The sequence below is a fragment of the Tachyglossus aculeatus genome, chromosome 3 (genome assembly GCF_015852505.1).
Source record: "Tachyglossus aculeatus isolate mTacAcu1 chromosome 3, mTacAcu1.pri, whole genome shotgun sequence".
NCBI lineage: Eukaryota > Metazoa > Chordata > Mammalia > Monotremata > Tachyglossidae > Tachyglossus > Tachyglossus aculeatus.
This window is the reverse complement of record NC_052068.1, coordinates 11,944,659-12,016,410: the sequence shown is the minus strand read 5'-3', so window position 1 is coordinate 12,016,410 and position 71,752 is coordinate 11,944,659. Positions and strand designations below refer to the sequence as shown.

Here is a 71,752-nt window from a genome sequence, read left to right as displayed (position 1 = left end):
ATAGAATATATGCAGAGCACTGTACTAAGCACTGGGAAGTACAAATTGGCAACATCTAGAGACAGTCCCTACCCAACAGTGGGCTCACAGTCTAAAAGGGGGAGACAGAGAACAAAACCAAACATATTAACAAAATAAAATAAATAGAATAGATATGTACAAATAAAATAAATAAATAAATAGAGTAATAAATATGTACAAACATATATACATATATCCAGGTGCTGTGGGGAAGGGAAGGAGGTAAGATGGGGGGGATGGAGAGGGGGACGAGGGGGAGAGGAAGGAAGGGGCTCAGTCTGGGAAGGCCTTCTGGAGGAGGTGAGATAACAGCAGGGCCTTGAGAGCAGGGCCTGTCCTAATTGAATTTGTGAAATTTCCAAATGCCCCACTCCCATGTTGCTGTAACTCAATAAAAGGCACAGTGATATTGGGATCGGGGCTGCTTGTCACTCGTCCCTCTCCCGGGAGGTGAACGGGCAGGACGCCACTTTCCTTCTTTGCTGCTCTATCTGAACTCCTGTCTCCGAGTCATTTTTTCCCATCTTTGTCACCATCCTGGGTACAAGAACCCTGCTGCCGATTTACACCGAGTTAACCTATTTTGCACCCTACTTGTCGATAACAAAAATCCAGGCGCTCCAACTCCCAGGCTTGTGCTCTCTCCATTTAGGCCACACTGTTCCATACCTTCATGGTTACCTCCTGGGGGGGTGTCAGAAAAGGTTTCAATTTCCCAAAAATGGCTTTTTAAGCTTCCTTTCTACCCTCGCCTGGCAAATGCTTCCCACCTCCCTGTTCTACTATGGCAAAACTGTTCCGCTCCAGTTGGAGACGCGGGGTTGGCATAATCAATCAATCGTATTTATTGAGCGCTTACTATGTGCAGAGCACTGTATAAGAAGATACCAGCAGCAGGTTGGCTAACTTTTATTCCCAGATCTGCTGCAATTGGGCTGGCGGCTACCTCAACTCTCCCATTCATTTATTCATTCAATTGTATTTATCGAGCGCTTACTGTGTGCAGAGCACTGGACTAAGGGTTCCTTCCGCCCGATAACTGGGCCTTCATCAATGGAAAGAGCCCGGGCTTGGGAGTCAGAGGTCATGGGTTCAAATCCCAGCTCCGCCAATTGTCCGCTGTGGGACTTTGGGCAAGTCACTTAGCTTCTTTGTGCCTCAGTGACCTCACCTGTCCCTTCAAGGCCCTACTGAGAGCTCACCTCCTCCAGGAGGCCTTCCCAGACTGAGCTCCTTCCTTCCTTTCCCCCTCGTCCCCCTCTCCATCCCCCCCATCTTACCTCCTTCCCTTTCCCACAGCACCTGATGATGGGGATGTGAGCCCCCGTGGGACAATCTGGTCAATCAATCAATCAATCGTATTTATTGAGCGCTTGCTGTGTGCAGAGCACTGTACTAAGTGCTTGGGAAGTACAAGTTGGCAACATATAGAGACGGTCCCTGCCCAACATTGGGCTCACAGTCTAGAAGTCACAGTCACAGTCACAATCTGATCACCTTGTATCCTCCCCAGCGCTTGATGCAGCGTGGCTTTGGAGTCAGAGGTCATGGGTTCAAATCCCGGCTCCTCCAGTTGTCAGCTGTGTGACTTTGGGCGATCACTTAACTTCTCTGGGCCTCAGTTCCCTCATCTGTTAAATGGGGATGAAGACTGTGAGCCCCCTGTGGCCAACCTAATCACCTTGTAACCTCCCCAGTGCTTAGAACAGTGCTTTGCATGTAGTAAGTGCTCCATTATTATTATTATTATTATTATTAGAACAGTGCTTTGCACCAAGTAAGCGCTTAACAAATGCCATCATTATTTACTATTATTATTACTCATTCATTCATTCAATTGTATTTATTGAGCACTTACTATCTGCAGAGCACTGTTCTAAGCACTTGGGAAAGTACAACAATAAACAGACACATTCCCTGCCCACTAAGAGCTCGCCTCTAGATATCTGCTCACCAACTGCACCCCCCCCCCCATGCTTCTTTTTAATAATAATAATAATAGTGGCACTTATTAAGCGCTTACTATGTGCGAAGCACTGTTCTAAGCGCTGGGGAAGATACAAGGTGATCAGGTTGTCCCACGTGGGGCTCACAGTCCTAATCCCCATTTTACAGATGAGATAACTGAGGCCCAGAGAAGTGAAGTGACTTGCCCAAAGTCACACAGCTGACAAGTGGCGGAGCCGGGATTTGAACACTTGACCTCTGACTCCAAAGCCCGGGCTCTTTCCACTGAGCCACGCTGCTTCTCAATGGTGTACATTAAGTGCTTACTATGTAATGATGGCATTTGTTAAGCGCTTACTATGTGCAAAGCACTGTTCTAAGTGCTGGAGAGGATATAAGGTGATCAGGTCATCCCACGTGGGGCTCACAGTCTTAATCCTCATTTTACAGATGAGGTCACTGAGGCACAGAGAAGTTAAGTGGCTGGCCCAAAGTCATACAGCTGACAAGCGGCGGAGCGGGATTTGAACCCGTGACTGTTCAAGCCCTGGGGTAGATACGAGTTAATAATAATGACATTTATTAAGCACCTACTATGTGTCAAGCACTGTTCTAAGCACTAGGGAGGTTAACAAGGTGATCAGGTTGTCCCACTGGGGGCTCACAGTCTTCATCCCCATTTTACAGGTGAGGTAACTGAGGCCCAGAGAAGTGAAGTGACTTGCCCACAGTCACACAGCTGATAAGTGGTGGAGCTGGGATTTGAACCCATGACCTCTGACTCCAAAGCTCGGGCTCTTTCCGCTGAGCCACGCTGCTTCTCACGATCAGGTTGGACACAGTCCATGTCCCCCATGGGGCTCACGGTCTTAGTCCCCATTTTCCAGATGAGGGAACCGGGGCCCAGAGAAGTGAAGCGACTTGGCCGAGGTCACACAGCGTGCAAGTGGCAGAGCGGCCTCGCTGCTTTCCCTGTTGGGGAATTCCCACCTCAGGCAGGTCCTCTGCGGGGCAGATCGGCTCCTGGGATTTCGGGTCTGTTGAGGAGAGGAGTATTGCTGCAGGAAAGGAGAAATGCGTTCGCTGTTACTCCTCACCTCGCCCTGAAGCGCTCAGTGAAGAGAGTGGAGTTGAGAGTCAGAGGACGTGGGTTCTAATCCCGCCTCTGCCATTTCCCACTTTGTGACCTCGGGCAAGCCGCTTCACTTCTCTGGGCCTCAGTTCCCTCATCTGCAAAACGGGGATTAAGACCGTGAGCCCCACGTGGGGCATTCGGATCACCTTGGCTCTACCCCAGCGTTTAGAACAGTGCTTGGCACATAGTAAGGGCTTAACAAATACCATAATCATTCTAATTATTATTATTGATGGGAGTAGGGATCGGAGTGTTTGGTGGAAATGCGCCATTGCACAGTCCCAGGAATTATTCCTGGATCAGGAGAATGAGTTGTAGCACAGTTAGGAGGCTGAGGTTGTCCTAGCCTGTAAGCTCATTCTGGGCAGAGAATGTGTCTGTTTATTCATTCATTCATTCAATCGTATTTATTGAGTGCTTACTGTGCGCAGAGCACTGTACTAAGCGCTTGGGAAGTATAAGTTGGCAACATATAGAGACGGTCCCTACCCAACAGCGGGCTCACAAGGGCTTTGAAGGGAGGAGGGGGCTCAGTCGGCGGGCGGCATTTACGCCCGGCCGGCCCAGCAACACAAGCAGCCTGCCTGAAATTTCCGCGGCAGGAAGCCGGGGCAGCTCTTACTACTACTGCTAATAATAATAGTAATAATTATGGCACTTGTTAAGCACTTACTATGTGCCAAACACTCTTCTAAGCACTTGGGGGGGATACAAGGCAATCAGGTTCGACACAGTCCCTGTCCCATAGGACTCTGAGCCCACTGTTGGGTAGGGACTGTCCCTATATGTTGCCAATTTGTACTTCCCAAGCGCTTAGTACAGTGCTCTGCACATAGTAAGCGCTCAATAAATACGATTGATGATGATGATGACTCACAGTCTCAATCCCCATTGTACAGATGAGGTAACTGAGGCCCAGAGAAGTGAAGTGACTCGCCCAAAGTCACGCAGCAGACAAGTGGCGGAGCTGGGATTTGAACCCATGATGTAGCTAAATGGAAAGAGTACGGACTTTGGAGTCAATCAATCAATCAATCAATTGCATTTATTGAGCACTCACTGTGTGCAGAGCATTGTACTAAGCGCTTAGGAAGTGCAAGTTGGCAACATATAGAGACAGTCCCTACCCAACAGTGGGCTCACAGTCTAAAAGGGGGAGACAGAGATCAAAACCAAACATACTAACAAAATAAAACAAATAGAATAAATATGTACAAGTAAAATACATAAATAAATAGAGTAATTAAGTACGTACAAACATATATACATATATACAGGTGCTGTGGGGAAGGGAAGGAGGTAAGATGGGGGGATGGAGAGGGGGACGAGGGGGAGAGGAAGGAAGGGGCTCAGTGTGGGAAGGCCTCCTGGAGGAGGTGAGCTCTCAGTAGGGCCTTAAAGGGAGGAAGAGAGCTAGTTTGGCGGATGGGCAGAGGGAGGGCATTCCAGGCCCGGGGGACTTGAGTCAAGTCAAGTCAGGCTCTGACTTGAGTCAGAGGTCATGGGTTCAAATCCCAGCTCTGCCAACTGTCAGCTGTGTGACTTTGGGCAAGTCACTTAACTTCTCTGGGCCTCATCTGTAAAATGGGGATTAAAACTGTGAGCCCCCTGTTGGACAACCTGATCACCTTGTAACCTCCCCAGTGCTTAGAACAGTGCTTTGCATGTAGTAAGCGCTTCATAGATACCATCATTAGTATTATTATTTCTGATTCCCAGGCCCGGGCTCTATCCACTATGCCACGCTGCTACTCTGCAGCATAATGTAGCCGGGGGCCAACCGGCTTGGGCTTGGGGCCACTCCAGGTGACGTGGCATGGCCGGTCCTCTCCCCACGAGCTCCGGGGGGATGGAAGTGGCCCAGACGCCCTTGGAGGAGCGGCCAGGATGAGACAACGAGCCAAGAAAGACTGGCTGCCCGGTGAAGATATTGCCGCTAACGGAATACGGGTCACTGACCAGAAGCTGGCTAGGGAGATACGGACCCGGGCAAGCCGCGAGGGACGCTGGGTTGCCTCACGCGCCCAACGTTCATTCAATCATATTTATTGAGCGCTTACTGTGTGCAGAGCACTGTACTGAGCGCTTGGGAAGTCCAAGTTGGCAACATACACATCGGAGCTTTGGATTCTCCGGGTGGCTAGCCCAGCTGGGAGCCCCAAAAGGGCCATGCTAGAGGAGTCAGCCTCTCCCCTGCCCTGCCCCCTCTCCCTCTTCCACCACCAGACTACTCTATTTATTTTGTTAATCATCATCATCATCATCAGTCGTATTTATTGAGCGCTTACAATGTGCAGAGCACTGTACTAAGTGCTTGGGAAGTACAAATTGGCAACATATAGAGACAGTCCCTACCCAACAGTGGACTCACAGTCTAACAGTCTAAAAGTTAATGCCGTTCATATAGCTATAATTCTATTTATTCTGACGGTTTTGACACCCGTCTACGTGTTTTGTTTTGTCGTCTCTCTCCCCCTTCTAACTAATAATAATAATAATAATAATAATAGCCTTTATTAAACACTTACTATGTGCAAAGCACTGTTCTATGTGCTGGGGAGGTTACAAGGTGATCAGGTTGTCCCACGGGGGGCTCACAGCCTTAATCCCCGTTTTACAGATGAGGTAACTGAGGCACAGAGAAGTGAAGTGACTTGCCCAAAGTCACACAGCTGACAGTTGGCAGAGGCGGGATTTGAACTCATGACCTCTGACTCCAAAGGCCATGATCTTTCCATTGAGCCACGCTGCTTCTCTTCTAGACAGTGAGCCTGTTGTTGGGTAGGGACCGTTTCTATGTGCTGCCGACTTGTACTTCTCAAGCGCTTAGTACAGTGCTCTGCACACAGTAAGTGCTCAATAAATATGATTGAATGAATGAATGAACCCGACTCTGTCAGCTCCTCGAGGGCAGGAACCATGTCTACTAACTCTACTGTTCTCTCCCAAGCGTTTGGTACAGTCCTCGGGACACAGTAGACTATAAGCTCTCTGAGGGCAGGAATCATGTCCACTAACTCTCTGGAATGCTCCCAAGCATTCAGGATTGTTCTCTGCACCCAGTAGGTGCTCAAGAAATATTATTAATTAATTTTTAACTACACAGTCCATTATTCAGTATGACAACTACTACTAGAGAAGCAGTGTGGCTCAGTGGAAAGAGCACGGCCTTTGGAGTCAGAGGTCATGGGTTCAAATCCCAGCTCCGCTAGATAATAGTTTAACAAAATAAAATAAATAGAATAAATATGAACAAGTAAAATAGAGTAATAAATATGTACAAACATATATACGTATATACAGGTGGAAGGGAAGGAGGTAAGACTGGGGATGGGGAGGGGGAGGAGGGGGAGAGGAAGGAGGGGGCTCAGTCTGGCATTTGTTTAACGCTTACTATGTGTGAAGCACTGTTCTAAGTGCGGGGGAGGATACAAGGTGATCAGGTTGTCCCGCGTGGAACTCACAGTATTAAACCCCATTTTACAGATGAGGTAACTGAGGCACACAGAAGTTAAGTGACTTGCCCAAAGTCACACAGCTGACAATTGGCGGAGCCGGGATTTGAACCCATGACGTGAGTTCAGACAGAGCAGTAGATGTAGGCAAGCTGACTGCTCGTCCGTTCACCACCCAAGAGAGTTACGAGGGATGGACGGCCCCGATTCCATTTTACAGATGAGGTAACAGGCTCAGAGAGGTGGAGTGACTTGCCCAAGGTCACACAGCAGACGAGTGGGGAAGCTGGGATTGGAACCCAGGACCTCTGACTCCCAAGCCCGGGCTCTTTCCACTGAGCCACGCTTTTTCTGTTACAATAGTAATAGCAATAATAGTATAATATTTGCAATCGTATTTATTGAGCGCTTACTATGTGCAGAGCACTGTACTAAGCGCTTGAGAAGTACAAATTGGCAACATAATAGTAAAACTTCTGACTCCCAAGCCTGTGTGCTTTCCACTGAGCAATAATAATAATAACGATGAGGGTATATGTTAAGCACATAGTATGTGCCCTACCTCCTTCCCCTCCCCACAGTACCTGTATATATGTTTGTACAGATTTATTACTCTATTTCACTTGTACATATTTACTATTCTATTTATTGTGTTGATGATGTGCATAGAGCTTTAATTCTATTTGTTCTGCCGATTTTGACACCCGTCCGCATGTTCTGTTTTGTTGTCTGTCTCCCGCTTCTAGACTGTGAGCCCGTTGTTGGGTAGGGACCGTCTCTATATGTTGCCAATTTGTACTTCCCAAGCGCTTAGTACAGTGCTCTGCACACGGTGAGCGCTCAATAAATACGATTGATGATGAATGAATGAATGAATGAATGAATTCCAGCCCTTTTATTTGGTTCCCCAGCCGAAACTTTGGCACCCTGTTGTGAGGAGATGATAGCAGGAGACATCACCCACACAGGATGGGGTCGTTTTAGGTGGGGTGTAGCCTTTTTGATGAGTGTCAGCCCTCCTCGATTACAGAATCTTCCTCAGGAGGCCGATGCCTATTCCTCACATCCCCTGCCGCTGAGCCCTGCGTATAATGGAGTCGGTTATGCTAAGCCTTTAGCGAAAATGCAGTCAATTCCGCTCCGCTGGAGTACGCGACAAGGGTGGACAACAGTAGGTGCTTAATAATAGTAATAATAACAACGATGGTGTCCGCCTCAGTGCTTAGAACAGTGCTTGACATATAGTAATAATAATGATGGCATTTATTAAGCGCTTACCATGTGCAAAGCGCTGTTCTAAGCACCGGGGAGATTACAAGGTGATCAGGTTGTCCCCCGGGGGGGGGTCACAGTCTTAATCCCCATTTTACAGAGGAGGTCACTGAGACACAGAGAAGTTAAGTGACTTGCCCCGAGTCACACAGCTGACAATTGGCAGAGCCTGGATTTGAACCCATGACCTCTGACTCCAAAGCTCGGGCTCTTTCCACTGAGCCACGCTGCTTCTTGTCAGTGCATAATAATAATGATGATGATGGTGTTTGTCAGGCCCCGTATTAAGCACTGGGGGGGGAGTCAAGCCAGTCGAGTCGGCCCCGGCCCCTGTCCCCCATGGGGCTCGCAGGGTCGTTCCCCATTTTGCAGGGGAGGTGATGCGGCCTAGAGAAGAGAGCCGTGACCTGCCCAAGGTCACGGAGCAGACACAGGTGGGGGAGCCCAAATAGGACCCCCGGAGGTTGTGGCCCAAAGGCCCGGGGTCTATAATAGCTATAGAATGATAATAATAACAATAATAATGGCATTTATTAAGCGCTTACTATGTGCAAAGCACTGTTCTAAGCCCTGGAGAGGTTACAAGATGATCAGGTTGTCCCACGGGGTTGCTCACAGTCCTCATCCCCATTTTACAGATGAGGTAACTGAGGCCCAGAGAATTTAAGTGACTTGCCCAAAGTCACACAGCTAATTGGCGGATCTATTATATAGCTATGATTTGTCCTGACGGCTTTGACAGCTGTCTACATGCTTTGTTTTGTCGCCTGTCTCCCCCTTCTAGACTGTGAGCCCGTTGGTGGGTAGGGACCGTTTCTATATGTTGCCGAATTGTACTTTCCAAAAGCTTAGTCCAGTGTTCTGCACACAGTAAGTGCTCAATAAATAATAATAATAATGGCATTTATTAAGCACTTACTACGTGCAAAGCACTGTTCTAAGTGCTGGGGCGTTTACAAGGTGATCAGGTTGTCCCATGGGGGGCTCACAGTTTTAATCCCCATTTTACAGATGAGGGAACTGAGGCACAGAGAAGTTAGGTGACTTGCCTAAAGTCACACAGCTGACAGTTGGTGGAGCAGGGATTTGATCCCATGACCTCCGACTCCAAAGCCCGGGCTCTTGCCACTGCGCCACGCTGCTTCTCAATATGATTGAATGAATGAGAGACAGAACTGTAATTCCATTTATCTGTTTCGATGCTAACGACACCTACTTGTTTTGTTTTGTCGTCTGTCTCCCCCCTTCTAGACTGTGAGCCCATTGTGGGGTAGGGACCGTTTCTATATGTTGCTGAATTGTACTTTCCAAACACCCAGTCCAGTGTTCTGCACACAGTAAGCGCTCAATAAATACGATTGAATGAATGAGAGACATATCTGTAATTCCATTTATCTGTTTCGATGCTAATGACACCTACTTGTTTTGTTTTGTCGTCTGTCGCCCTCTTCTAGACTGTGAGCCCGTTGGTGAGTAGGGACCGTTTCTATATGTTGCCAAATTGTATTTTCCAAATGCTTAGTCCGGTGTTCTGCACACAGTAAGCGCTCAATAAATACGATTGAATGAATGAGAGAGAGACAGATCTGTAATTCCATTTATCAGTTTCGATGCTAATGACACCTACTTGTTTTGTCATCTGTCTCCCCCTTCTAGACTGTGAGCCCGTTGGTGGGTAGGGACCATTTCTATATGTTGCCGCATTGTACTTTCCAAACGCTTAGTCCAGTGTTCTGCACACGGTAAGCGCTCAATAAATACAATTGATTGAATGAGAGACAGATCTGTAATTCCATTTATCTGTTTCGATGCCAACGACACCTACTTGTTTTGTTTTGTCGTCTGTCTCCCCCTTCTAGACTGTGAGCCCGTTGTTGGGTAGGGACCGTTTCTATATGTTGCCGCATTGTACTTTCCAAATGCTTAGTCCAGTGTTCTGCACACAGTAAGCGCTCAATAAATACGACTGAATGAATGAGAGACAGAGCTGTAATTCCGTTTATCTGTTTCGATGCCGACACCTACTTGTTTTGTTTTGTCGTCTGTCTCCCCCTTCTAGACTGTGAGCCCGTTGGTGGGTAGGGACCGTTTCTATATGTTGCCGAATTGTACTTTCCAAATGCTTAGTCCAGTGTTCTGCACACAGTAAGTGCTCAATAAATACGATTGAATAAATGAGAGACAGAGCTGTAATTCCATTTATGTTTCAATGCTAACGACACCCACTTGTTTTGTCGTCTGTCGCCCCCCTTCTAGACCGTGAGCCCATTGGGGGGTAGGGATTGTCTATTTGTTGTGTTACCGACAGACATGATGGGGTCCTTTTGTGGAACTGCTGTCGACAAAACAGGGTTATCGTATGGGTTCGTTTAGTCGATGAAGAGAGGAGTGACTCAGAGAACAAGTCATAGACTGTGAGCCCACTTTTAGGCTGTGAGCCCACTTTTTAGACTGTGAGCCCACTGTTGGGTAGGGACTGCCTCTATATGTTGCCAACTTGTATTTCCCAAGCATTTAGTACAGTGCTCTGCACACAGTAAGCGCTCAATAAATACGATCGATTGATTGATTCATTGATAAATCAGGGCAGTAGGAAAGTGGCGAGCAGCCCGTTCACCTGATGGGGTATGAGTGACTGCAATGCCCAAGCCAATGCCAAGCTAGCTCTCTTTCTCCCTTCAAGGCCCTGCTGAGAGCTCACCTCCTCCAGGAGGCCTTCCCAGACTGAGCCCCTTCCTTCCTCTCCCCCTCGTCCCCCTCTCCATCCCCCCCATCTTACCTCCTTCCCTTCCCCACAGCACCTGCATATATGTATATATGTTTGTACATATTTATTACTCTATTTATTTATTTATTTTACCTGTACATAGCTATTCTATTTATTTTATTTTGTTAGTATGTTTGGTTTTGTTCTGTCTCCCCCTTTTAGACTGTGAGCCCACTATTGGGTAGGGACTGTCTCCATATGTTGCCAATTTGTACTTCCCAAGCGTTTAGTACAGTACTCTGCACATAGTAAGCGCTCAATAAATACGATTGATGATGATGATGATGAATGCCCGAACCACCCGTGTAAATCGGCAGCAGAGTTCGAGAACCCAAGGTGGTGAGGCCCGCTTAAAATGTTTTGTTTTGTTGTCTGTCTCCCCCTTCTAGACTGTGAGCCCGCTGTTGGGTAGGGACCGTCTCTATGTGTTGCCAACTTGGACTTCCCAAGCGCTTAGTACAGTGCTCTGCACACAGTAAGCGCTCAATACATACGATTGAATGAATGTGCAACGCCCTTTTCTAAGCGCTGGGGAGGTTACAAGGTGATCAGGTTGTCCCACGGGGGGCTCACAGTCTTCATCCCCATTTTACAGATGAGGTAACTGAGGCACAGAGAAGTTGAGCGACTTGCCCAAAGTCATCCAGCCCACTGTTGGGTAGGGACTGTCTCTATATGTTGCCAATTTGTACTTCCCAAGCGCTTAGTAAGCGCTCAATAAACACAATTGATGATGATGATGATTGGCATCGTCAAGATTTGAACCCATGATCTCTGACTCCAAATCCCGGGCTCTTTCCACTGGGCCACGCTGCTTCTCATAATAATTCATTCATTCATTCATTCAATCGTATTTATTGAGCGCTTACTGTGTGCAGAGCACTGTACTAAGCACTTGGGAAGTACAATTTGGCAACATATAGAGACGGTCCTTACCCAATAGTGGGCTCACAGTCTAGAAGGGGGAGACAGACAACAAAACAAAACATATTCACAGAATAAAATAGATAGAATAAATATGTACAAGTAAAATAAATAATAATAATGGTGGCATTTATTAAGTGCTTATTATGTGCAAAGAACTGTTCTAAGCGGTGGGAAGGTTACAAGGTGATCAGGTTGTCCCACGGTGGGGCGGCTCACAGCCTTCATCCCCATTTTACAGATGAGGTCACTGAGGCCCAGAGAGGTGAAGTGACTTGCCCAAAGTCACCCAGCTGACAATGGGTGGAGTCGAGATTTGAACCCATGATCTCTGACTCCAAAGCCCTGGCTCTTTCCACTGAGACACGGTGTTTCTCATAATAATAACAGTGCTTGGCACATAGTAAGCACTTAATAAACGCCATCCTTATTATTAATTAATTCATTCATTTATTCAATCGTATTTATTGAGCGCTTACTCTGTGCAGAGCACTGTGCTAAGAGCTTGGGAAGTCCAAGTTGACAACATCTAGAGACGGTCCCTACCCAACAGCGGGTTCACAGTCTAGAAGGGGGAAACAGAGAACAAAACAAAACATATTAACAGAATAAACAGAATAGATATGTACAAGTAAAATAAATAGAGTAATAAATATGTACAAACATATATACATATATACAGGTGCTGTGGGGAGGGGAAGGAGGTATGGGGGGGATGGGGAGGAGGGGGAGAGGAAGGAGAGGGCTCAGTCTGGGAAGGCCTCCTGGAGGAGGTGAGCACTAAGCAGGGCTTTGAAGGGAGGAAGGGAATAATAACGATTATCATTATTAATAATTAATACTGATAATAACAATAATAATGATGGCATTTATTAAGCACTTACTATGTGCAAAGCTCTGTTCTAAGCGCTAAGGGGGCAGGGCCTGCGCGAGGGGTGGGGTCTGCGTGCGGGGGGGGGCAGGGGCGGGCGCGAGGGGCGGACCTGCGTAATAATAATAATAATAATAATAATAATAATAGTAATAATGGCATTCATTAAGCGCTTTCATTCATTCATTCCATCGTATTTATTGAGCCCTAACTGTGTGCAGAGCACTGTACTAAGCGCTTGGGAAGTCCAAGTTGGCAACATATAGAGACGGTCCCTACCCAACAGCGGGCTCACAGTCTAGAAGGGGGAGACAGAGAACAAAACAAAACATATTAACAAAATAAAATAAATGGAATAAATACATACAAATAAAATAAATAGAGTAATAAATACGTACAAACATATATACATATATACAGGTGCTGTGGGGAGGGGAAGGAGGTAAGGCGGGGGGCATGGGGAGGGGGAGGAGGGGGAAAGCGCCGTTGTAAGCGCTGGAGCACTGTTCTAAGCGCTCAGGGGGCGTGGCCTGCATATTAATAATTATAATAATGATGGCATTTAATAATAATAATAGTAATAACAGCATTTATTAAGCGCTTACTATGTACAAAGCACTGTTCTAAGCGCTGGGGAGGTTACAAGGTGATCAGATTGTCCCAAGTGGGGCTCACAGTCTTAATCCCCATTTTACAGATGAGGGAACTGAGGCCCAGAGAAGTGAAGTGACTTGCCCAAAGTCACACAGCTGACAAGTGGCAGAGTGAGGATTTGAACCCATGACCTCTGACTCCAGAGCCCACGCTCTTTCCACTGAGCCACAATGCTTCCCAATAATAATGGCATTTGTTAAGCGCTTACTATGAGCAAAGCACTGTACTACATACTGGGGGGGATATAAGGTGATCAGGTTCTCTCACGTGGGGCTCACAGTCTCAATCCCCATTTTACAGATGAGGTAACTGAGGCTCAGAGAAGTGAAGTGACTTGCCCAAGGTCACACAGCAGACACGTGGCAGAGCCGGCATTCGAACCCATGACCTCTGACTCAAAAGCCCGTGCTCTTTCCACTGAGCCACGCTGCTTCTTAAGGGTTTACTATGTGCAAAGCACTGTTCTAAGCGCTAAAGGGGCAAGCAGTGTGGCTCAGTGGAAAGAGCCCAAGCTTTGGAGTCAGAGGTCATGGGTTCGAATCCCGACTCCGCCACCTGTCTGCTGTGTGACCTTGGGCAAGTCACTTAACTTCTCTGAGCCTGTTACCTCATCTGTACAATGGGGATTAAGACTGTGAGCCCCACGTGGGACAACTTGATCACCTTGTATCCAGTGCTTAGAACAGTGCTCTGCACGTAGTAAGCGCTTAACAAATGCCATTATCATTATTATTAACAAATACCATTATTATTATTATTATTTAGGGGGCGGGGCCTGCGTGAGGGGGAGGAGCGGGGGCGGGGCCGGGACGAGGGGCGGGGCCTGAGAAATCATAATGATAATAGCACTTATTCATTCATTCAATCATATTTATTGAGCCCTTACTGTGTGCAGAGCACTGTACTAAGCGCTTGAGAAGTACAAGTTGGCAGCATATAGAGACAGTCCCTACCCACCAGCGGGCTCACAGTCTAGAAGGGGGAGACAGACAACAAAACAAAACATGTGGACAGGTGTGAAGTCGTCAGAAAAATTAAAAGTACAGCTAGATGCACATCATTAACAAAATAAATAGAATAGTAAATATGTACAGTTAAAATAGAGTAGTAAATCTTTTTTATTAAGTGCTTACTATGTGCACAGCGCTGGAGCACTGTTCTAAGCGCTAAGGCGACAGAGCCTGCGCGAGGGGTGGGACCTGTGTAATAATAATAATAATGTTGGCATTTATTAAGGGCTTACTATGTGCAAAGCACTGTTCTAAGCGCTAAGGGGGAGCAGGGCCTGAACGAGGGGTGGGGCCTGAGTAATAATAATAATGATGGCATTTATTAAGCGCTTACTATGTGCAAAGCGCTGTTCTAAGCGCTAAGGGGGCAGAGCCTGCGCGAGGAGTGGGGTCTGCGTGCGGGGGACGGGGCCTGCGTAATAATAATGATGATGGCATTTATTAATCAATCAATCAATCGTATTTATTGAGCGCTTTACTGTGTGCAGAGCACTGTATTAAGCGCTTGGGAAGTACAATCAGTCAATCAATCGTATTTATTGAGCACTTACTCTGTGCAGAGCACTGTACTAAGCGCTTGGGAGGTACAAGTCGGCAACATATAGAGACAGTCCCTACTCAACAGTGGGCTCACAGTCTAGAAGGGGGAGACAGAGAACAAAACCAAACATGCTAACAAAATAAAATAAATAGAATAGATAGGTACAAGTAAAATAAGTAAATAAAAAGAGTAATAAATCAATCAATCAATTTATTGAGCGCTTACTATGTGCAGAGCACTGTACTAAGCGCTTGGGAAGTACAAATTGGCAACACATAGAGACAGTCCCTGCCCAACAGTGGGCTCACAGTCTAAAAGGGGGAGACAGAGAACAAAACCAAACATACCAACAAAATAAAATAAATAGGATAGAAATGTACAAGTAAAATAAATAAATAAATAGAGTAATAAATATGTACAACCGTAATAAATATGTACAACCATATATACAGGTGCTGTGGGGAAGGGAAGGAGGTAAGATGGGGCGGATGGAGAGGGGGACGAGGGGGAGAGGAAGGAAGGGGCTCAGTCTGGGAAGGCCTCCTGGAGGAGGTGAGCTCTCAGTAGGGCCTTGAAGGGAGGAAGAGAGCTAGTTTGGCGGATGGGCAGAGGGAGGGCATTTAGACTGTGAGCCCACTGTTGGGTAGGGACCGTCTTTATATATTGCCAACTTGTACTTCCCAAGCGCTTAGTACAGTGCTCTGCACACAGTAAGCGCTCAATAAATACGATTGATGATGATGATTCCAGGCCCGGGGGAGGACGTGGGCCGGGGGCCGACGGCGGGACGGGCGAGGACGAGGCCCAGTGAGAAGATGAGCGGAGGGCGCGGGCTGGCCTTCTTGGCTGGGTGAATTCCCTGGATGTTTCTGATCCCTGGAGGGCCAGCTGAGTGGATCTGGGCTGTCCCCGATAAATGCTGCTGCTGCTGTGGATGATACTGCGGCTGTTGATATTGCTGCTGCTGCTGATGCCTTCCTTCTGTCAGCGTGACCTTCCGCACAGGCTGCTGCCTCAGTTCTGGATGGCCCTCTGGGTGAAAAAAGCCACCATTTTCTCCCCCCTGCCCTCCTGTCAACTTCATCACCCTGACTTTGCAGCTCACATGTGGCCCATCTCCACTACCAGTGTTCCTGCGCTGCATTACGGTCCTTTCCTGCTGAGAGCTCACCTCCTCCAGGAGGCCTTCCCAGACTGAGCCCCTTCCTTCCTCTCCCCCTCATCCCCCTCTCCATCCGCCCCATCTTACCTCCTTCCCTTCCCCACAGCACCTGTATAGATGTTTGTACATATTTATTACTCTATTTATTTATTTAGTTTACTTGTACATATCTATTCTATTTATTTTATTTTGTTAGTACGTTTGGTTTTGTTCTCCGTCTCCCCCTTTTAGACTGTGAGCCCACTGTTGGGTAGGGCATATTTTTACTCTATTTATTTATTTATTTATTTTACTTGTACATATCTATTCTATTTATTTTATTCTGCTAGTACGTTTGGTTTTGTTCTCTGTCTCCCCCTTTTAGACTGTGAGCCCACTGTCGGGTAGGGCATATTTATTACTCTATTTATTTATTTATTTTACTTGTACATATCTATTCTATTTATTTTATTTTGTTAGTACGTTTGGTTTTGTTCTCCGTCTCCCCCTTTTAGACTGTGAGCCCACTGTCGGGTAGGGCATATTTATTACTCTATTTATTTATTTATTTATTTATTTTACTTGTACATATCTATTCTATTTATTATATTTTGTTAGTACGTTTGGTTTTGTTCTCTGTCTCCCCCCCTTTTTGACTGTGAGCCCACCATTGGGTAGGGCATATTTATTACTCCATTTATTTATTTATTTATTTTACTTGTACAGATCTATTCTATTTATTTTATTTTGCTAGTACGTTTGGTTTTGTTCTCTGTCTCCCCCTTTTAGACTGTGAGCCCACTGTCGGGTAGGGCATATTTATTACTCTATTTATTTATTTATTTATTTATTTTACTTGTACATATCTATTCTATTTATTTCATTTTGCTAGTACGTTTGGTTTTGTTCTCTGTCTCCCCCTTTTAGACTGTGAGCCCACCGTTGGGTAGGGCATATTTATTACTCTATTTATTTATTTATTTATTTTACTTGTACATATCTATTCTATTTATTTGATTTTGTTAGTACGTTTGGTTTTGTTCTCTGTCTCCCCCTTTTAGACTGTGAGCCCACCGTTGGGTAGGGCATATTTATTACTCTATTTATTTATTTATTTATTTTACTTGTACATATCTATTCTATTTATTTTATTTTGCTAGTACGTTTGGTTTTGTTCTCTGTCTCCCCCTTTTAGACTGTGAGCCCACTGTCGGGTAGGGCATATTTATTACTCTATTTATTTATTTATTTATTTATTTTACTTGTACATATCTATTCTATTTATTTCATTTTGCTAGTACGTTTGGTTTTGTTCTCTGTCTCCCCCTTTTAGACTGTGAGCCCACCGTTGGGTAGGGCATATTTATTACTCTATTTATTTATTTATTTATTTATTTTACTTGTACATATCTATTCTATTTATTTTATTTTGTTAGTACGTTTGGTTTCGTTCTCTGTCTCCCCCTTTTAGACTGTGAGCCCACCGTTGGGTAGGGCATATTTATTACTCTATTTATTTATTTATTTTACTTGTACATATCTATTCTATTTATTTTATTTTGCTAGTACGTTTGGTTTTGTTCTCTGTCTCCTCCTTTTAGACTGTGAGCCCACTGTTGGGTAGGGCATATTTATTACTCTATTTATTTATTTTACTTGTACATATCTATTCTATTTATTTTATTTTGTTAGTACATTTGGTTTTGTTCTCTGTCTCCCCCTTTTAGACTGTGAGCCCACTGTCGGAGGGCATATTTATTACTCTATTTATTTATTTATTTTACTTGTACATATCTATTCTATTTATTTTATTTTGCTAGTGCGTTTGGTTTTGTTCTCTGTCTCCCCCTTTTAGACTGTGAGCCCACTGTCGGGTAGGGCATATTTATTACTCTATTTATTTATTTATTTATTTTACTTTTACATATCTATTCTATTTATTTTATTTTGGTAGTGCGGTTGGTTTTGTTCTCTGTCTCCCCCTTTTAGACTGTGAGCCCACTGTCGGTTAGGGCAGATTTATTACTCTATTTATTTATTTATTTATTTATTTGCTTTACTTGTACATATCTATTCTATTTTATTTTGTTAGTACGTTTGGTTTTGTTCTCTGTCTCCCCCTTTTAGACTGTGAGCCCACTGTTGGGTAGGACATATTTATTACTCTATTTATTTATTTTACTTGTACATATCTATTCTATTTATTTTATTTTGCTAGTACGTTTGGTTTTGTTCTCCGTCTCCCCCTTTTAGACTGTGAGCCCACTGTCGGGTAGGGCATATTTATTACTCTATTTATTTATTTATTTATTTTACTTGTACATATCTATTCTATTTATTTTATTTTGCTAGTACGTTTGGTTTTGTTCTCTGTCTCCGCCTTTTAGACTGTGAGCCCACTGTTGGGTAGGGCATATTTATTACTCTATTTATTTAATTATTTATTTTACTTGTACATATCTATTCTATTTATTTTATTTTGTTAGTACGTTTGGTTTTGTTCTCCGTCTCCCCCTTTTAGACTGTGAGCCCACCGTTGGGTAGGGCATATTTATTACTCTATTTATTTATTTATTTTGCTTGTAAATATCTATTCTATTTATTTTATTCTGTTAGTACGTTTGGTTTTGTTCTCTGTCTCCCCCTTTTAGACTGTGAGCCCACCGTTGGGTAGGGCATATTTATTACTCTATTTATTTATTTAATTATTTTGCTTGTACATATCTATTCTATTTATTTTATTTTGCTGGTACGTTTGGTTTTGTTCTCCGTCTCCCCCTTTTAGACTGTGAGCCCACTATTGGGTAGGGCATATTTATTACTCTATTTTACTTGTACATATCCATTCTATTTATTTTTTGTTGGTACTTTTGGTTTTGTTTTCTGTCTCCCCCTTTTAGACTGTGAGCCCACTGTTGGGTAGGGACTGTCTCTAGATGTTGCCAATTTGTACTTCCCAAGCGCTTAGTACAGTGCTCTGCACATAGTAAGCGCTCAATAAATACGATTGATGATGATTTCCACGCCAGGCTTTGTATCCTGGGGTCGGCCTCGTGCTCTAGAAGTCTGGCTGAGGCGAAGAGCTTTGTCCATGTCGGGGGGCTTTGTTGGCTGCCCTTTCAGGGGTGGCTTTAGTTGACCTGGGGGAACTGTTGTATTCTGCCTCGACTGTTTCACTGGTTTCATCTGCTGTCCTGGATACTGCAAGGTTGCCCCGGCTTGCCCGAAATTTGGGGATTTCAGTTGAACTTCTGTAATGGTTGCGTCTTGCTTTTTGACCAGAAGCCTGTTTCCCACATTTGGTCTGGCCTGTGTCCCGGGATAAGGTAGTAATAATCATCATCATCATCTTCAATCGTATTTATTGAGCGCTTACTATGTGCAGAGCACTGTACTGAGCGCTTGGGAAGTACAAATTGGCAACATTTAGAGACAGTCCCTACCCAACAGTGGGCTCACAGTCTAAAAGTAATGGGTTGCCATTGGTTGGGGACAATGATGGCTCCTCGTCTTGTTCTACTGGGGGCTGGGGAGTGTAAGGTTGCTGTTGCTCAGCAAGTTGGCAACATATAGAGACGGTCCCTACCCAACATCGTCATCATCATCAATCGTATTTATTGAGCGCTTACTATGTGCAGAGCACTGTACTAAGCACTTGGGAAGTACAAATTGGCAACATATAGAGACAGTCCCTACCCAACAGCGGGCTCACAGTCTAGAAGGGGGAGACAGACAACAAAACCAAACGCATTAACAAAACAAAATAAATAGAATAGATATGTACGAGTAAAATAAATAGAGTACTAAATATGTACAAACATATATACAGGTGCTGTGGGGAAGGGAAGGAGGTAAGACAGGGGGATGGAGAGGGGGACGAGGGGCAGGGGGGAGTGCTTATTAAGCGCTTACTATGTGCAAAGCGCTGTTCCAAGCGCTAAGGGGGCGGGGCCTGCGAGAGGGGCGGGGTCTGCATAATAATAATAATAATGGCATTTATTAAGTGCTTACTATGTGCAAAGCACTGTTCTAAGCGCTAAAGGGGCGGGGCCTGCGTAATAATAATAATGATAATGGCATTTATTAAGCGCTTACTATGTGCAAGGCAGTGTTCTAAGCGCTAAGGGGGAGGGGCCTGCGCGAGGGGCGGGGCCTGCATAATAATAATAATAATGATGATGGCATTTATTGGGGAAGCAGTGTGGCTCAGTGGAAAGAGCACGGGCTTTGGAGTCAGAGGTCGTGGGTTCAAATCCTGGCCCCGCCACTTGTCAGCTGTGTGACCTTGGGCAAGTGAGCCCAATGCTGGATAGGGACTGTCTCTATATGTTGCCAATTTGTACTTCCCAAGCGCTTAGTACAGTGCTCATATGTTTGTACATATTTTTTACTCTATTTATTTTATTTGTATATATCTATTCTATTTATTTTATTTTGTCAGTATGTTTGGTTTTGTTCTCTGTCTCCCCCTTTTAGACTGTGAGCCCACTGTTGGGTAGGGACTGTCTCTCTATGTTGCCAATTTGTACTTCCCAGGCGCTTAGTACAGTGCTCTGCACATAGTAAGCGCTCAATAAATACGATTGATGATGATGATGATGATAGTAAGCGCTCGATAAATATGATTGATTGATTGATTGATTCTCTGGGCCTCAGCCCCCTCCTCTGTAAAATAGGGATGAAGACTGTGAGCCCCACGTGGGACAATCTGATCACCTTGTATCTACCCCAGCGCTTAGAACAGTGCTTGGCGCGTAGTAAGCGCTTAACAAATACCAACATTATTATTATTATTTTAGACTGTGAGCCCGCTGTTGGGTAGGGACCGTCCCTATATGTTGCCAACTTGGACTTCCCAAGCGCTTAGTCCAGTGCTCTGCACACAGTCAGCGCTCAATCAATACGATTGATTGATTGATTGATTGATTGAGCGCTTACTATGTGCCAGGCAGTGTTCTAAGCGCTGAGGGGGCGCGGCCTGAGCGAGGGGCGGGGTCAGAGTTGGTGCGCGCTCCCTCGCCCCTCCCCCACCCCCCGGGGCGCGCAGGCGCGGGGCGGCGGGGGGCGGTGCGCAGGCGCGGGGCGGCGGGGGGGGGGGCGGTGCGCAGGCGCGGGGCGGCGGGGGGGGGCGGTGCGCAGGCGCGGGGCGGCGGGGGGCGGTGCGCAGGCGCGGGGCGGCGGGGGGGGGGGCGGTGCGCAGGCGCGGGGCGGCGGGGGGGGGCGGTGCGCAGGCGCGGGGCGGCGGGGGGGCGGTGCGCAGGCGGGGGGCGGTGCGCAGGCGCGGGGCGGCGGGGGCGGCGCGCAGGCGCGGGGCGGCGCCTCAGCTGAGGAGAAGCGCGGCGGCGGCGGGCGCCATGGCGGGCGTCATGGCGGGAGTGCGGACCCTCCTGTCGTCGTCGTCCCTCCTGGCCGCCCCGCTCCGGGCCTACACCGCCGGTAAGCACACAGGAAGCGCTCAATAATAATAATAATAATGATCATTCATTCATTCAATAGTATTTATTGATGATGATGATGATGATGGTATTTGTTAATCAATCAATCAATCGTATTTATTGAGCGCTTACTATGTGCATAGCACTGTACTAAGCGCTTGGGAAGTACAAATTGGCATCACATAGAGACAGTCCCTGCCCAACAGTGGGCTCACAGTCTAAAAGGCGGGGGGGGGGGGGTTAAGCGCTTACTACGTGCAAAGCGCTGGGGGGATAACAAGGTGATCAGGTTGCCCCACGTGGGGCTCACAGTCTTCATCCCCATTTTACAGATGAGGGAACTGAGGCCCATTCATTCATTCGGTCGTATTTATTGAGCGCTCACTGTGTGCAGAGCACTATACTAAGCGCTTGGGAAGTCCAAGTTGGCAACATATAGAGACGGTCCCTACCCAACGGTGGGCTCACAGTCTAGGAGGGGGAGACAGACGACAAAACCATACATGTGGACAGGCGCCAAGTCATCAGAATAAACAGAAATTAAGCTAGGTTCCTTCATTCATTCGTATTTATTGAGCGCCTGCTGTGTGCAGAGCACTGTACTAAGCGCTTGGGAAGTCCAAGTCGGCAGCATCTAGAGACGGTCCCTACGAGACAGACGACAAAACAAAGCAGGTGGACAGGTGCCAAGTCATCAGAATAAACAGAAATAAAGCTAGATTCATTCATTCATTCAGTCGTATTTATTGAGCGCTTACTGTGTGCACAGCACTGCATTAAGCGCTTGGGAAGTACAAGTTGGCGGACAGACGACAAAACCATACATGCCAAGTACAAGTTGGCAGACAGACGACAAAACCATACATGCCAAGTACAAGTTGGCAGACAGACGACAAAACCATACATGCCAAGTACAAGTTGGCAGACAGACGACAAAACCATACATGCCAAGTTATCAGAATAAATAGAAATAAAGCTAGATTCATTCATTCATTCATTCGTATTTATTGAGCGCCTACTGTGTGCAGAGCACTGTACTAAGCGCTTGGGAAGTCCAAGTCGGCAGCATCTAGAGACGGTCCCTACCCAACAACGGGCTCCCAGTCTAGGAGGGGGAGACGGACGACAAAACAAAGCAGGTGGACAGGTGCCAAGTCATCAGAATAAACAGAAATAAAGCTAGATTCATTCATTCAGTCGTATTTAGTGAGCGCTTACTGTGTGCAGAGCACTGTACTAAGCGCTTGGGAAGTCCAAGTCGGCAGCATCTAGAGACGGTCCCTACCCAACAACGGGCTCCCAGTCTAGGAGGGGGAGACGGACGACAAAACAAAACAGGTGGACAGGTGCCAAGTCATCAGAATAAACAGAAATAAAGCTAGATTCATTCATTCATTCGTATTTATTGAGCACCTACTGTGTGCAGAGCACTGTACTAAGCGCTTGGGAAGTCCAAGTCGGCAGCATCTAGAGATGGTCCCTACCCAACAACGGGCTCCCAGTCTAGGTGGGGGAGACGGACGACAAAACAAAGCAGATGGACAGGTGCCAAGTCATCAGAATAAACAGAAATAAAGCTAGATTCATTCATTCAGTCGTATTTATTGAGCGCTTACTGTGTGCAAAGCTAGATTCATTCATTCAATAGTATTTATTAAGCGCTTACTGTGTGCACAGCACTGCATTAAGCGCTTGGGAAGTACAAGTTGGCAGACAGACGACAAAAACGTACATGCCAAGTACAAGTTGGCAGACAGACGACAAAACCATACATGCCAAGTTATCAGAATAAATAGAAATAAAGCTAGATTCATTCATTCATTCATTCGTATTTATTGAGCGCCTACTGTGTGCAGAGCACTGTACTAAGCGCTTGGGAAGTCCAAGTCGGCAGCATCTAGAGACGGTCCCTACCCAACAACGGGCTCCCAGTCTAGGAGGGGGAGACAGACGACAAAACCATACATGTGGACAGGTGCCAAGTCATCAGAATAAACAGAAGTAAAGCTAGATTCATTCATTCAATAGTATTTATTAAGCGCTTACTGTGTGCACAGCACTGCATTAAGCGCTTGGGAAGTACAAGTTGGCAGACAGACGACAAAACCGTACATGTGGACAGGTGCCAAGTTATCAGAATAAATAGAAATAAAGCTAGATTCATTCATTCATTCGTATTGAGCGCTTACTGTGTACAGAGCACTGCACTAAGCCCTTGGGAAGTATGTTTCCATCGTATTTATTGAGCGCTTACTGTGTGCTGAGCCCTGTACTAAGCGCTGGGGAGGTTACAAGGTGATCAGCTCAGTCTGGGGCTTGTTGAGCGCTTACTGTGTGCACTGTACTAAACGCTGGGGAGGTTACAAGGTGATCAGTTCAGTCTGGGGCTTGTTGAGCGCTTACTGTGTGCAGAGCACTGTACTAAGCGCTTAGGAAGTACAAGTCGGCAACGTAAAGAGACGGTCCTTACCCAACAACGGATTCACGGTGTAGCGGGGAGAGACAGACAATCAATCAGTCGTATTTATTGAGCGCTTACTGTGTGCAGAGCACTGTACTAAGCGCTTGGGAAGTACAAGTTGGCAACATATAGAGACAGTCCCTACCCAACAGTGGGCTCACAGTCTAAAAGACAACTAAACAAAACATGTGGACAGGTGTCAAGTCCTCAGAACAAATAGAGTTAAAGCTAAGTTCAGTCATTCATTCAGTCGTATTTATTGAGCGCTTACTGTGTGCTGAGCACTGTACCAAGCGCTTGGGAAGTACAAGTTGGCAACGTATAGAGACGGTCCCTACCCAACAGTGCGCTCACAGTCTAGAAGGGGGAGACAGAAAACAAAACCAAACGTATTAAAGTAAAATAAATAGAATAGATATGTACAAGTAAAATAGAGTAATAAATATGTACAAACATATATACAAATATACAGGTATTGTGGGGAAGGGAAGGAGGTAAGACGGGGGGGATAGAGAGGGGGAGGAGGGGGAGAGGTGTCAAGGTGGACAGGTGTCAAGTCATCAGAATAAATAGAAAGAAAGCTAGGTGCACATCATTGACAAATAAATAGAATAGTCAATATGTACGAGTAAAATAAATGAGCAATAAATCTGTACAAACATATATACAGGTGCTGAGATCAGGTTGTCCCGCGTGGGGCTCACAGTCTTCATCCCCATTTTACAGGTGAGGTAATAATGGTATTTATTAAGCGCTTTCTATGTGCAAAGCACTGTTCTGAGCGCCAGGGAGATACAAGGTGATCAGGTTGTCCCACGGGGGGCTCACAGTCTTCATCCCCATTTTACAGATGAGGGAACTGAGGGCCAGAGAAGTGAAGTGACTTGCCCAAAGTCACACAGCCGACAAGGGGCGGAGCCAGGATTTGAAGACTGAATGAATAGAGTGGCACGGCGGGGAAGACAGCAGCCACTTCAGCGCCTAGAGAAACAGCGTGGCTCAGTGGAAAGAGCCCGGGCTTTGGAGTCAGAGGTGAGGGGTTTGAATCCCGGCTCTGCCGCTTGTCAACTGGGTGACTTTGGGCAAGTCACTTCACTTCTCTGGGCCTCAGTGACCTCATCTGGAAAATGGGGATGAAGACTGTGAGCCCCACGTGGGGCAACCTGATCACCTTGTATCCCCCTAGCGTTTACAACAGTGCTTTGCACATAGTAAGCACTTAATAAATAACATCATTATTATTGTTAACAGTGCTTTGCACACATCAGACAAAAACTCCTCACCCTGGGCTTCAAGGCTGTCCACCACCTCGCCCCCTCCTACCTCACCTCCCTTCTCTCCTTCTCCAGCCCAGCTCGCACCCTCCGCTCCTCCGCCGCTGATCTCCTCACTGTACCTCGTTCTCGCCTGTCCCGCCGTCGACCCCCGGCCCACGTCCTTCCCTCGCCCGGAATGCCCTCCCTCTGCCCATCCACTAAGCTCGCTCTCTTCCTCCCTTCAAGGCCCTACTGAGAGCTCACCTCCTCCAGGAGGCCTTCCCACACCGAGCCCCGTTTTCCTCTCCCCCTCCCCATCCCCCCCCGCCCTACCTCCTTCCCCTCGCCACAGCCCCTGTATATATGTTTGTACAGATTTATTACTCTATTTATTTGTACGTATTTACTATTCTATTTATTTTGTTAATGGTGTGCATCTAGCTTTACTTTTAATTATTCTGATGACACCTGTCCGCATGTTTTGTTGTCTGTCTCCCCCTTCTAGACTGTGAGCCCGAGTGTTGTTGGGTAGAGACCGTCTATATGTTGCCATCTTGTAATTCCCAAGCGCTTAGTACAGTGCTCTGCACACAGTAAGCGCTCAATAAATACGATTGAATGAATGAATGAATGAATTTATTACTCTATTTATACATATTCTATTTATTTTATTTTGTTAATGTGTCTTGTTGTCTGTCTCCCCCTTCTAGACTGTGAGCCTGCTGTGGGGTAGGGACCGTCTCTATAAGTTGCCAACTTGGACTTCCCAAGTGCTTAGGACAGTGCTCTGCACACAGTAAGCGCTCAATAAATGCGATTGAATGAATGAATGAATAGTAAGCGGTTAATAAAGAGAAGCAGTGTGGCTCAGTGGAAAGAGCCCGGGCTTTGGAGTCCAAGGTCAGGGGTTCAAATCCCGGCCCTGCCAATTGCCAGCTGTATGACTTTGGACAAGTCACTTCACTTCTCTGGGCCTCAGTTCCCTCATCTGTAAAATGGGGAGGAAGACGGTGAGCCCCGCCCCGTGGGACAACCTGATCACCTTGTATCCCCTGAGCGCTTAGAACAGTGCTTTGCACAAATTAAGCACTTAATAAATGTCATTATTGTTATTATTTATTCTGATAGAGAAGCAGCGTGACTCAGTGGAAAGAGCACGGGCTTTGGAGTCAGAGGTCATGGGTTCAAATTCTGTTGTCGGCTGTGTGACCTTGGGCAAGAAACTTCACTGGGCCTCAGTTCCCTCATCTGTAAAATGGGGATTAAGACTGTGAACCCCCTGTGGGACAACCTAATCACTTTGTAACCTCCCCAGCGCTTAAGACAGTGCTTTGCACATAGTAAGTGCTTAATAAATGCCATCGTCATCATTATTATTATTATAATAAATGCCATTATTATCATCTATGCCCTGCCTCGGCCTCCAGCTCCGGATCTGGCACTTTAGAGCTCTGGTACTCTGAGAAGCAGCACGGTTTAGTGGAAAGAGCCTGGGCTCGGGAGTCAGAGGTCGTGGGTTCTAATCCCGCCTCCGCCACTTGTCAGCTGTATGTGACCTTGGGCAAGTCACTTCACTTCTCTGGGCCTCAGTGGCCTCATCTGTTAAATGGGGATTGAGACTGTGAGCCCCCTGTGGGACAACCTGATCACCTTGGAACCTCCCCAGCGCTTAGAACAGTGCTCGGCACGTGGTAAGCGCCTAACAAATACCAACATTATTATTATTATTTCCCCATCCCTTTCATTCATGACGTGTCGAGATCTAGAATTCCGTTTATCTTTTTGGATGCTATTGATGCCTATCTGTTCAGTTTGGTTCTCTGTCTCCCCCTTCTAATATAATAATCTTGGTATTTGTTAAGCGCTTACTCTGTGCCGAGCACTGTGCTAACCGCTGGAGTAGATACAAGGTCGTTAGGTTGTCCCACGTGGAGCTCACAGACTTCATTCCTATTTTACAGATGAGGTAACTGAGGCCTAGAGAAGTTAAGTGACTTGCCCAAGGTGACACAGCAGACATAATAATAATAATAATAATGATGGTATTTAAGTGCTTACTACGTGCCAACCACTGTTGTAAGCGCTGAGAGGGATACAAGGTGATCAGCTTGTCCCACGGGGGCTCACAGTCAATCCCCATTTTCCAGATGAGGGAACTGAGGCCCAGAGAAGTTAAGTGACTTGCCCAAGGTCACACAGCTGACAAGTGGCAGCGTCGGGATTTGAACCCACGACCTCTGACTCCCAAGCCAGTCCTCTTTTCATTGATCCACACTGCTATTGACACCTGTCTACTTGTTTTGTTTTGTTGTCTGTCTTCCCCCTTCTAACAATAATAATAATGAGGGTATTTGTTAAGCGCTTACTGCATGGCAACCACTGTTCTGAGCACTGGGGAGGATACAAGGTGATCAGGTTGTCCCACGGCGGGGGCTCACAGGCTTTAATCCCCATTTTCCAGATGAGGGAACTGAGGCCCAGAGAAGTGAAGTTTCTTGCCCAAGGTCACACAGCTGACAAGTGGCGGAGCAGGGATTAGAACCCACGACCTCTGACTCCCAAACTGTTGATGCCTGTCTGTCTGTTTTGTTTTGTCTTGTTGTCCGTCTCCCCTTGTAGACTGTGAGCCCGTTGTTGGGTAGGGACCGTGTCTATCTGTCGACTTGTACTTTTCAGGCGCTTAGTACGGTGCTCTGCGCACAGTAAGTGCTCAATAAATGCGATTGAAGTCACTTCACTTCTCTGGGCTTCAGTTCCCTCATCTGGAAAGTGGGCATAGAGACGACTGTGAGCCCCACGGGGGACAGGGACTGGGTCCAACCCGATTGGCTTGTATCCACCCCGGCGCTTAGTGTAGTGCCTGGCACATAGTAAATGCTTAACAGATGCCGCAAGTATTATTATTAGAGCCCGGGCTAAGGAGTCAGGAGGTCATGGGTTCTCATTCCAGCTCCGCCACTTGTCTGCTGTGTGATCTTGGACAAGTCAATTCATTTCTCTGGGCTTTAGTTCTGTCATCTGTAAAATGGGGATTAAATGCATGTGCCCAGTGCAGGATAGAGACTGCGTTCACCCCAATTTGCCTGTATCCACCCCAGCGCTTAGTACAGTGCCTGGCACATAGTAAGACCTTAGAATCGTTATTATTATTGATGGGCAACGTAGGACAGGGTAGGGGGCAGCAGGGCCACGCACACCGAGTCCGGCAATCAATCAGTGCTGTTCATTGAGCACTGATTGTGTGCAGAGCACTGTACTAAACGCTTGGGCAAGTTCAATACAACAGAGTTGGTGGGCAATGTAACCTGACTGATTGGAAGCGCTGAAACACAGAACTCTCGCAGGACGGCTTCCCGACTCTACAAAGATGGCAGTGTGCCAAATCCTTTATTTTAAGAAGGAAGCAGCGTGGCTCCGTGGAAAGAGCCTGGGCTTTGGAGTCAGAGGTCCTGGGTTCAAATCCTGGCTCTGCCAATTGTCAGCTGTGTGACTTTGGGCAAGTCCCTTCTCTGTGCCTCAGGTACCTCATCTGTAGAATGGGGATTAAGACTGTGAGCCCCCCGTGGGACAACTTGATCACCTTGTAGCCTCCCCAGCGCTTAGAACAGTGCTTTGCACATAGTAAGCGCTTAATAAATGCCATTATTATTATTATTATTATTATTATTAAAGAGGACTTGGTGCAGACTCACCAACAGCTGTCAGAACCCTTCCCTCCAAGTTACTGCAGGGTACCTCTAAAACGCTGGACAAGTAGATTTAAAGCGTTCCTTACATTGCCTATTGCTCATGTTGCTATACTGAGAGCTGCACTAATGTGCAACTTTATGACTGGCCCACGCTTTGGGCCTGCTCCCTCGGGTCACTCAGCGTTAGTAGCCCTCTCCCCTTTTATAATAATAATAATAATAATAATAATAATAATAATAATAATAATAGTATTTGTTAAGTGCTTGCTATGTGCCAAGCACTGTTCTAAGCTCTGAGGTAGACACAAGGTCATCAGGTTATATTCATTCATTCAGTCATATTTATTGAGCTCTTACTGTGTGCAGAGCACTGGACTAAGCACTTGGAAAGTACAATTCAGCAATAGAGAGACAATCCCTGCCCACAACGGGCTTACAGTCTATAGTGGGGGAGACGGTCATCAATACAAGTAACAGGCACCAATGTAAAGGAATAGAATTATAGCTGTGTACATATACACACAGGGGCTGTGGGGTGGGTTATGGGGGAGAGCAAAGGGAGCGAGTCAGGGTGACGAGGGGAGGGGGAACTGAGGAAAAGGGGGGCTCAGTCTGGGAAGGCCTCCTGGAGGAGGTGAGCTCTCAGTAGGGCTTGGAAGGGGGGAAGTGTATTGTTAGACGAATTTGAGGAGGGAGGGCATTCCAGGCCAGAGGTAGGACATGGGCCAGGGGGTTGATGGCGGGACGGGCGGGAACGAGGCCCAGTGAGGAAGGGTGCGGGCTGGGCTGGAGAAGGAAAGAAGGGAGGTGAGGTAGGAGGGGGCGAGGGGATGGACAGCCTTGAAGCTGAGAGTGAGGAGTTTTTGCGTCCAACCTGATTAGCTTGTATCTACCATAGCGCTTACTTCAGTGCCTGGCACATAGAAAGTGCTTAAATACCATTAAAAAAAAAAAGCCCTGCAGAGGGGGCTTGTATGTGTGGCGGGGTGATGGACGATCAAGTTTGGGGGCACTGTAGGAAAGTTGTTTTGGGTCTTCCCATGTCCTTTCCATTCCCCACTCACACTCTATGGGTTGTCGTACTGATCGGGTCCGTGACGGAGAAGGGCGTGGGATGAGGCCCCGGTGTGCTTGTGGGAAGGTTGCCCAGGCCACAGGACCAGGGTCAGGAGACCTGGGTTCTAATCACGCTTCTTCCGCTTGCCTGTTGGCAACTTTGGGCAAGTCACTTTACATCTGGGCCTCAGTTTCTTCATCTAAGCTCGCCGTGGGCAGGGAACGTCTGCCAACTCTGCCGGATTGCACTCTCCCAGCCGCTCATTACAGGGTTCTCCACCCACGGCGAGCCCTTAGTAAATACCGGAGATTGATTTATTGATTTGTAAAATGGGGATTTTAATGGGGAACAGTATCTGTTCTCCCACCCCCTTAGATTGGGAGCCCTACGTGGGGCAGCGACTCTGTCCAATCTGTTTCTTTCATAGCTATCTCACCACTTATAATAATAATAATAATGATTGATGGCATTTGTTAAGCGCTTACCATATGCCGAGCACTGTTCTAAGTGCTTGGGAAGATGCAAGGTCATCAGGTTGGCCCACGTGGGGCTCACAGTCTTCATCCCCATTTTACAGATGAGGGAATTGAGGCACAGAGAAGTCAAGTGACATGCCCAAAGTCACACAGCTAAACGGTGCTTGGTATATAATAAGATCTTAACAAACACCACAGGTCCTAGGATGCCCTGGTAGTTTCCCACCACATAGGCATGTCAGCACCTGAATTGTGCCTTTATAGGACACTGAAGAAATCACTGGAACAGTGATTACAGGGCATAATAATAATAATTATGGTATTCAAGTGCTTTCTACGTGCCAGTCACTGTACTAAGCACTGGGGTGGATACCAGCAAATCGGGTTGGACACAGTCTCTGTCCCACGTGGGGCTCACAGTTTCAGTCCCCATTTTACAGATGAGGGAACTGAGACCCAGAGAAGAGAAGTGACTTGCCCGAGGTCTCATAGCAGACAAGTGGCAGAGTCGGGATTAGAACCCACGATCTTCTGACTCCTGGGTCCGTGCTGTACCAATAATAATAATAATGGTATTAAGTGCTTACTATGTGCAAAGCACTGTTCTAAGCACTGGGGAAGTTACAAGGTGATCAGGTCGTCCGTGGGGGTGGGGGAACTCACAGTTTTAATCCCCATTTTACAGATGAGGTAACTGAGGCACCGAGAAGTTAAGTGACTTGCCCAAAGTCACACAGCTGACAGTTGGCGGTGGCGGGATTTGAACCCATGACCTCTGACCCCAAAGCCCGGGCTCTTTCCACTAGGCCATACTGCTTCTCTGTATGAGGAAATCACCAGATCCTCCTTCCAAAATATACCTTAGGATGAATCAAACAAATGTTCAAAGCCAAGTTGGATATAGACTGAGCTTCCCGCAATGTTTCTGCAGCCCCAGGGCAGGGCCTATTGTCTTTTACTGCTAGTTTAGTCTTCCAAGCATGTTCTGCAAACAGGCTGTTAATAAATGCTGCCCTTGTGTCAGAGCCGAAGCGGTTAGTTTTTAGGGCTAACTTTGGAATTTTTTCTGTGTTTGTGGAAAATTTCCTGGAGGGGGTGAGCCCTGAGCTCTGAAGAGTGATAATTCGGTTCCCTGGCTTGTGAAAAGTAAGACTCGGGGAACAATGCCAATAATGATTTACTGCTGGCATAACACTGTGCTAAAGTGCTTCTGTATGAAACTCTTTTTGTAGCCAGTGTCATTTCTAAAAATGTCTTTCGGCCCAATGAGTGTGTGTTGAACTTTTTCTGGTGGTTTAGGGTGATAGACCGGGGAAAAGATACCGTTTTCCTCAGAGGCTCGACGTGTCCGGAGGGGTTGGTTGGGACAACTGTGGAGAATATGCAGTGTGCGCTCTTGGGATACTGCCCGAGGCGTGAAGCACTTTGGCCCAGTTAGGGGGGAGTGGAGAGGACTGGTTGTTCTTCTACAAATGTTCCTTGCCTGTCACAGCCTCCGAGCATATCACCTCGGGCTAGCAACCAAGAGCGGTGCTTGGGCTTTGGTTTCCTGATAATAATAATAATAATAATAACAATAAAAATAATAATAATAGCATTTACTAAGCGCTTACTATGTGCAAAGCACTGTTCTAGGCACTGGGAAGGTTACAGGGTGATCAGGTTGTCCCACGGGGGGCTCACAGTCAATCCCCATTTTACAGATGAGGGAACCGAGGCACAGAGAAGTTAAGTGACTTGCCCAGAGTCACACAGCCGACAAGTGGCGGAGCTGAGATTTGAACCCATGACCACTGACTCCAAAGCCCGTGCTCTTTCCCCTGAGCCACGCCGGCTCATTGGTGCATCTGCCATCTGAGAAGCAGCGTGGCTCAGAGGAAAGAGCCCGGGCTTGGGAGTCAGAGGTCCTGGGTTCTAATCCTGCCTCCGCCACTTGTCAGCTGTGTGACTTTGGGCAAGTCACCTAACTTCTCTGTGCCTCAGTTACCTCATCTGTAAAATGGGGATTGACGGTGAGCCCCCCGTGGGACAACCTGATTACCTTGTACCCTCCCCAGCGCTTAGAACAGTGCTTTGCACATAGTAAGCATTTATTTTACTTGTACATATCTATTCTGTTTTGTTAGTATGTTTGGTTTTGTCTCCCCCTTTTAGACTGAGCCCACTGTTGGGTAGGGTCTGTCTCTATATGTTGCCAATTTGTACTTCCCAAGCGCTTAGTACAGTGCTCTGCACACAGTAAGCGCTCAAGAAATACGATTGATTGATTGATTGATCTGCCCGGTGGCCCCTGCAGTGATTTGGGGGTGATGCAGTGGGCCGCTGCAGTGCCCTGGGAGTGCTGTGATATGCTCCTGTAGCGCCCTGGGGTGCTTACACCAGGGACCTGCTTGCTCTGGCCCGGCACACAGATATTTTATGACCGCTTGGGTCTATTGGGCCTCAAATCCTGGGTTCGGAGATTTCGTGGTGCAGACCCTGATCTAGAAGCAGGATGGGTCTGTTTTTCTTCTTCTGGTTTTTGTTTTGTTTTTACGGTATTTGATAAGCGCTCACTAGGTGCCAGGCGCTGTGCTAAGAGCTGGGATCGAGCCCGGATACGGGGCTCACAGTCTTAATCCCCATTTTACAGATGAGGGAACTGAGGCCCGGAGAAGTGAAGCGACTTACGGACAAGTGGCGGAGCCGGGATTCCTTCTGATGCCCGGGCCCGCGCCCTATCCACTCACGGATTTTTTTCCCGCGGCTTTTCTGACGAGCATTTCCTTGAATTCCCTCGGCCTAGGTGCTCCCTTTGAATACATCCTGATGGAAAAGAAGGGCAAGAGCGGTAACGTGGGATTCATCCAACTGAACCGTCCCAAGGCCCTGAATGCCCTCTGCAACGGCCTGATGGTGGAGATCAACCGGGCGCTGGACGACTTTGAGAAGGACCCGGCCGTCGGCGCCATCGTCCTCACGGGCACGGAGAAAGTCTTCGCCGGTGCGTCTCCCCGCGCGGCTCGCGAGTCGGCTGGAGGACCTGGCCCCGGCCGAGCCCCGCGAAGCCATTCTGGGGAGCACCGGGGTGGGGGGCGAGAATGACAGCTCTGGCCTTCGCTAAGTGCTTACTATGTGCCGGGCACTGTTCTAAGCGCCGGGTGGGGGACAAGCAGATCGGGTTGGACGCAGTCCCCGGAACTGGGGTGAAATTTGGCTGTGGGTTCCGTGGGCCGGGGACTGTGAGGAAGGAGTAGCCCTGCCCGTGCACCGAAATGGGACAGAGGTGACAGGCGGAGAAGGAGGAAAGGAAATGTAATGGCCAGCTGAAGCAGTAGGGGAGAAACGCCCTGGACCTGACACCATTAGGGGCCCGTCCTGGGGGTTCGCCTGGATCCCTAAGCAGCATGGCTTAGTGGAAAGAGCCTGGGCTTGGGAGTCGGAGGTCGTGGGTTCTAATCCCAGCTCCACCACTTGTCAGTTGGGTGACTTTGGGCAAGTCACTTCACTTCTCTGTGCCTCAGTTCCCTCATCTGTAAAATGGGGATGAAGACTGTGAGCCTCTACTCCATCCTAAATCCTTGTCAACCTCTCAGCTGCCTTCGGTGCTGTGGACCACCCCGTTCCCCTGGAAGAATGATCTAACCCTGGCTTCACGGGCACTATCCTCTCCTCGTTCTCCTCCTATTTCTCTGGTCCCTCCTCAGTCTCTTTCGTGGACTTCTCTGCCTCCCACCTTCTAAATGTGGGAGACCCTGAAGCCTTAGTTGTGAGCCCTCCATGGGACAAACTGATCACCTTGTAACCTCCCCAGCGCTTAGAACAGTGCCTTGCACATAGTAAGCGCTTAATAAATGCCATGATTACTTTATTATTTTATTATTATTATCCCTGTCAGTCAGGACCACCTGATTGATAAGGTGGTTATTTGTGGGGGGTTTTAAAGGTATTTAAGTGCTTAGAATGTGCCAGGCGCTGTACTAAGCGCTGGGGTGGATCCAAGATAATCGGGTTATCCTTTGTGGGTGGTTCAGGGTGGTTCTTCTTTGTGGGACTTTTTTGATTGATATTTAAGTGCCTAGTACGTGCCAGGCACCGTACTAAGCGCCGGGGTAGATGGAAGTGAGTCAGGTTGGATACAGTCCACGTGCCATGAGGGGCTCACAGTCTTAATCCCCATTTTACCGATGAGGGAACTGAGGCGCGGAGAAATGAAGCGACTTGCCCAGAGTCACAGAGCAGACAAGGGATGGAGCCAGGATTAGATTTGATAGGGGTGGTTTTTCTTTGGGGCCCACGGTTCAGAAAAAAAGATGTAACTGTGAATGTTTATTTTTCCTTGCCTGCCTTCGCCCCAGTCCGCAATATATTGGTTTTCACATTTAAACGCCTCCCCACCCCTCAGTGTGATCTTGGCCCATGGGAAAACTCAGCTCCAGGAGGCAAAACTGTTTTTCTGGGTGGTTATTCTTTGGGGCTCAAGATTCAGAGGGAACCCCCCCCCCCCCCAAAAAAAAATACCATGAATGTCATCTTCATTTTCCTTTGCCTGACTTCCCCCGAGCCCGGTCTATATTCCCTTTTCCATTTAAAACAAACCACGTGCACCCCCCCCTCCCCTCCCCACCCCGTAAGATTTGGGGCCTGGGGAAAAACTCTTCCTGCGTCGTTCATAAGTAAGGAGGGTGGAAACCATATGTCCTGATTGAGCTGGGAAGGTTCTGATAGGCGGGATTTTCTGACCACCATGTTTTCGCGCTAATAAATCTGAGCGGAATCTCAGCTGGAAACTTCAGGATGCAGAACTTGGTGGGGGGGCTATTGTTAGCCTATTTCCGTGCCCCTCCTAGAGCAACTGGTGGGGTTCTCCTTCTGACCCAGAGAGGCGGTTTGGGGACAACACTCCCCTGGCTTGCAGTCCGAGGGGGTCGAAGGGGAAAGGGGATTCCTGAGTTCTCCGTGACACAAGGGAAGGCCCCGGAATCCCTTCCGGATGGCATTGGGATATTGTTCAGAATAGCTCCACCCAGCTATGCAGTTCTTGAGGTGGGGGTCTGCCCTCTCCTCAACAGACCTTGTGCTCTGGAGAGACACTCCAAGCGCTTAATACAGTGCTTTGCACACAGTAAGCACTCAATAAATATGATCGAATGAATGAATGACACAATATTGTGAAGTCAAGGGTCCTCTGGACTTACTGGGGAGTTTAAGCTCACTGTGGGCAGGGAACGTGGCTACCAACTCTGTTATGCTGTACTCTCCACACAGTAAGTGCTCAATAACGAACATTGATACTGTTTCTGGGGTGGAGCGGGGTGAATATCCTGCTTGTGGGGTTTTTTTGTTGTTGTTATCCTCCTGTTCATCAGTGGTTCGGGGGTTGTGTGACTGTGACTTTTAGACTGTGAGCCCACTGTTGGGTAGGGACTGTCTCTATATGTTGCCAGTTTGTACTTCCCAAGCGCTTAGTCCAGTGCTCTGCACACAGTAAGCGCTCAATAAATACGATTGATTGATTGTGTGGAGGGAGTTGTACCCTCCTTAAGAGAAGCAGCGTGGCTCAGTGGAAAGAGCCCGGGCTTTGGAATCAGAAGTCATGGGTTCAAATCCCGGCTCCGCCAACTGTCAGCTGTGTGACTTTGGGCAAGTCACTTAACTTCTCTGTGCCTCAGTTACCTCATCTGTAAAACGGGGATTAAAACCGTGAGCCCCACGTCGGACAACCTGGTCACCTTGTATCCCCCTCAGCGCTTAGAACACTGCTTGGCATATAGTAAGCGCTTAACAAATACCACAGTTATTATTATTACCCTTTGGTGGGGAAATGGCTTGAGACCAGCTGACTGTACATCGAGTATGTCCCCGGGAAGCCCTTCATTCATTCAGTCGTATTTATTGAGTGCTTACTGTGTGCAGAGCACTGTACTAAGCGCTTGGGAAGTACAAGTTGGCAACGTATAGAGACGGTCCCTATCCAACAGTGGGCTCACAGTCTAGCTTCGTGGCGGGGAAGGGTGTTCTTGTAGTGACATGGGGTTTCACATGCTGACAGGCCGGCTCTAGGGTTGAGGGGGCCACGTGATGAGCGCGTCGGGGGCCGGCCGGCTCCTGGTTGGACTCTCCATTCGGATCGTCTCTTCCAGCCGGAGCGGATATCAAGGAGATGCAGAACCAGACTTTCCAAGAGTGTTACAGCGGCAGGTTCCTCAGCCAGTGGGATCGCCTCTCCCGGGTCAGGAAGCCAGTCATAGCGGCCGTCAACGGTTATGCCGTGAGTAGTCACTTTAATAATAATAATAATAATAATGATGGTATTTGTCAGTGCTTACTCTGTGCCAAGCACTGTTCTAAGCGCTGGGGTGGGTACAAGGTAGTCAGGTTGTCCCACGTGGGGCTCACAGTCTTAATCCCCATGTTACAGATGAGGTCACTGGGGCACAGAGAAGTGAAGTGACTTGCCCAAAGTCACACAGCTGATAAGTGGCGGAGCCGGGATTAGAACCCATGATCTCTGACTCCCAAGCCCGGGCTCTTTCCACTAAGCCACGCTGCTTTAGCCTCCATGGGGGTGACGGGAAGTTGGTGGTGGGTGGCGGGCGAGAGGGCCTATAACAGTCGTTCTCCATTGGGACCGTAAATAATAACTGTGGTATTTGTTAAGAGTTTACTATATGCCAGGCACTGTACTAAGTGCTGTGGCAGATATGAGAAAAGAGTTGAATACAGTCCCTGCCCCACAAAGGGCTCACAGTCTTAATCTCCATTTTCCAGATGAGGGAACTGAGCCCCAGGGAAGGTGAGTGACTTGCCTAAGGTCACACGGCAGTCAAGTGGCAGAGTCAGGTTTAGAACCCAGGTCTTTCTGACTCCCGGGCCGACTCTAGCCACTAGACCACACTGCTGCTATGGTAAATGGACCAGAAGTGGCTTGAGGCGGCGAAATTCAGGGTCTGAGAGCCCTATGAGGGCAGAGTGAGGGGAGGGGAAGCTCCCCTCCATGCCGAGCGGGGCCTCCTTTTGTTTTGTGTTGCAGCTTGGAGGAGGCTGTGAGATTGCCATGATGTGTGATATCATCTATGCTGGGGAGAAAGCCCAGTTTAGCCAGCCGGAGATCCTGCTGGGGACCATCCCAGGTAAAAAGGCCCAAGGCCACCCGGGACTTTAGCTCTTCTAGGCTAGAAGGGATTTAGGAGGGGTGGAGAAGGGGCGGATCCCAGCCGGCTGGCATTCTCCCTTGGGACTCTGTGTTCCACGTCTACCTGCTCTCTCCCCTCTTGGGGAGTCCTTCGCTTGCGCTTTTTGGCTCTGTGCCCCGTATGCCCCGTGCACAAATGAAAAGCTTCCATAGCAGGCAGAGCAGGGCTGGGGTGGTCCAGACGGATCCAGTAAGGTCCTGAACCACCAAGAGACCCTTTTGGGACCAGCCTCCTTGCAGCCGCAAGAAAATTCCCAAACTGTGGTGTGGATGGGATTTGACACTGCTTCGGGGTTGGGAGTTAGGGGCTCACCACGTGCACGTAACGCAGAAACGGATGGCCTAAGCGTATTCCTCCCGAGTGGGAAGCGTTCGTGGTTGGGAGATACTTTGTCTCAGAGACCACACCTGGCTTTCTAAAACTTTAGGAAGGGAAGGAAAAAACAGGGGAAAGAAGGTGATAGATGCCTGAAAAATCTGGGATTTGGGGGAAGCTCTAAGTTGGGCATAGTGGCGATCCAGGCGGCGGGGAAAAGGCAAACGGGTTGGAGTTTCGCTGACATCCTTTGACTGTCCTATCCCGTCTCCATCTTCCTCCCTCCCATTCTCGGGTCTTATATCTTTATCCCAGTGAGCTTCAGAGGTTGTAGCGAGGCGGGCCGGGGAGATGGCAAGGAGGAATGAAAGGGGATGGGGTGGGCCACCTCAGTGACCGCTGTTTCATCCTTTCACCTCCCGCAGGGGCCGGGGGAACGCAGAGACTCACCCGTGCCGTTGGGAAGTCGTTGGCGATGGAGATGGTTCTCACCGGAGACCGGATCTCCGCTCAGGAAGCCAAGCAAGCAGGTGGAGACTTTCTTCAGGGGAGAAGCCCCACGCCCTATGGGCGGGGAGCGCGGGAAAGGCATTGGATCATAATGAAGGCATTGTCTTCAGATGAAGTTAAAAAGCGGGGATTGGCCACCTGATGTGCAGGGACAAGTTTGAGGCTCCTCACATCAGAGACGGGAGGCAAGCTGAGCCGGGCAAAATTTATTCCGTGTGGTGAATTGAATTTCCCTTTATGAAAGAATACACTTACTTTCGTTATTCGCATGTGGCGAATTGAACTTCCTTCTTGGGAGGATTACACTTATTTTAATATATTTATTTAGTTTCTCGTACGTGGCGAAGCGCCTCGCTCCTGACCCGTGAACGCTTCCCACTCGGGAGGAATAGGATTATTTAGTTCCTCGCACGTGGCAAAGCACCACTTGGGAGGAATACACTTACACGTTGCTTGCGTGTGGCGAGCACCTAGCTCCCAGTCCCATAAGCGCACAGCGGGATATTCACCTTGTAGCCAGCTGCTGCAAGTCGCCATCCGCTACCGGGAACGGTGGAGGCGGCAGGTCTTTATCGCCTGTCCTCCTGGGCCTTTCGGGCTTCCAGATTCCGCTTGTCCAGTCTCTTCCCCCCGCCCCCAACCTCCCTGCTCCTCCATACTTTATTTGGTTGGCACCAGGGCGAGGGACACCACCTTTTGCTTTTGTGGCCCCGGGTGACCGGTGGCTTCGGTCGCTTCCGAAGCTCTGCTTTGCTAGCTCGGGCAGTCACGAGAGAGTATTTTGACCTTGAGATAGCAGGTGCCACCAATCAATCTGCGTATCAGGCAGAAACTCCTCAGCCTCGGCTTCAAGGCTGTCCATCCCCTCGCCCCCTCCTACCTCACCTCCCTTCTCTCCTTCTCCAGCCCAGCCCGCACCCTCCGCTCCTCTGCCGCTGATCTCCTCACCGGGCCTCGTTCTCGCCTGTCCCGCCATCGACCCCCGGCCCACGTCATCCCCCGGGCCTGGAATGCCCTCCCTTCCCACATCCGCCAAGCTAGCTCTCTTCCTCCCTTCAAGGCCCTACTGAGAGCTCACCTCCTCCAGGAGGCCTTCCCAGACTGAGCCCCCTCCTTCCTCTATCCCTCGTTCCCCTCTCCATCCCCCCGTCTTACCTCCTTCCCTTCCCCGCAGCACCTGTATATATGTTTGTACATATTTATTACTCTATTTATTTTACTTGTATATATCTATTCTATTTATTTTATTTTGTTAATATGTTTGGTTTTGTTCTCTATCTCCCCCTTCTAGACTGTGAGCCCGCTGTTGGGTAGGGACCGTCTCTATATGTTGCCAACTTGTACTTCCCAAGCGCTTAGTACAGTGCTCTGCACACAGTAAGCGCTCAATAAATACGATTGATGGATTGATTCATGTTGGCAAGGGTTCTTGGCATCCTTTTGGTACCGGGCCTCCTCCCTTTGATGCCTGGCAAGAAACCCGGCCGGCTTTGACCCCATCAAGCTGGGGCGGGCCTGTCCACTGCTCCTAACTCCCTCAACCCCCATGAATCGTTTCTGTCCTGCCTCCCGGGAGCAAAGCTAGGCTTGTGGTTTATGAAACCAGAGGGTGGCCGGCTTTCCACTCTCCCCTCCTGTCTTTTTTTGGATGGTACTTGTCAAGTGCTTACTAAGGGAAAAGCACTCTTTGAAGCACTGGGGTAAATACAGTATAATCAGGGTGGATGAGGTCCCTGTCTCACATGGGGCTCACAGTGTAATTAGGAGGGAGTGAGATTTATTCCCCATTTTATGAGGGAACTGAGGCCCAGAGAAGTTGTTGCAGACAGGCAGGTGGCCTCTCCTCCTCCCCTCTCCATCACCCCCCCCCAACCCCTTCCCCTCCCCACAGCACTTTTTTATGTTTGTACATATTTATTACTCTATTTTATTTGTACATATTTACTCTATTTTATTAATGATGTGTCTATAGCTATAATTTTATTTATTCTGATGGTATTGACACCTGTCTACTTGTTGTCTGTCTCCCCCCTTCTAGACTGTGAGCCCGTTGGTGGGTAGGGACCGTCTCTATATGCTGCCGATTTGTACTTCCCAAGCGCTTAATACAGTGCTCTGCACACAGTAAGCGCTCAATAAATACGATCGAATGAATGAAAGGTGGCAGGGCCGGGATTAGAACCCAGGTCCTCTGCCTCCCAAGCCCCTGCTCTTTCCACCAGGCCGTGCTGCGTCTAGGCCTCCCCTACAAACATTGGGGTTTTTTGGCTCATGTGCACCCCTGGATCAGTCAGCTGGTTGAGTAGATTCATTCATTCAATCGTATTTATTGAGCGCTTACTGTGTGCAGAGCACTATACTAAGCGCTTGGGAAGTACAAGTCAAGTGGAAGTAGATTCATTGATTCAATCGTTTTGAGCACTTACTGTGTGCAGAGCACTGTACTAAGCGCTTGGGAAGTACAAGTCAACAGATAGAGACGGTCCCTCCCCAACAACGGGCTCACAGTCTAGAAGGGGGAGACGGACAACAAAGCAAAACATGTAGACGGGTGTCAAAGTTGTCAGAACAAAAGCAGACGCCTCGGATCTTTCTGCAAGAAGCCGGCCGTGTATGGAATGCCTTCCGTCATGGGATTTTATGAGAAGCAGCGTGGCTCAGTGGAAAAGAGCCCGGGCTTTGGAGTCAGAGGTCGTGGGTTCAAATCCCGGCTCCGCCAATTGTCAGCTGTGTGACTTTGGGCAAGTCACTTCACTTCTCTGGGCCTCAGTTCCCTCATCTGTAAAATGGGGATGAAGACTGTGAGCCTCCCGTGGGACAGCCTCATCACCTTGAGAAGCAGCGTGGCTCAGTGGAGAAGAGCACGGGCTTTGGAGTCAGAGGTCGTGGGTTCAAATCCCAGCTCCGCCACTTGTCTGCTGTGTGACTTTGGGCAAGTCACTTAACTTCTCTGTGCCTCAGTTCCCTCATCTGTAAAATGGGGATTGAGACTGTGAGCCCCCCATGGGACAACCTGATCACCTTGTAACCTCCCCAGCGCTTAGAACAGTGCTTTGCACATAGTAAGCGCTTAATAAATGCCATCATTATTATTATTTGTAACCTCCCTAGCGCTTAGAACAGTGCTTTGCACATAGTAAGCGCTTAATAAATGCCATTATGATTATTATGATTATTATTATTTTACACTCTGGCAATGAGGGAACAATGGGTCCATCGTGTTTGCTTTGGGACCTTCTTGGAGGTTGAGTCGAGACGGTCTGTAAACTCCACAAGGGCAGAGGCCCCATCTACCTGCTCTGTCGTATCGTGGTCTCCCAAGCTCTTGGTACGGACACAGCGTGGCCTGGTACTCGGAAGGTCACGGGTTCTAATGCCGCCTCCACCACCTGTCTGCTGTGTGACCTTGGGTGTACTTTTCCAAGCGCTTAGTACAGTGCTCCTCACATAGTAAGCGCTCAGTAAATACGATTAAATGAATGACTAAGTGAACTTAACTTCTGTGCCTCAGCTCCCTCATCTGTAAAATCTGCAGAGAAGCAGCATGGCTCAGTAAGAAGAGCCCGGGCTTGGGAGTCGGAGGTCATGGGTTCTAATCCCGGCTCCGCTACTTGTCAGCTGTGTGACTTTGGGCAAGTCACCTCACTTCTCTGGGCTTAGGTTACCTCATCTGTAAAATGGGGATTAAAAGTGTCAGCCCCACGTGGGACAACCTGTCTACCTTGTACCCCCCAGCACTTAGAACAGTGCTTGGCACATAGTAAATGCTTAACAAATGCCATTATTATTATTGAAATGGGGCTTAAGATTGTGAGCGCTCTGTGGGACAGGGACCGTGTCCAACCCAATGATCTTGTATCTACCCCAGCGCTCAGAACAGTGCCCGGCACATAGTAAGCGCTTAACAAGGGTGATAATAATAAATATTATTGTTTTCAGTAAAATGGGGATTAAATTCATTCATCCATTCAATCGTATTTATTGAGCGCTTACTGTGTGCAGAGCGCTGTACTAAGCACTTGGAAATTACAGTTCAGCAATGGAGAGACAATTCCTGCCCACACCGGGCTTACAGTATAGACGGGGGGAGACATCATCATCATCATCATCATCATCAATCGTATTTATTGAGTGCTTACTATGTGCAGAGCACTGTACTAAGCGCTTGGGAAGTACAAATTGGCAACATATAGAGACAGTCCCTACCCAGCAGTGGGCTCACAGTCTAAAAGGGGGAGACAGAGAACAAAACCAAGCATACTAACAAAATAAAATAAATAGAATAGATATGTACAAATAAAATAAATAAATAAATAGAGTAAAAAAAATATGTACAGACATCAAAACAAGGAAACAGGCATCAGTATAAATAAATAGAATTATATATATATAAAATATATATGCATTTATCTTTATATATATTTATAGAAAAATTATATATATTATATTATATATAAATAATATATATATAATTTTATATATGTTTATATAAATATAAATATATTTTTACATATATTTATGTATATTATGTATATGTATATGTATGTATATATGTATATATATACATGAAAACATGCAAACTGGCATCAATATACATAAATAGAATTATAGATATGTACACAAGTGCTGCAGGGTGGGGAGGCGGGGTAGAACAAAGGGAGCAAGTTGGGGCAATGCGGAGGAGAGGGGGAGCTGAGGAAAAGACTGTGATCCCCATGTGGAATAGGGACTGTGTTCAGCCTGATTAACTTATATCTATCCCAGTGCCTAGAACAGTAAACTCTTGACAAGTACCGGTATCACCGTCATCATTGTTACAGTACTACGCACGCAGTAAATGCCCAATAAATACTGTGAATGGATTGATTGAGTGATAGGAATCGATCAATCAATCGTATTTATTGAGCGCTTACTGTGTGCAGAGCACTAGAAGATGCACAAGGTTTCATGAGCGACGTTGAGGCTGCTTGGGTGGAGAGGGCCACCATATCGATCCATCCATCAGTCACCGTAGAAGGTGCAAATAGAAAGGAGGCTGTTCTTTCGCTGAGGTGTTTTTCCCTTCCCCCTTGCTCCAGGCCTCGTGAGCAAAATTTTTCCCGTCGAGAAGCTGGTGGAAGAAGCCATCCAGTGCGGGGAGAAGATCGCCAGCAATTCGAAAATCATAACGATGATAGCCAAAGAATCAGTGAACGCCGGTAGGGAACTGGGTGACAGGGATGAGCAGGGCAGAGTTGAAGGGGGAATGGGGTGGGCCCTCCGTCGTCCCGAGCCTTGTGCGGTCGGCACTCGTGTGCCACAGTGGGTGAGGGGGCAGGGCAGTGGGCAGGATTAAGGCCCCGAGGTGCTCAGCGATTGAGTTTCCTGGGTCTCTTAGGTGGCTCGGGGGAGTTGTTGTTTGCCTCACGCCAACTGAGGTCTTCCGGGTGGCAGAGGTGAAATGGAAACTGGCTCCGTGGGTGCGGTGGTGGTGTCCAATAAGGAGGACCTTAGCCCGGGCCAGGGGAGGTTGACACGGGCTGGATTTGTAGGTGTTGACTAGAGAGGGCCGACGCCGACAGAGAAGATGGAAGACAAACTCGGAGCCCTCGAGGGGACGGGCAACACCTGCAGGAGCACTAGGCACCTGACCTCCGCCCTCTATTTTTCAGCATTCGAGATGACGTTAGCAGAGGGAAGTAAGTTGGAAAAGAGACTCTTCTATTCAACCTTTGCCACGGTAAGAAAACCGTTCCTTAATCCCTCTGGTTTTTTAGGACCACGTAGTGGCCCTTCACCCGCTGTGTGCCAAGCACCGTAGTAAAACCTAGCCAAAAATGCCCCGAGAAGCGGCACGGCCTCGTGGGTAGAGCACAGGCCTGGAAATCCGAAGGACTCCAGTTCTCATCCTGGCTCTGCCACTTCTCCTCGGGCTAGTCACTTCACTTCTCTGTGCCTCGGTGACCTCATCATCCGGAAAATGGGGATTAAGACTGGGAGCCCCACTTGGGACAGGGACTGTGCCCAACCTGATTGTCTTTTATCCACCCCAGCGCTTAGTACAGCGACTGGCACACGGTAAGCGTTTAACCAATGCCATTAAGAAGCAGAACAAAACTGGACTCGGTCCCTGGTCCCCAAGACTCTCGCCGTTAGGGAAGCAGCAAGGCGTAGTGGATAGAGCAGGGCTTGGGATTCAGCAGGTCATGGGTTCTAATCCCAGCTCCGCCACTTCATCATCAATCGTATTTATTGAGCGCTTACTACGTGCAGAGCCACTTGTTTGCTGTGTGACCTTGGGTAAGTCACTTCACTTCTCTGGGCATCAGTGACCGCATCTGTAAAATGGGTATTAAGACTATGAGCCCCACATCAATCAATCAATCAATCAATCGTATTTATTGAGCGCTTACAATGTGCAGAGCACTGTACTAAGCGCTTGGGAAGTACAAATTGGCATCACATAGAGACAGTCCCTACCCAACAGTGGGCTCACAGTCTAAAAGTGGGCTCACAGTCTAAAGTCCACATGTATCTACCCCAGCGTTTAGAACAGTGCTTAGCACATATTAAGCTCTTAACAAATACCATCCTTATTATTAATAAATGAATCTCAGTTAATAATAGTGATGGCATTTGTTAAGCGCTTACTATGTGCAAAGCACTGTTCTAAGCGCTGGGGAGCTTACAAGGTGGATCAGGTTGTCCCACGGGGGGCTCACAGTTTTAATCCCCATTTTACAGATGAGGGAACTGAGGCGTAGAGAAGCGAAGTGACTTGCCCAAAGTCACACAGCTGGCAATTGGCGGAGCCGGGATTTGAACCCATGACCTCTGCTGAAAGAATTTCCTCTCAAATATGACTCACCTAACCCTAACAAGTGCTTGGAAGTACAGTTGAAGGCTTTACTTTGCTATGGCCAGAAGTTCTGTATTGAACGTTCTGTATTGTGTGCTCTGCACACAGTAAGCGCTCAATAAATACGATTGATGATGAAACTTTTCATGCAGCTTTGCTCTGGCAGGCCCAGCCTGGTAGGTAAATCTTCAGTGTTTTGTTTTTTTTATGGTATTCCTAAAGTTTTTATGTGTGCCAAGCTCTGTTCTAAGCATTGGGGTAACCAGGTTGGACACAGTCCACATCCCCCAAAGGACTCAAGAGTCTTAATCCCCATTTTCCAGATGAGGTAACTGAGGCCTAGGAAGCAAAATGACTCCCAGGCCTGGGCTCTATCCACTGATCCGCACCGCTGCAGTGGGGTTTTCCGAGACTTTACGGCCACAGCCCCAAGGTTAGATTTGCCGATTGCTTGAGGGAAATCCTCTAAGAACGCGCCGCAGAGGGCACAATTTGGATATTTTGCTAATTACTCAAGAGTGGTCAGCATTGTACGTGTTGTTCTGACGGAAGAGGTGACTCCTGCTCCCCAAACTGGTCTAAAGAGATAAATTTACCCAGCACAGAATTGGCAGGGATGCATTGCAGGGTGAGATGGTAGGGAAGGAAAACAAATAAGGTTAACCGAGCGTGCAAACCATGAAGCCAGAGCTCAGGGCAAAGTCTGGAGAGGGAAAGGGAGGGAGGGAGGGAGGGAGGTAGCACACGAGCTGATAGGAAAGGTTGAACTCGAGTGTATTCTCAGGGACTGGGCTGGCTGACCCCTCTCAGGACCGGACTTGGAGAGTTTCCAGTCATCATCATCATCAATCGTATTTATTGAGCGCTTACTATGTGCAGAGCACTGTACTAAGTGCTTGGGAAGTACAAGTTGGCAACATATAGAGTCGGTCCCTACCCAGCAGTGGGCTCACAGTCTAAAAGGGGGAGACAGAGAACAAAACCATACTAACAAAATAAAATAAATAGAATAGATATGTACAAGTAAAATAAATAAAGAGTAATAAATATGTACAAACATATATACATATATACAGGTGCTGTGGGGAAGGGAAGGAGGTAAGATGGGGGGATGGAGAGGGGGACGAGGGGGAGAGGAAGGAGGGGGCTCAGTCTGGGAAGGCCTCCTGGAGGAGGTGAGCTCTCAGTAGGGCCTTGAAGGGAGGAAGAGAGCGAGCTTGGTGGATGGGCAGAGGGAGGCCATTCCGGGCCCGGGGGAGGACGTGGGCCGGGGGTCGACGGCGGGACAGGCGAGAACGAGGTACAGTGAGGAGATTAGCGGTGGAGGAGCGGAGGGTGCGGGCTGGGCAGTAGAAGGAGAGAAGGGAGGTGAGGTAGGAGGGGGCGAGGTGATGGACAGCCTTGAAGCCAAGGGTGAGGAGTTTCCGACTGATGCGCAGATTGATTGGTAGCCACTGGAGATTTTTGAGGAGGGGAGTAATATGCCCAGAGCGTTTCTGGACAAAGATAATCCGGGCAGCAGCATGAAGTATGGTCCTCTACCAGCCTCGACCATGGGAGGGAGAGACAAACAGAGGCCTGTCCATTCCATTCCTAGCTTGACCAGTGGCTAGCGAGTGGCAGGCCATCGGCTACAAGTCATAACTCGCCCGTGCTGGGCAGCAGCGGCACGGCGGAGACTCAAGTTGACTGCGCAGAAGTAAACCACTTGCGAATTTTGACCAAGGAAACTCTGCGAATCCACTACCAGAACGATTTGCAGATGGAGGTGGGGCGTTCTGGGAGAGATGTGTCCATAGTGACGCTGTGGGTCGGAGACCACTCGACGGCGTAAGACGAGACCAGGGATGGAGGAGGTGGGGGGGATCCTGAGGCATTAGAAGCAAAATTTCGTCCCAGAAAATGGGATGTGGTGGGGAGAGGAAGCGGCAATCAGTGGTATTTATTGAACCCTTACTGTGTGCAGAGCACTACAATACAGGTGGTAGACTCAGTGCCTGCCCTCAGGGAGTTTAAGGTCTAGAGAGGGAAACAGGCATTAATATAGATAGGGGAATGGCAGAGCATAATAATAATAATGATGATGATGGCATTTATTAAGCGCTTACTATGTGCAAAGCACTGTTCTAAGTGATCGGGAGGTTACAAGGTGATCAGGTTGTCCCTCGTGGGGCTCACAGTTTTCATATGTTGCCAATTGTACTGTGTACTCTGCACACAGTAAGCGCTCAATAAATACGATTGATGATGATGATCCCCATTTTACAGATGAGAGAACTGAGGCACAGAGAAGTTAAGTAACTTCCCCAAAGTCACACAGATGACAGTTGGTGAAGCCGGAGCAGGCTATACTTAGCCTGCATAAGACTAGGCAGCATGGCATAGTGGATAGAGCCTAGGCTTGGGAGTTAGAAGGTTATGGGTTCTAATTCTGGCTCCGGCACTTGTCTGCTGTGTTACCTTGGGCAAGTCACTTCACTTCTCTGTGCTTCATTTACCTCATATGTTAAAGGGGGATTGAGACTGCGAGCCCCACGTGGCACAGGGACCGTTTCTAACATGATTATCTTGTATTTACCCTGGCGCTTAGTTGGCACGGAGTAAGCGCTTAACATATACCACAATTACTGTTGTTGTTATTATTATTACGTAAGTGCTATGGGTCTGGGGATGGAGTGAAAATTCAAAAGTGCCAAGGTGGTCCAGAAAGGAGGGCAAATTGAGGAAATGGGGGCTTAATCAGAGAAGGCCTCTCAGAGGAGATGTGATTTTAGGAGGGGAAGAGTGGTGGGGTGTTGGATATAAAGGGGGAGGGAGTTCCAAGCCGGAGAGTGGGCATGGACAGAGAGCCTGTAGTGAGAAAGACTGTAGGCTCTAGATTTATATGGGTAGGGAATGTCTGCCAAGTCTGTATTGTACTCTTCCAAGTGCTTAGTACAGTGATCTACATAGAGGAAGCACCCAGTGAATGCCTTTAGTGATGATGATGATGAGGTACAGTGAGTAGGTTGGCATTACTTCATTCATTGTCGAGTATCGAGTGCTTACTGTGTACAAAGCCCTTTACTTAGCACTTGGGAGGATGCAGTACAACAACAAACAGACACATTCCCTGCCCTGAGTTGTGGTAGGAGATCTGGTGCAGACACATTCCCTGCCCTGAGTTGTGGTAGGAGATCTGGTGCAGTACAGTAAGGGGGTGAGAGCTGACTGAATGCTTTAAAGTCACTGGTAAGGAGTTCGATGCAGAGATGGTTGGGCACCCATAACCATTGGAGGCTTTTGAGGAGTTGGGAGGTTGTGGATTGAGGTGTCTTTTGAAAAAAGTGATCCAGGCAGTAGAGTGAAGAATGGACTGCAGTAGGGAGAGACGGGAGGCAGGGAGGTCAGCAAGGAGGCTGATACGGTAATCCAGGAGGGATCGGAAAAGTGCTTGGCTCAGCGTGACTGCAGTTTGGATAGAGAAGAGGGGGCAGATCCTAGAGATGTTGTGAAGGTAAAAACCGAAAGGATTTGGCGACAGACTCTGTGGGATGAATGAGAGAGATGATTTGAGAAAAACGTCAAATTTAAGGGTTCGTGAGATGGGGAGGGTGGTACGATGCATGGCACATAGCAAGCGCTTAACAAATACCATTATTATTATTATTATTATCATTGTTATTACTACTACTGTCTACAGGATGGGATAGACTTGGAGAGGATAGTGTTTGGGTGGGAAGATGAGTTCTATTTTGGGCAGTTTGAGTTGCTGGGGACATCCGAGTAGAGGCGCCCCGATGGCAGGAGGAAATGTAAGACTGCAGGAAAGGAGAGTGATCCAGGCTGGTTTGGTGGGCAGAGGAGTTGGGGAGGGAAAGTGGGGAACTTAAATTCCCTCCGTTGTTTTTGTGGGCTTTCAACTTGGCCAGAGCTAACCTTTGCAGTAAAATCTTTGTTATCCAGGGTTAATGTGTAACAGAGACTTGAAACATAACAAGTCTCGGTTGAGGGTGTTATTTTTTTTTAACTGTATTTAAGAACTTACAATGTAGCAGGCACTGTACTAACACTGGTAGATATACAAGTTCACCAGTTTGGAACCAGTAGAGCTTACCGCCTTAATCCCCATTTTACAGATAAAGTCACTGAAGCCCAGAGGAAGTGAAATGACTTGCCCAAGGTCGTATGTCAGGATGCAGCACTGAGTTGTGTCGAAAGGAACGAGTGGGTCTGGGAGCGTAGGGTTAGACACAGTCAAGACAGCAGTGGCTCAGTGGAAAGAGCACAGGCTTTGGAGTCCGAGGTCATGGGTTCAAATCCCTGCTCCACCACTTGTCAGTTGTGTGACTCTGGGCAAGTCACCGAACTTCTCTGTGCCTCAGTTACCTCATCTGTAAAATGGGGATGAGGACTGGGAGCCCCCCGTGGGACAACCTGATCACCTTGTAACCGCCCCAGCGCTTAGAACAGTGCTTTGCACATAGTAAGCGCTTGATAAATGCCACCTTTATTATTATTATTAATGTGGGTGTTTGCAAGAACACAACCCCTGTGGTTGAGGAGAACCGGATGTTATTTATCTTGTTATCTATCCTCTCCCCTTTCCTCGATGTGAGTCGCTCCCACCTTGATTGGACCCCCTCGCTTTATGAACAGTGATGGTTCATGGTGATGATGATGATGAGGGCATATATTAAGCCCTTACTGTGTTCTAAGTGCTGGGGTTACAAGGTGATCAGATTGTCCCACGGGGGCTCACAGTCTAAATCCCATTTTACAGATGAGGCAACTGAGGCACAGAGAAGTTAAGTGACTTGCCCAAAGTCACACAGCTGATAATTGGCGGAGCCGGGATTTGAACCCTTGACCTCTGACTCCAAAGCCCGTGCTCCTTCCACTGAGCCATGCTGCTTCTTCATGCTTCATCTTCATGCTGCTTTTAGCCATGAGGGGTTAGAGGTGTCACCCGATTATACCCGGGTCTCTTCTAAAGTCAGAGTTGCCTTCTTTGATAGCTAAGAAAAACTGGCACTGGGGTGCTCATCTGTTCCAACACACACATACACACCCTGTCTCCCTGCAAAACAGGTCTACCCACTGTGTTGTACTCTCTGCGCACCGTAAGCGCTCCAGAAATACCACTGATTTATGCTCAATACCGCCGAGCCCAAAGCGTCTCATGATGAGGAAAGACTATTCCCTAACGCCTTAATCCATCACATCGTAGCCAAAACCTATATTGGAAACTGGCCTTTGTGTAGCAGAACCGAATGTCTTTTTTTCAAGCAGGGACCGCCGAGTAGGCCAACCCCAGCAATGTATTGGAGTGTCCCTTGTGTGTTTGGGCAGCCCGATAATCTTGGTGGAGCCCGCCCTCCAGTAACCGTGCTCCCTGTTAAGGAAGCTTTGCCTGGATGGGATTTTTTCCAGCGGCTTGTTTGCTGTTGAGATCAGGTGTGCTAGCAGAAGAGCAAACCTCTGCTGCTCAGTGCAACCCTTTCAGGGGCTGGGACTAGAGCTAGGGGACAGTTGAGACAAAGCATCCCTCCTCCTGCCCCCCAGGAGGCTTTCGGGGTGGAAGCAGGGCTTTGGGGTGGGGAGGAGGATGATTTTGTAATCATCCCAGGGCAACTACAGGTCCGCAGTGACTGCCCATTGGGAATTCCTTCCCGGGAAAGGGTCAGTCCGCAACGAATGCATCTGCGGGCGACTCCTAGGAAAGGCAAAGTGCTGGCTATTTGGGGCGGGGGGGAACGGTGCCTGGGCCAGGGGCAACCCGGTGTGGACGGGGATCGTCTCTCTTTTGCTGAATCGTACTTTCCAGGCGCTTAGTACAGCACTCAATAAATACGATGGACTGAGTGAATCGGCAGGCGGGCATCAACCAGCTTGGACAAGCGGAGAAGCCGCGTGGCCTAGTGCGTCGAGAGCGTAGGCCTGGGATTCAGAAGGACCTGGCTGCTCATTTTGGCTCCGCTTCTTGTCTGCTCTGTGACCTTGGGCAAGTCACTTCTGGGCCTCATCAGTAAAATGGGGATTAAGACTATGAACCCATGTGGGGCAGGGACTGTGTCCAACCTGATTAGCTTGCGTCATTCATTCATTCAATTGTATTGAGCGCTTACTGCGTCACTCATTCATTCATTCAGTTGTATTTATTGAGCGCTTACTGTGTGCACAGCACTGTACTAACGGTGCTTGACACATATTAAGCGCTTAACAAATATCATTATTATGATTATGAAGCAGGAATAGGTCTGGATGTGTCCTGACAAGCCCAGAAGGAGTGGCCCGTTGAGAATGGGGGAAGCAATCTCAAGTTTGTCGAACAGGGAGGGAACTGGGCTGGTTGAGGAGAAAAGCTCCCTTCTGGCAAGTGTTGCCAATTTGTACTTCCCAAGTGCTTAGTACAGTGCTCTGCACATAGTAAGCGCTCAATAAATACGATTGATTGATTGATTGATTGAAAGGAGCAAACAGATATAATAATAGCAGTAATTGCGATATTTGTAAAGTGCGTACTCTGTACTGGCACTGTACTAAACAGTGGGCTAGATTCTTAGCTAATGGGGTTGGACACAGTCCCTGTCCCACATAGGGCTCCCAGTCTTAATCCCCATTTTACAGATGAGGGAACCGAGGCCCAGAGAAGCGAAGCGACTTGCTCAAGGTCACAGAAGCGAAGTGACTTGCACAAGGTCACACGCGGACAGGTGGCGGAGCCAGGATCAGAACCCAGGTCCTTCTGTCTCCCAGGCTCGTTCGTACTCTACCCATTAGGCCACACTGCTTCTGTCTTTTGTACAGAGGCAGGTCTGGGGTGGTGGAGATGTGTAGTTCACATTTGATCAAGGAAAATCAGAGACTGCGAGGGGCCTGGATGGGAAAGAAGTGCCACTTCCACCTTCTAATCATTCTCTCTTATTCCCTTGGAAGGATGACAGGAAGGAAGGAATGAGCGCCTTCGTGGAGAAGAGAAAGGCCAACTTCAAAGACCACTGACCGTTAGCTGACGCGTCCTAATCGCTGTGGAATTGGCATTAGAGTGTGTCTCTTCCCCTTTAGAATGGCTGGATTAAAAAGCAAAAATCAGTCTCTGACAGATAAAATTGAGATCGCCCAACGTGCCTAAAACCCACAAGACTGCAGCATTCTTCAAGAGTGAGAGAGCCGTGTCCTGGCCCTGGGCCTTTTCGTAACCGGGTTCTGGAATTCAAGGTTGTGTTTCAAAGGCACCGAAGTAATTCGCCTTAGTCTTTCTGTCCCCTGCTGATCGTTTAGCTCCGGAATCAGGAGCATTTTAGCATTCGGATGTAAAGGTATCGCTGGCCCTCAGAGATCCTGCTAGGTACATTTTTAATGATCATCAAGAAAGCGTCTCTTAATTTCAGGAACGGAAGGTTCATTTTCGTAGACTTCTCGGTTTGGTGTGGAAAAATATCATCGACGCTGTTTGATCGTTGGGGGATTCAGAGCCGCCTGAATTTGATTTGATCCTAAATCCATTGTGCTGACTTATTAAATAGTGATACCGAGATTCCCTTTCTTTTGGCTCAAGAATCGTGCTCTTTTGATCAGTGTCCTTTAGTCTTCAAAACACCTCTTTAAGATAAGCGAAAACTACGTCGTAGGGGAAGTGGGGTACTGAAAGGTGTGTATCAGAGTAAAGGAAATGGAAGTCCAGTCATTGACTTGTGGGACGCTAAACAGCACGGGAGAAAACTAAGCTTTCCCGTCCAGTCCCATAACTTGACTGTCACGTCGCAAGAGAGCTCTAGGGAACCACAAAGGCTAATAAAATGTGTTACATTGTATTATGATCGCTTCCATCAGTATTAATGAGTGTCTAGTGGGTGCCAAGAGCTGTATTAGGGCACTTGAGCACATCTAATAGACGGTAAAAAATGCGGCCCGCCTCCTCGAGGAATTCACACTGTGGTGGAAAGAGGCAGGCAGTCAAGCGACCAGCACCCAGTATCAATCAATCAATCAATCGTATTTATTGAGCGCTTACTATGTGCAGAGCACTGTACTAAGCGCTTGGGAAGTACAAATTGGCAATGCATAGAGACAGTCCCTACCCAACAGTGGGCTCACAGTCTAAAAGGGGGAGACAGAGAACAGAACCAAACATACCAACAAAATAAAATAAATAGGATAAAAATGTACAAGTAAAATAAATAAATAAATAAATAAATAGAGTAATAAATATGTACAACCATATATACAGTAGGAAGGAGAGAATACGGGAGGCCGTGTTTAGGTGGGCGTGTCATGACCGGAGGTTTTCAGTCCCCTAAATCCAGACCGAAGGAGCCCCTCGGAGTCACTTAAGGAATGCCTGGACCAGCCTCCCACCGAGTCCTGAAGCCCTCCAATTCTCGTGCTGTTTTGCATAGGTTTTGGGGGAGTCTTATTCATTCATTCATTCACTCATTTATTGAGCGCTCACTGTGTTCAGAGCACTGTACTAAGCACTTGGGAGAGTACGATTCAGCAGTAAAGAGAGACAATCCCTGTCCACACAATCCCTGTCCCTTGCCAACTTGTACTTCCCAAGTGCTTAGTACAGTGCTCTGCACACAGTAAGTGCTCAATAAATACGATTGATTGATTGGTTGGGCTTTACAGTCTAGAAGGGGGGAGACAGGCATCAGAACAAGTAAACAGGCGTCAACATAAATTCATAGAGTTATAGATTCATTCATTCATTCAATCGTATTTATTGAGCACTTACTGTGTGCAGAGCACTGTACTAAGCGCTTGGAAAGTACAATTTGGCAACAGAGACAATCCCTGCCCAACAACGAGCTCACACACACACACACACACACACACACACACACACACACACATTTGTGTATATGTGTGTGTGTATATATATATATCCCTCATTTCCTTTTTTGCATTGCCCTTGTATTTGGATCTCTAGCCTTTAGCACTTCATATTCGGCTCCACAGCCCTTATGTACAAATCTGCACTTCATTTAGAAGTGTGAGCCCGCTGTTGGGTAGGGACTGTCTCTATACGTTGCCAATTTGTACTTCCCAAGCGCCTAGTACAGTGCTCTGCACACAGTAAGCGCTCAATAAATACGATTGATGATGGTGTTTCCCCCTCTAGACTGTAAATCATCTGGGCAGGAATGTGTCTACCAACTCTTAGAACAGTGCTTTGCAGACAGTAAAGCACTCAATACCATTGATTAATTAAACACATTTCCTGCCCGCACTGGGTTTACAGTCTAGAGGGATGAGCTTACAGTCAGAGGCCTTCCCTGAGCCCCCCTTTCCTCTTTTCCCACTCCCTTGTGCATCGCCCTGACTTGCTCCCTTTGTTCGTCTGTCCCCCGGCGACCCCCCAGCCCCACGGCACTTAGGTCCGCATCTGTAATTTATTAATATTAATGTTTGTCTCCCCTGCTCTAGACTGTAAACTCGCTGTGCCGGGGAATGTCCGTTTATTGTATTGTACTTTCCCAAGAGCTTAGTGTGGTGCTCTGCACACAGTAAGCACTCAATAAATACGATTGAATGAATAAATGAAAGGCTAGACATTTCCTAACTCCCGTAACTGGATTTTGCTCTGAGCATCCCCAGATTTGTTACCCACTGTTACTCACTGTTCCCCAAGACTCTGCACCCCCCTAGAGTCGTTGAATAATAATAATAATGACATTTATTAAGTGCTTACTATGTGCAAAGCACTGTTCTAAGTGCTGGGGAGGTTACAAGGTGATCAGGTTGTCCAACAGGGGACTCTCGGTCTTAATCCCTATTTTACAGATGAGGGAACTGAGGCCCAGAGAAGTTAAGTGACTTACCCAAAGTCACACAGCTGACAACTGGCGGAGCTGGGATTTGAACCCATGACCTCTGACTCCATCATCATCATCAACCGTATTTATTGAGCGCTTAGTATGTGCAGAGCACTGTACTAAGCACTTGGGAAGTACAAATTGGCAACATATAGAGTCCCTACCCAACAGTGGGCTCACAGTCTAAAAGGGGGAGACAGAGACCCAAACCAAACATACTAACAAAATAAAATAAATAGAATAGATATGTACAAATAAGAGTAATAAATATGTACATACATATATACAGGTATATATGACTCCAAAACCTGTGCTCTGCCCACTGAGCCACATTAAGCGCTTACTATGTGCCAAGCACTGTTCTAAGCACAGCAGTAGATGCAAGGTAATCAGGTTGTCCCCCCTGGGGCTCACAGTCTTAATCCCCATTTTACGGGTGAGGTAAGTGAGGCCCAGAGAAGTTCAGCGGCTTGCCCAAGTTCACACAGCAGACAAGTGGCAGAGGTGGGATTAGAACCCATGTCCTCTGGGGTCCCATTTGCTCTGTGCCTGCCCATGCCAGGGCTAGTTGCAGAAGCGTTCCTTCCCGTGCCCGCTCCTCCCTGGCACCCAAGCCCTATCTATTCTTTTAGACCGTGAGCCTACTTTCGGGTAGGGACCGTCTCCATATGTTGCCAATTTGTACTTCCCAAGCGCTTAGTACAGTGCTCTGCACACAGTAAGCGCTCAATAAATGCGATCGCTGATGATGATGATCTGAGATCTCAAACAAGATTTAATCCATTCTTTTCAAGGTCACAAATGAGAACCGATCCGGCTCAGACCGTCGTCCCCCGCATCTACTGTTTTCCCCTCCAGGACTCTCCGTTCTTGCCGGTAGTGTTTCGGGGGACACGTCCTTCTCCCCCGAGGATCAGGAGTATCGTTCCTCCAGAGTCCTAGCCAACAGACTCTCAATCTCCGGGGATCCTCTCCAAAAAATATAATATTTCTTGGTGCTCTGCACACAGTAAGTGCTCAATAAATACGATTGAATGAATGAATGAATGACCTCCCACAGCACCTGTGTATATGCTTGTACGTATTTATTACTCTATTTATTTACTTGTACATATTTATTCTATTTATTTTATTTGGTTAATATGTCTCGTTTTGTTGTCCGTCTCCCCCTTCTGGACTGTGAGCCCGCTGTTGGGTAGGGACCGTCTCTATATGTTGCCAACTTGGACTTCCCAAGCGCTTAGTACAGTGCTCTGCACACAGTAAGCGCTCAAATACGCTTACACTCAAAGCGCTCAGAGAAGCAGTTTGGCTCAGTGGAAAAAGCATGGGCTTTGGAGTCAGAGGTCATGGGTTCAAATCCTGCCTCCACCACTTTTCAACTGTGTGACTTTGGGCAAGTCACTTAACTTCTCTGGGCCTCAGTCCCCTCATCTGTAAAATGGGGATGAAGACTGTGAGCCCCACGTGGGACAACCTGATCACCTTGTAAATTCCCCAGCGCTTAGAACAGTGCTCTGCACATAGTAAGCACTCAATAAATGCCATTATTATTATTATTATTAAATACGATTGAATGAATGAATGAATGAATATTCTATTTATTTTATTTTGTTAATGTGTCTTGTTTTGTTGCCTGTCTCCCCCTTATAGACTGTGAGCCCGCTGTTGGGTAGGGACCGTCTCTATATGTTGCCAACTTGTATTTCCCAAGCGCTTAGTACAGTGCTGTGCACACCGTAAGCGCTCAATAAATACGATTGAATGAATGAATATTCTATTTATTTTATTTGGTTAATATGTTTTGTTGTCTGTCTCCCCCTTCTAGACTGTGAGCCCACTGTTGGGTAGGGACCGTCTCTATGTGTTGCCAACTTGGACTTCCCAAGCGCTTAGTACAGTGCTGTGCACACAGTAAGCGCTCAATAAATACGATTGAATGAATGAATGACCGCCCACAGCACCTGTATATATGTTTGTACATATTTATTACTCTATTTACTTTACTTGTACATATTTATTCTATTTATTTTATTTGGTTAATATGTTTTGTTTTGTTGTCTGTCTCCCCCTTCTAGACTGTGAGCCCACTGTTGGGTAGGGACCGTCTCTATATGTGGCCAACTTGGACTTCCCAAGCGCTTAGTACAGTGCTCTGCACACAGTAAGCGCTCAATAAATATGATTGAATGAATGAATGAATGACGGCCCACAGCACCTGTATATATGTTTGTACATATTTATTACTCTACTTGTACATATTTATTCTGTTTATTTTATTTGGTTAATATGTTTTGTTGTCTGTCTCCCCCTTCTAGACTGTGAGCCCACTGTTGGGTAGGGACCGTCTCTATGTGTTGCCAACTTGGACTTCCCAAGCGCTTAGTACAGTGCTGTGCACACAGTAAGCGCTCAATAAATACGATTGAATGAATGAATGACCGCCCACAGCACCTGTGTATATGTTTGTACATATTTATTACTCTACTTGTACATATTTATTCTATTTATTTTATTTGGTTAATATGTTTTGTTTTGTTGTCTGTCTCCCCCTTCTAGACTGTGAGCCCGCTGTTGGGTAGGGACCGTCTCTATATGTTGCCAACTTGTACTTCCCAAGTGCTTAGTACAGTGCTCTGCACACAGTAAGCGCTCAATAAATACGATTGAATGAATGAATGAGTGAAATCCCCATTTTACAGATGAGGTACCTGAGGTACAGAGAAGTGAAGTGACTTGCCTAACGTCACACAGCTGACAAGAAGCAGCATGGCCTCGTGGATCGAGCCTGGGCTTGGGAATCAGAAGGACCTGGGTTCTCATGAGGGAGGTGGACATATTGACTATTCTATTTATTTTGTTAATGATGTGCATATAGCTTTAATTCTATTTGTTCTCACGATTTTGACACCTCTCTACATGTTTTGTTTTGTTGTCTGTCTCCCCCTTCTAGACTGTGAGCCCGTTGTTGGGTAGGGACCATCTCTATATGTTGCCGACTTGTTCTTCCCAAGCGCTTAGTACAGTGCTCTGCATGCAGTAAGCGCTCAATAAATACGATTGAATGAATTCATTCAATCGTATTTATTGAGCACAGAAAGTACAATTCGACAACAGAGACGATCCCTACCTAACAACGGGCTCACAGTCTAATCCCCGGCTTGTCTGCTGTGGGACCTTGGACAAGTCACTTCACTCTTCTGGGCCTCAGTTCCCTCATCTGTAAATCTGCATTTACTTCTTCATCCATTTATATTAATGTCTGTCTCCCCCTTCTGACTGTAAGCTTGTGGTGGGCAGGAATAATAATGATGGTATTTGTTAAGCGCTTACTATGTGCCAAGCACTAAGCGCTAGGGGGGGAATACAAGGTGATCAGGTTGTCCCAAGTGGGGTTTACAATCTTAATCCCCATTTTATAGATGAGGTAACTGAGGCACAGAGAAGTGAAGTGACTTCAAATCCTGGCTCTGCCACTTGTCTGCTGTGTGACTTTGGGCAAGTCACTTAACCTCTCTGCGCTTCAGTTACCTCATCTGTAAAATGGGGATGAAGACTGTGAGCCCCATGAGGAACAACCTTGATCACCTTGTATCCCCCCCAGCGCTTAGAACAGTGCTTTGCACATAGTAAGCGCTTAACAAATGCCATTATTATTATTATTATTATTACTTGCCCAAAGTCACACAGCTGATATGTGGCAGAGTCGGGATTAGCGGCGTGGCTCAGTGGAAAGACCCCGGGCTTTCCAACAAGTGACTTGTTGGGTTCAAATCCCTGCTCCAACAATTGTCAGCTGTGTGACTTTGGGCAAGTCACTTAACTTCTCTTAGCCTCAGTTACCTCATCTGTAAAATGGGGATTAAGACAGTGAGCCCCCCGTGGGACAACCTGATCACCTTGTAACCTCCCCAGTGCTTAGAAGAGTGCTTTGCACATAGTAAGTGCTTAATAAATGCCATTATTTATTATTATTATAACCCATGACCTCTGATTCCTAAGCCCGGGCTCTGTCCACTGAGCCACGCTGCTTTAGCCTCTGTGGGGGAATGTGTCTGTTGTTACCTTGTCCTCTCCTCAGCGCTTGGTACAGTGCTCTGCACACACCAAGCGCTCAATAAAGACGACCGAATGACTGTCCCATATGGGGCTCACGGAGTTAATCCCCCTTTCCCAGATGAGGTCACTGAGGCCCAGAGAAGTGAAGTGACTTGCCTAGGGTCACACAGCAGACAAGTGGCTGCCTCCCGGCTCTGGACTGTAAACTCCTCGTGGGCAGAAAACCCGTTCACCAACTCTGTTGTAGTGTACTCTCCCAAGCGCTTAGTACAGTGCTCTGCGCGCAGTAAGAACAGGGTAAATACCACTGATCGATTGGTTGATTGATTTGGAAATGACCGGCATCGAGGCCTCAGGATTGTATGAAGTTACTCCTGACCGCCACACGGGGGCATCCTGTGCTTAGACAGAGGGCTGGCCGCCCGCCCGCCCGCCCTCTCCCCGCGCACCAGTCATTCATTTACTCGTTCATTCATTCTTTCATTCGTTCACTCATTCGTTTATTCATTCACTCGCTCATTAATCATCATCATCATCATCAACCGTATTTATTGAGCGCTTACTATGTGCAGAGCACTGTACTAAGCGCTTGGGAAGTACAAATTGGCAACATATAGAGACAGTCCCTACCCAACAGTGGGCTCACAGTCTAAAAATTAATTCATTCATTCATTCACTCATTAATTCATTAATCCACTCACTCACTCATTCATTAATTCATTAATCCACTCACTCACTCATTCATTCATTAATTCATTCATTCACTCACTCATTAATTCATTCATCCACTCACTCATTAATTCATTAATCCACTCACTCATTCATTCATTCGCTCACTCACTCATTAATTCATTAATCCACTCACTCATTCATTCATTAATTCATTCATTCAAATTCATTCATCCACTCATTCATTCATTAATTCATTCATCCACTCATTCATTCATTCATTCATCCACTCACTCATTCATTCATTAATTCATTCATCCACTCACTCATTCATTAATTCATTCATCCACTCATTCATTCATGAACTCACTCACTCATTAATTCATTCATCCACTCACTCATTCATTAATTCATTCACTCATCCGTTCATTCATTCACTCGTTCATTCATTTATTCATGTTCTCTGTCTGCCCCTTCTAGACTACGAGCCCACTGTTGGGTAGGGACCGTCTCTATACTTTGCCAACTTGTACTTCCCAAGCGCTTAGTACAGTGCTCTGCACACAGTAAGAACTCAATAAATATGATTGAATGAATGAATGAATAATAATAATAATGGCATTTGTTAAGCGCTCACTATTTGCAAAGCACTGTTCTAAGCGCTGGGGAGGATACAAGGTGATCAGGTTGTCCCACGTGGGACTCACAGTCTCAATCCCCATTTTACAGATGAGGCAACTGAGGCCCAGAGAAGTGAAGTGACTTGCCCAAGGTCACAGAGCTGACAAGTGGCAGAGCCCGGACCCCTGACTCCGAAGGCCGGGCTCTTTGCACTGAGCCACGCTTCTTCCCCTCCCTTACTATGTGTCAGGCACTGTACTAAGCGCTGGAGTGGATGCAAGGCAATCGGGTTGGACACAATCCCTGTCCCCCGTAGGGCTCGCGGGCTCAATCCCCATTTTCCAGGTGAGGGAACTGAGGCCCAGAGAAGTGAAGCGGCTTTCCCAAGGTAGTCCAGCAGGGACGAGACAGAGTCAGGATTAGAACCCAGGACCACGTGACTCGCGGGCCCGAGTTCGGACCGCTCTGCCCTCATTCGCTACCCGGCCCCGCCCCCCGCCGCCTTCCGCCAATCCCCTTCCCGCCCCCCGACGAAGCCCCGCCCCCTTTCTCCTGGCCCCACCCCCTTCGTTTTCCTCCAATCCCCTTCCCTCCCCCGCCGAGGCTCCGCCCCCGCCGCCTGCCTCCAATCCCCTTCCCGGCCCCCGCCGAGGCCCCGCCCCCTCCGCCTTCCGCCAATCCCCTTCCTGCTCCCGCCGAGGCCCCGCCCCCCAGCTGCTCCCGACTGTGAGCCCGCTGTTGGGTAGGGACCGCCTCTATACGTTGCAAACATGTACTTCGCAAGCGCTTAGTACAGTGCTCTGCGCACAGTAAGCGCTCAATAAATACTATTGAATGAATGAATGAATCCCCTTCCCGCCCCCCGCCGGGGCCCCGCCCCCTTCCCCCTGGCCCCTCCCTCCGCTGCCTTCCTCCAATCCCCTTCCCGCCCCCTCCGAGGCCTCGCCCCCTTCCTCCTTGCCCCGCCCCCACCGTCTTCCTCCAATCGCCTTCCCGCCCCCCGCCGAGGCCCCGCCCCCCTCATCCTGGCCCCTCCCTCCACTGCCTTCCTCCAATCCCCTTCCCGCCCCCGCCGAGGCCACGCCCCCTCCTCCTGGCCCCTCCCTCCTCTGCCTTCCTCCAATCCCTTTCCCGCCCCCGCCGAGGCCCCGCCCCCTCCCTCCTGGCCACGCCCCTCTTCCTTCCTCCAATCCCTTCCCCTCACCGAGGCCCCGCCCCCTTTCTGTGGGCCCCTCTGTCCGCAGTGCCCCGGCTGGGTCCCCGCGGTGTCAGGCCCGAGTTCCCACCGCGCCGTCCCCGCCGCGCCCCCTTGCGGTGTCCGGTGCGCGGTGCCCGTCCGGTGCGCGCTGTCCCTGCTGCGCCCCCTTGCGGTGTCCGGTGCGCGGTGTCCGCCCGGCGCACGGTTTCCCTGCCGCGCCCCCTTGCGGTGCCCGGTGCGCGCTGTCCGTCCGGTGCTCGGTGTCCCCGCCGCGCCCCCTTGCGGTGTCCGGTGCGCGGTGCCCGGTGCGCGGTGTCCGTCCGGTGCGCGGTGATGCTGCAGGGCATCCCCCCCGTGCTCTCCCCGGAGCTGCTCTTCGCCCTGGCCAAGATGGGGCACGGAGACGACATCGGTGAGAACCCAACCCCAACAAGAATCATCCTGATGCCATCCGTTAAGCGCTTACTCTGTGCCAAGCACTGTGCTAAGCGCCGGGGGAGATACAAGGTGATCCGGTTGTCCCACTTGGGGCTCGCAGTCTCAATCCCCAGTTTCCAGATGAGGACACCGAGGCCCAGAGAAGTCAAGTGACTTGCCCAGAGTCACACAGCTGACAAGTAGCGGAGCCGGGATTAGAACCCACAGCCTCTGACTCCCAAGCTCGGGCTCTTGCCACTGAGCCACGCTGCTTCTCTAAATGATGGTATTTGTTAAGCGCTTACTATGTGTCAAGCATTCATTCACTCAATCGTATTTCTTGAGCGCTTACTGTGTGCAGAGCTCTGTACTAAGCGCTTGGGAAGTACAAGTTGGCAACATAGAGAGACGGTCCCTACCCGACAGTGGGCTCACAGTCTAAAACAGCACTGTTCTAAGCGCTGGGGAGATGTACAAGGTAATCAGGTTGTCCCACTTGGGGCTCACAGTCTTAATCCCCGTTTTACAGATGAGGGAACTGAGGCACAGAGAAGTGAAGTGACTTGCCCAAAGTCACCCAGCAGACAGGTGGCAGAGTCGGGATTAGAACCCATGACCTCTCCCTTCCTTCCTCTCCCCCTTGTCCCCCTCTCCATCCCCCCATCTTACCTCCTTCCCTTCCCCACAGCACCTGTATAGATGTTTGTACATATTTATTACTCGATTTATTTATTTATTTATTTTACTTGCACATATCCATTCTATTTATTTTGTTTTGTTAGTATGTTTGGTTTTGTTCTCTGTCTCCCCCTTTTAGACTGTGAGCCCACCGTTGGGTAGGGACCGTCTCTAGATGTTGCCAACTTGTACTTCCCAAGCGCTTAGTGCAGTGCTCTGCACACAGTAAGCGCTCAATAAATACAATTGATTGATTGATTGATTGACCTCTGACTCCAAAGCCCAGGCTCTTTCCACTGTGCCATGTTGCTCACAGGGATTAGAACCCAGATCCTCCGACTCCCGGTCTGTGAACGGTGCTCGGCACATAGTAAGCGCTCAATAAATACCCTTATCAGTATGATTTTATTGCCATCCGTAGCATTTATGAACATAGATATACTTTATTGTCTATTCAGCGGATTCACGCGGATAGATTTATTTGGCAAGTGGCCAGACGGGGATTCGAGCCCAAGTCTTCCTGATTCCCAGGCCTGTGTTCGAACCTTTAGGCCACACTGCTCCTTCTCAGTCCTCCTCCGTAGTATGAGGACCGTCCACTACACAGTTCTTAGACCGTGAGCCCCCAGTTTGGAGGGACTGCGGTCAACCTGGTTAACTTCTATCTACGTTTAGAACAGCGCTCGACACGTAGTAAGTGATTAACAGATGCTACTAGTATTATTACTAATAATGACGGCATTGGTTAAGCGCTTACTATGTGCAAAGCACTGTTCTGAGCGCTGGGAAGGATTCAGGGTGATCATCATCATCATCAATCGTATTTATTGAGCGCTTACTGTGTGATCAGGTTGTCCCACGGGGGTCTCGCAGTCGTCACCCCCATCTTCCAGATGAGGTCACTGAGGCCCAGAGGAGTGAAGGGACTCGCCCAAGGTCACACAGCAGCATGGTCTAGTGAACAGAAGTACAGGCTTGGGAGTCAGAAGGTCGTGGGTTCTAATGCTGACTCTGCCCCTTGTCTGCTGTGGGACCTTGGGGAAGTCACTTCACTTCCCTTTTAGACTGTGAGCCCACTGTTGGGTAGGGACTGTCTCTATATGTTGCCAACTTGTACTTCCCAAGCGCTTAGTACAGTGCTCTGCACACAGTAAGCGCTCAATAAATACGATTGATTGATTGATTGATTCTCTGGGCCTCAGTGACCTCATCTGGAAAATGGGGAGTGAGACTGTGAGCCCTATGAGGGACAGGGACTGTGTCCAACCCAATTTTCTTATATCCTACTTCATTCATTCATTCAATCGTATTTTTTGAGCGCTTACTGTGTGCAGAACACTATACTACTACTAATAATAATGATGGTATTTGTTAAGCGCTTACTATGTGCCACACACTGTTCTAAGCGCTGGGGTAGATACAAGGTGATCAGGTTGTCCCACGCGGGGCTCACAGTCTTCATCCCCATTTTACAGCTGAGGGAACTGAGGCACAGAGAGATGAAGTGACTTGCCCAAAGTCACCCAGCTGACAAAGCGGCGGAGCCGAGATTTGAACCCATGACCTCTGACTCCAAAGCCCGGGCTCTTGCCACTGAGCCATGCTGCTTCTCTAAGCGCTTGGGAAGTCCAAGTCGGCAACATATAGAGACAGGCCCTACCCAACAACGGGCTCACATTCATTCATTCAGTCGTATTTATTGAGCTCTTACTGTGTTCAGGGCACTGTACTAAGCGCTTGAAAAGCACAATACAGCAATAAAGAGAGGCAATCCCTGCCCACAGCGGTACAGTGTCTGGCACATAGCACTTAACAAGTACCATTATTATTATTACCAGTCAGTGAATCAGTTAATAATCATAATAATAATTATTATTATGGTATTTGTTAAGTGCTTACTATGTGCAAAGCACTGTTCTAAGCGCTGGGGAGGTTACAAGGTGATCAGGTTGTCCCACGGGGGGCTCATAGTTTTAATTCCCCTTTATTCCTCCACAGTTAATCCACTCATCATCATCATCAATCGTATTTATTGAGCGCTTACTGTGTGCAGAGCACTGTACTAAGCGCTTGGGAAGTACAAGTCGGCAACATATGGAGACGGTCCCTACCCATGGTATTTATTGAGTACCCGCTGTGGCGGAGCAGTGTCCCGGGGGTTTGGGAGAGTGCGGTTGAGTTCGAAGCCAGGCTTCCCGCTCAGGGGGATTAAAGTCCTGGGACTCTGGCTCCTGCTACGATCTTGGTTGGCCTCCTTTTCCCGCTCATCTCCCCTTTCTCAATCAATCAATCAATCAATCAATCGTATTTATTCAAGGCCCTTCTGAGAGCTCACCTCCTCCAGGAGGCCTTCCCAGACTGAGCCCCTTCCTTCCTCTCCCCCTCGTCTCCCTCTCCATCCCCCCCATCTTACCTCCTTCCCTTCCCCACAGCACCTGGATATATCTATATATGTTTGTACATATTTATTACTCTATTTATTTATTTTACTTGTATATATCTATTCTATTTATTTTATTTTGTTAGTACGTTTGGTTTTGTTAGTATGTTTGGTTTGTACATATTTATTACTCTATTTTACTTGTATATATCTATCCTATTTATTTTATTTTGTTAGTATGTTTGGTTTTGTTCTCTGTCTCCCCCTTTTAGACTGTGAGCCCACTGTTGGGTAGGGACTGTCTCTATATGTTGCCAATTTGTACTTCCCAAGCGCTTAGTACAGTGCTCTGCACATAGTAAGCGCTCAATAAATACGATTGATTGATCGATTGATTCCCGCTCAGGGGGATTAAAGTCCGGGGACTCTGGCTCCTGCTACGATCTTGGTTGGCCTCCTTTTCCCGCTCGTCTCCCCTTTCTCAATCAATCAATCAATCAATCAATTGTATTTATTCAAGGCCCTGCTGAGAGCTCACCTCCTCCAGGAGGCCTTCCCAGACTGAGCCCCTTCCTTCCTCTCCCCCTCGTCCCCCTCTCCATCCCCCCCATCTTACCTCCTTCCCTTCCCCACAGCACCTGGATATATGTATGTATGTTTGTACATATTTATTACTCTATTTATTTATTTATTTTACTTGTATATATCTATTCTATTTATTTTATTTTGTTAGTACGTTTGGTTTTGTTAGTATGTTTGGTTTGTACATATTTATTACTCTATTTTACTTGTATATATCTATCCTATTTATTTTATTTTGTTAGTATGTTTGGTTTTGTTCTCTGTCTCCCCCTTTTAGACTGTGAGCCCACTGTTGGGTAGGGACTGTCTCTATATGTTGCCAATTTGTACTTCCCAAGCGCTTAGTACAGGCTCTGCACATAGTAAGCGCTCAATAAATACGATTGATTGATCGATTGATTCCCGCTCAGGGGGATTAAAGTCCGGGGACTCTGGCTCCTGCTACGATCTTGGTTGGCCTCCCTTTCCCGCTCGTCTCCCCTTTCTCAATCTGTCGCATTTATTGAGCGCTTACTGTGTGCAGAGCACTGTAGTAAGCGCTTGGGAAGTACAAGTTGGCAACATACTTGCCAATGCCAATGCTTTCTCATTTCTGGGGAAATGAATGAGGGTCCCAAGGGCGAGCGGGCCCTTCCCGAGCAGGAGACGCTTGCCAACCGTCCCTCTCCCCCTCTTCTCTTCTCCACCTTTGCTCTCCTCTACGGCAGCCATCAAAAAGCAGGCCGGCAGGCTGGGCGATGCGGGCCCCGGGGTCCCCGGAGGCTCCAGCGGCAGGGGAGGAGCCGCCTTTGGGGGTCACCGACATTCCCGGGATCGCCCTTTGACCCCGGCATGCCCGTTGAGTAAGAGTCATCCGGTCGTTTTTCCCTGGAGACCCAATCCAGGTTCCTGGCCGAGCAAAGGTGAAGCTGGCAGGGTTGGGGAGCGTTAGGGCCGCCCCGTCCGGAGTCCAGGAGGAGTCCCAGACTGACCCCCCTTTTTCCTCTCCTCCTCCCCATTCATTCATTCATTCATTCATTCAGTCGTATTGATTGAGCGCTTACTGTGTGCAGAGCACTGTACTAAGCTCTTGGGAAGCAGCGTGGCTCAGTGGAAAGGGCACGGGCTTTGAAGTCAGAGGTCGTGGGTTCAAACCCCGGCTCCACCACTTGTCAGCTGTGTGACTTTGGGCCAGTCACCTCACTTCTCTGGGCCTCAGTTCCCCCATCTGGAAAATGGGGACAAATCAATCAATCAATCAATCGTATTTATTGAGCGCTTACTATGTGCAGAGCACTGTACTAAGCGCTTGGGAAGTACAAATTGGCATCACATAGAGACAGTCCCTACCCAACAGTGGGCTCACAGTCTAAAAGAGTGGGCTCACAGTCTAAAAGGCTGTGAGCCCCCCGTGGGACAACCTGATCATCTTGTAACCTCCCCAGCGCTTAGAACAGTGCTTTGCACATAGTAAGCGCTTAATAAATGCCATCATTATTATTATTATTACAAGTTGGCACCATATAGAGATGGTCCCTACCCAACGGCGGGCTCACAATCTAGAAGGGAAGGCTTCACGGCCTCATGTTACAGAGCAGGGAGCTCAGGGGCTTTGGCTAACTGGCTGGTCCCCCAAATCAGTCCCTTTTTATTTTATTTTACATTTTTATAGCACTGGCGAGGCTGCTCTGTTCAATCAATCAATCAATCAATCAATTGTATTTATTGAGCGCTTACTGTGTGCAGAGCACTGTACTAAGTGCTTGGGAGTACAAGTTGGCAACATACAGAGACAGTCCCTACCCAACAGTGGGCTCACAGTCTAGAAGGGGGAGACAGAGAACAAAACCAAACATATTAACAAAATAAAATAAATAGAATGGATATGTACAAGTAAAATAAATAAATGGAGTAATAAATATGTACAATCAATCAATGTTCGAAGCGCCGTGGCGGGTACAAGGTATTCAGGTTGGACACAATCCCTGTCGCACATGGGGCTCACATGAGGAGGTAACCAAGGCCCAGAGAAGTGAAGTGACTTGCCCAGGGTCACACAGCGGACAAGTGGCAGAGCCAGGACTCCCCATCCCCCCTGCTGTTGGGTAGGGACCGTCTCTATCCGTTGCCAACTTGTACTTCCCAAGCGCTTAGTACAGTGCTCTGCACACAGTAAGCGCTCAATCAATACGATTGAAAGAATGAACTACCTCCTTCCCCTCCCCACAGCACGTGTATATATTTTTGTACAGATTTATTACTCTATTTGACTTGTACGTATTTACTATTCTATTTATTTTCTTAATGATGTGCACCTGTATCTATGTATATGTTTGTACATATTTGTTACTCTATTTATTTATTTTACTTGTCCATATCTATTCTATTTATTTTATTTTGTTAGTATGTTTGGTTTTGTTCTCTGTCTCCCCCTTTTAGACTGTGAGCCCGTTGTTGGGTAGGGACCGTCTCTATATGTTGCCAACTTGGACTTCCCAAGCGCTTAGTACAGTGCTCTGCACACAGTAAGCGCTCAATAAATACGATTGATGATGATGATGATGATCTAGCTTTATTTCTATTTATTCTGACGACTTGCCACCTGTCCACATGTTTTGTCTGTCTCCCCCTTCCAGACTGTGAGCCCACTGTTGGGTAGGGACTGTCTCTATATGTTGCCAACTTGGACTTCCCAAGCGCTTAGTACAGTGCTCTGCACACAGTAAGCGCTCAATAAATGCGATTGATGATGATGATCTAGCTTTATTTCTATTTATTCTGACGACTTGCCACCTGTCCACATGTTTTGTTTTGTCTGTCTCCCCCTTCCAGACTGTGAGCCCGTTGTTGGGTAGAGGCCGTCTCTATATGTTGCCGACTTGTACTTCCCAAGCGCTTAGTACAGTGCTGTGCACACAGTAAGCGCTCAATAAATACAGTTGAATGAAAGAACGATTTGAAGGGCAGTGTGATTTCCGCCGGGGTCACCGGGTTGTCAGGAGGCCTCACGTGCCCGGCGCGATTTTCAGCAGCCCCCGAGACCCAATCACAGCTCCCTTGTCCTCATTCAGTCATATTTATTGAGCTCTTATTGTGGGCAGAGCACTGTACTAAGCTCTTGGGAGACTACTATATAACAATAAACAAACACGTTCCCTGCCCTCAGCGAGCTTACGGTCCAGAGGGGGAGACAGACATTAATAGAAATCAATAAATGACAGATATGGACGTCAGTGATGTGGGTCCGGGAGCGGGGATGAATAAAGGCAGCAAGTCAGGGTGAAGCAGACTCTCTGGGCCTCAGTTACCTCATCTGTAAAATGGGGATGAAGACTGTGAGCCCCCCGGCGAGACAACCTGATCACCTTGTAACCTCCCCTAGCGCTTAGAACAGTGCTTGGCACATAGTAAGCGCTTAATACATGCCATCATAAGCAGAAGAGAGCAGCGTGGCTCAGTGGAAAGAGCCCGGGCTTTGGAGTCAGAGGTCATGGGTTCAAACCCCGGCTCCGCCAATTGTCAGCTGGGTGACTTTGGGCAAGTCACTTCACTTCTCTGTGCCTCAGTTCCCTCATCTGTAAAATGGGGATGAAGACTGTGAGCCCCCTGTGGGACAACCTGATCACCTTGTAACCTCCCCAGCGCTTAGAACAGTGTTTTGCACATAGTAAGCGCTTAATAAATGCCATTATTATTATTATTACTTCTCTGGGCCTCAGTGACCTCATCTGTAAAATGGGGATGAAGACTGTGAGCCCCCCGTGGGACAACCTGATCACCTTGTAACCTCCCCAGCGCTTAGAACAGTGCTTTGCACATAGTAAGCGCTTAATAAATGCCATCATCATCATTATTATTATTAAGGGAGTGGGGGAAGAGGAAAGGAGGGCTTAGGGAAGGCTTCTTGGAGGAGCTGTCCCTTCAATAAGGCCATGAAGGGGAGAGCGTCATCGTCTGTTAGATTTGAAGGGGGAGGGCGTTCTGTTTCAGAAGCAGGACATGGGACAGGAGTTGGCGACGAGATAGAAGAGATCAAGATACAGTGAGAAGGCTGGCAGAGAAGCAGCGTGGCTCAGTGGAAAGAGCCCGGGCTTTGGAGTCAGAGGTCAATCAATCAATCAATCAATCGTATTTATTGAGCGCTTACTATGTGCAGAGCACTGTACTAAGTGCTTGGGAAGTACAAATTGGCATCACATAGAGACAGTCCCTACCCAACAGTGGGCTCACAGTCTAAAAGGGGGAGACAGAGAACAGAACCAAACATACCAACAAAATAAAATAAGTAGGATAGAAATGTACAAGTAAAATAAATAAATAAATAAATAGAGTAATAAATATGTACAACCATATATACATATATACAGGTGCTGTGGGGAAGGGAAGGAGGTAAGACGGGGGGATGGAGAGGGGGACGAGGGGGAGAGGAAAGAAGGGGCTCAGTCTGGGAAGGCCTCCTGGAGGAGGTGAGCTCTCAGCAGGGCCTTGAAGGGAGGAAGAGAGCTAGCTTGGCGGATGGGCAGAGGGAGGGCATTCCAGGCCCGGGGGGATGACGTGGGCCGGGGGTTGATGGTGGGACAGGCGAGAACGAGGCACGGTGAGGAGATCAGCGGCAGAGGAGCGGAGGGTGCGGGCTGGGCTGGAGAAGGAGAGAAGGGAGGTGAGGTAGGAGGGGGCGAGGGGATGGACAGCCTTGAAGCCCAGGGTGAGGAGTTTCTGCCTGATGTGCAGATTGATTGGTAGCCAGTGGAGATTTTTGAGGAGGGGAGTGATATGCCCAGAGCGTTTCTGGACAAAGATAATCCGGGCAGCAGCATGAAGTATGGATTGAAGTGGAGAGAGACACGAGGATGGGAGATCAGAGAGAAGGCTAGTGCAGTAGTCCAGATGGGATAGGATGAGAGCTTGAATTAGCAGGGTAGCGGTTTGGATGGAGAGGAAAGGGCGGATCTTGGCAATGTTGCGGAGCTGAGACCGGCAGGTTTTGGTGACGGCTTGGATGTGAGGGGTGAATGAGAGAGCGGAGTCGAGGATGACACCAAGGTTGCGGGCTTGTGAAACGGGAAGGATGGTAGTGCCGTCAACAGAGATGGGAAAGTCAGGGAGAGGACAAGGTTTGGGAGGGAAGACAAGGAGCTCAGTCTTCGACATGTTGAGCTTTAGGTGGCGGGCGGACATCCAGATGGAGATGTCCTGAAGGCAGGAGGAGATGCGAGCCTGGAGGGAGGGGGAGAGAGCAGGGGCAGAGATGTAGATCTGGGTGTCATCAGCGTAGAGATGATAGTTGAAGCCGTGGGAGCGAATGAGGTCACCAAGGGAGTGAGTGTAGATCGAGAACAGAAGGGGACCAAGCACTGAACCTTGGGGAACCCCCACAGTAAGAGGATGGGAGGGGGAGGAGGAGCCTACAAAAGAGACTGAGAAAGAACGACCGGAGAGATAAGAGGAGAACCAGGAGAGGACGGAGTCTGTGAAGCCAAGGTCAGATAACGTGTTGAGGAGAAGGGGGTGGTCCACAGTGTCAAAGGCAGCTGAGAGGTCGAGGAGGATTAGGACCGAGTATGAGCCGTTGGATTTGGCAAGCAGGAGGTCATTGGTGACCTTTGAGAGGGCAGTTTCCGTGGAATGAAGGGGACGGAAGCCAGACTGGAGGGGGTCGAGGAGAGAGTTGTTATTGAGGAATTCTAGGCAGCGCGTGTAGACAACTCGTTCAAGGAGTTTGGAAAGGAATGGTAGGAGGGATATGGGACGATAACTAGAAAGTGAGGTGGGGTCAAGAGAGGGTTTTTTTAGGATGGGAGAGACATGGGCATGTTTGAAGGCAGAGGGGAAGGAACCAGTGGAGAGTGAGCGGTTGAAGATGGAAGTTAAGGAGGGGAGAAGGGATGGAGCGAGAGATTTCATAAGGTCACGGGTTCAAATCCCGGCTACGCCACTTGTCAGCTGTGTGACTTTGGGCAAGTCACTTCACTTCTCTGGGCCTCAGTTCCCTCATCTGTAAAATGGGGATGAAGACTGTGAGCCCCACGAGGGACAACCTGATCCCCCTTGCATCCCCCAGTGCTTCGAACAGTGCTTTGCACATAGTAAGCGCTTAACAAATACCATCATTATTATTAGAGGAGCGACCCGTGTGGGCTGGGCTGTAGTGGGAGAGCAGCCAAGTGAGGTAGGAGGGGGCACGTGCTTTGACGCTAATGGTGAGGAGCGTCTGTCTGACGCGGAGGTGGATGGATAGACTGTGAGCCCACTGTTGGGTAGGGACTGTCTCTGTGTTGCCAGCTTGTACTCCCCAAGCGCTTAGTACAGTGCTCTGCACACAGTAAGCACTCAATAAATACGATTGATGATGATGATGATGATGGGCAACTGCTGGAGGTTCTTGAGGAACGGGGAAATTGGATTGAAATTGGATTGAA

At 48.1% G+C, this 71,752-nt stretch overlaps 2 protein-coding genes across 4 annotated transcripts in view; both read left to right on the top strand.

Moving 5' to 3' along the window:
• The first annotated feature begins 21,079 nt into the window (after positions 1 to 21,079).
• ECHS1 (enoyl-CoA hydratase, short chain 1) lies at positions 21,080 to 52,478 on the top strand. The gene is made up of 8 exons (XM_038744134.1): positions 21,080 to 21,174; positions 32,898 to 33,095; positions 36,235 to 36,362; positions 37,125 to 37,224; positions 38,028 to 38,132; positions 43,191 to 43,310; positions 43,764 to 43,831; positions 51,869 to 52,478. Exons 1-8 carry the CDS (start codon positions 21,093 to 21,095, stop codon positions 51,932 to 51,934), a joined length of 867 nt encoding a protein of 288 aa, XP_038600062.1. The 5' UTR covers positions 21,080 to 21,092; the 3' UTR covers positions 51,935 to 52,478.
• Positions 52,479 to 61,379: 8,901 nt separating this feature from the next.
• The window catches only part of FUOM (fucose mutarotase), a 61,722-nt gene continuing 51,349 nt past the window's right edge, over positions 61,380 to 71,752 (top strand). For 2 of the 3 annotated variants that reach the window (XM_038744132.1, XM_038744131.1), the window contains exon 1: positions 61,380 to 61,709. In XM_038744132.1, the coding sequence (XP_038600060.1) occupies positions 61,631 to 61,709 (79 nt within the window). In that variant the 5' untranslated portion in view covers positions 61,380 to 61,630. Of the gene's footprint in view, positions 61,710 to 67,562; positions 67,566 to 71,752 lie in introns of all 3 variants that reach the window. The other variant, XM_038744130.1, reaches the window with a different exon arrangement.

What these genes read in the sequence shown, in the direction of transcription:
- ECHS1 (XM_038744134.1), top strand. Translation starts at nt 21,093, where the DNA reads ATGGCGGGCGTCATGGCGGGAGTGCGGACCCTCCTGTCGTCGTCGTCC. An exon ending in CCTGCTGGGGACCATCCCAG is followed by an intron (nt 37,225 to 38,027) that starts GTAAAAAGGCCC and finishes CACCTCCCGCAG; the next exon opens with GGGCCGGGGGAACGCAGAGA. An exon ending in TCAGGAAGCCAAGCAAGCAG is followed by an intron (nt 38,133 to 43,190) that starts GTGGAGACTTTC and finishes CCCTTGCTCCAG; the next exon opens with GCCTCGTGAGCAAAATTTTT.